The sequence below is a fragment of the Trachypithecus francoisi genome, unplaced genomic scaffold (assembly GCF_009764315.1).
Source record: "Trachypithecus francoisi isolate TF-2019V2 unplaced genomic scaffold, Tfra_2.0 Lachesis_group6, whole genome shotgun sequence".
Taxonomy (NCBI): domain Eukaryota; kingdom Metazoa; phylum Chordata; class Mammalia; order Primates; family Cercopithecidae; genus Trachypithecus; species Trachypithecus francoisi.
Window position 1 is genome coordinate 91030998 of NW_022681471.1, and position 72089 is coordinate 91103086.

A 72089-nucleotide genomic window follows, 5' to 3' on the forward strand; every position below is an offset into this window, starting at 1 on the left:
GGCCAGTTAGTCTACTGTATTTTCCCAACCAGCTCTCTCTCCAACTACCTGTAACGACCATTTATTATACAACTGTATGACTCTGGAAACCCCTGATCTCCTTTCGCTCACTCTCAGAAGCTAGCCGCACCTCCTGTTTTCCTGAGAAAATCCAAGACCTCAGGAAGGACTCTCTCCATTTCCTACAGCAATTGTGAACACCTACCTGCATGTACAGGTACAAGTTGTTGCCTTTCCTCCATTTATGACAGAACGTCCCTCCTGCTCTTTCCGGGTAATCCTTCAATGTGTGCTTCGAATCTCACTGTTCCTATCCTCCCAGGAATCTTATAGTATCCATCATACATATGCTCCTGATCGCCCCCGTCAACCTCAACCTGTCCTTCCCAAACATATCTTTCCAATAGCACTAAATCACACACTGGTCATGAAAACCTTTTAATGATAAAAATCAACAATCAAACACTCAAAGCACCCTCCGTCTTCCCCATATCACCCTGCACTCACTACCTTATCTCCTTCCATTCACAATGAAACTTAGAGCTTTCCACACTTGTCATTACTTCATCACCTATTCATCCTAAAACTCATTCTTGTCCCCCACATCCCAGTGAAATAGCTCTCTCAAAGGTCACCGTGGTGTTCATAAAGTTGAGCACAATGGAATGTTCTGTCCTCATGTCATTTTATATCTCCAACTCTATGAACAGGAGGAAACACTCTTCTTTTTGAGAAACTACCATTGAGTTGGCAGTTCGCAATTTTCCTTTGAATGGGCCATACTTTCAAGTTTCCTTGTAGGCTTTTGGATTCTTTTGTTGCTGCTGAAAACTAGGTCTTTGAATGTGGTAATGTGGCAACACTGAAAATTAGATCCCTACCTTCTCCAGGATTTGCAGTTGTTGATTTCTGAAAGCTGCGGTCGTTGATTTGTCTAGAGGGTTTTCCAAACCCTTTTGGGAGAGCCTGCATTCGTTGTCACGTGTGGCCACTGAACTCTCTGTTCCTTTAGTTTGTTTTCAGCTTGTATTTTGACAGCAATTTCCTTGACAGCCCAGAGCTTACAAAAAAAAAAAAAAGAAAAGCAAAAAATTCCTCTGTCAGCCTTTGTGGATTCGCTCTGGGCTGCAGCACTCCTTCAACCCTCAGCCAGGCCACTTGAATGATCTAATTTCCCAAATGGTCTGTCCGCCAGCATATCCCCCAGGTTTTGTGTTATCTGCTATAGGTTTCAACTGTAGTTTCTGCCTCACGCAGCTGCAGTTTTTTGATTTGCCTTATAAGGTTTTCAGGAGCTGCCCGACATTTTTCTGCTCCGACTTCCCTGTTAGGTCAAACAGAGAGGAGCATCTTGCTTCTGTCTTTCAGGAAGCCCCTAGACAGCTTAGAACTGATGAAAACCATGATTTTTGAATAAGCTCTGCTCTGCTCCCTCCGGAACCAGGTACCAGGGTTCCACACGGGGGATACAGGCTGCTGGGTGCAATGCCGCCACCAGGTCCGGGAGAAGGTGGAAGGAGGGCAAAGGAAAACGCGACAACGTTTCCCTACGATTTTTTCTTTACGCCAACTTCTTTGATTGTGGTAAAATATGGAGACCATGACATTTGTCATTTTAACCCTTTTTAGTTTACATGTCACTGGCACATAAGTACATTCACATTGTTGTGCAACCCTCTCCATTATCCATTTCCAGAAGTTTTCATCTTCTCAAACAGAAACTTTGTGTGCCTCACACAGTAACTCCCTTTCTCCCCATTTCCCACAGCCCTGGTGATCTCTATTCTACCTTCAGTCTCTAAGCATTTGTCTCTTCTCAGTACCTCACAGAGGTGAAATCTCACAGTCTATGTACTTTCGAGCCCAGCTCACTTTCCCTGGCATAAAACCTTCGAGGTTCATCTATGTGGTCCCACATGGCAGGATTTCATTCCTTAAAGTTGTATCATGTGTATGCCACATCTTCTTAATCCATTCATCCTATGATAGACTATATCTTTCTTTCTTTCTTTCTTTCTTCCTTCCTTCCTTCCTTCCTTCCTTCTTCCTTCCTTCCTTCCTTCCTTCCTTTCTTTCTTTCTTTTTTTTTTTTTTTGACAGGGCCAGGTGGGAGTACAATGGTGCGATCTCGGCTTACTGCAACCTCTGCCTCCCGGTTTCAAGCGATTCTCGTGCCTCAGCCTCCTGAGTAGCTGGGACCACAGGCATGCACCACCACACCCGGCTAGTTTTTGTAGTTTTACTAGAGATGGGTATCGCCATGTTGGCCAGGGTGATCTTGAACTCCAGACCTCAAGTGATCTGCCCTCCCCGACCTCCTAAATTGCTAGGATTACAGGCGTGAGCCATCCGGCCCGGCCCAGTGATAGACATTTAATGTGTTGTGTACCCTGGCTATTGTGAATAGTGCCCTAAAAATGAACCACTCACAGACAAATACTAGGTGATTCCACTGAAACGAGGAATATACAATAGTCAGCTCATAGAAGCAGAGAGTAGAATGGTGGTTACCTGCGGCTGAATGGGGTGGGAGAAATGCGGAGTTGCTCATCAGTGGGCGTCAAGTTTCAGTTATGCCAGAAAAACAAGCTCTGGAGACTTCCGTACAAGATTGTGCTCACGGTTAACACTGTCTTGTACACGTTAGGGTTTGGTAAGAAGGTAGATCTTATGTTAAGTGTTTTTGAACAATATTGTAAATGACACTCTCGGGCAGTCTTCTCTGACCCCTCAAACTAGGTCAGGTCACCATGTTAGTTAAAGCAGCCTAGGTGCCTTTTCTTCATATCACATGCCATAGTGAAAGAATTCATACAAACACGTAGAAGAGTGTTTGCCACACAGCAAGCACTGAATAGATTTAACTACTAGTACAATTTCAACATACAATTGTGTCATGTTTTCAGCTCTTATTACCTACATTGAATAAAATTGGAGTTGGATGTGAAGCAGTTACTTTGTTCATTCATAAAGTTAGCTCTGTTCTGCGTATTGAGAAGAGAGCAGGAGACACAAACATAATTTTTGATGAACTTGCGTGTCCCCTCAATCTATAAGGTGACACTAAGGCAGAGACAGACACTGTTTTCCTGCAGGTCCACAGAGAGCAGCAGACAGGCTTTGCTCAGGGTGGGCTGAAGGGGCACTGCCAGATTCCTTGCGGAAGGTGCCTTTGACAACAGAAATCCACCTGCACAGGTGGCTGCACTCCTGTCCAAGGCTCAAGAAGGCCCGGTGCTGGGATTTCAAACAGTGTCCATCCCTCCTGTCCCTGTCACTCCTCTCCTTTGATGTGAGCCCTAGGAGGCAATCTCCCTGTTGCACAAAAGAGTTCCTGTCTGTCCCTGAGCTCACTGCCTGCTCCTCAGGAGTTAGTCAGAGCAGCCAGAGAAAACATCTACCGTATCCTGTACTCAGTCTCCAGACAATTGGCCATCGTCCACCTCCACTCCCAGTCCTTGAAAACATGCTCAAGAGAGCCACCCCTACAACTCAACAGAGCCAGAGACAAAGCTCAGGGGTATCCCAGAAGCATTCCCCCACCTTCCCATTCCTGCCTTCAAGAAACTTCCCCTCTCCCTCTAGGAGGCTGGGAAGTCTGGTTTGGTTCTGTCACATGTCGCGCACAGCCAAAGTAGGGGAAAGACAGGCACAACTGAAGGAATCCGGGAGCAGCAGCCAAAATTCAAGGGAAACATGATAGGGTACTGCACTGGGGAGGTGCCTAGTCTTCCTGTCACACTGGTACATACCTTGCCACTTAGGTGTAGTCACATAACCTCTCCAACCCCGGGTCTTCATCCGTCGAATGTGGTAATAACCCCGTACCATTGGAATCCTGAGAGGCTTCAATGCCCCCTAATGGATGTAAAGTGCTGAGCACACAGCCTGGAGCCAGAGAAAACTCGTAATGTTGAAAATTTAAACTTGGCATGTTATCTCGTTTTCCTTTATTTTTTCTAAAATCACCCTTCCTTTCACTAATGAACCCCTCCACAAAGCGTCTTTTCTCTCTCCCTCACTTCACGGCCAGGTGTCTTGAAGAAGGTGTGGGTGCTCCGCCACCATTCCTCCACCTCTCTCTCACCTGTCAGCCTGCACCTGACCTTCACTCTGGCACCCACCCGCACGCATTGTCTTTCATTGACTGATATCTCCTGTGGCCTCTGGCTCACTACACGTAATGAAAATTGTCCAGTCTTCAATTGCATGACCTTCCTCCCTCTCTGATACCACGGAGCACTATTTCCTCCTAGAAACGCTCTTATCTTTTCAATTCTGTGACACTGCTTTCCCGATGTTGTTCTCCCTTTCTGGCCATTCACGTAGCTCCTCCATAAGCTCATCCTCCACTACCCGGGCGTTGCGTGTTTGACTTCCTCTGGGCTTGGTCCTAGGGCCACTTATTATCAATCCATGCTCTCTCCCTAAGGCGACCCCAATCTGACCCTCACCTCGAACTAGCCATCTATAAGTCACCAAGGATATTTCTTTACCAGGCCACACCGTCAGCACAGCTCCAGACTAGAATGACCAACTCTCTGTGCAATATATCCGATTGAGTGTGTTAAAGGCAACTCCGACTCCACAGGACCAAGGACAAATGCGTGCTCATCCCCCTGTATTTGGTTCCTTTTCAGTGTTGTCATCCCATTCGATGGCATCAGACTCTATTCAGTGGTACACGCCAGCAATTTAAGCATCATCCTTGTCACCTCTTTCTCCCTTACCTGTTGCATGGTATTCTTGCCAACTCTTACAGATTTTTCTCCTAGATATCCGTCAAGCTTCTCCCTTTTTTCCATCTTCACTATCACTATTCTTGCCCAAGTTCTCACCATGTCATACTTTGACAATTTGAAGTGTTTCCTAACTGGCCATTACCCACATTCACTCTGGCCTCTCTCCAGTCCAAATTTGTCCACATGATATTTACAAGAAGAGGATGTCACATACACACACACATGCACATCCCAGTCACTCCACCTGGTTACAACCGTAAAAGCTCTTCCATGCTCTCAGGGTAAAAGCCAAAATCTTCAGCATAGCCTAAGTGTTCCGACCTCTCCCTGAGGTTCAGGACTAGGGTGCGACAAGAGAGGCACTTGGGATGCAAAATTTAAGAGAATGTTCACAGCCAGAGTCGTGCCAGTGGAGTGTCGGCAACAGGGAATGTTGCAGTTTTGCACCTGTGGTGCCACTCTTGATTCAGCCCTGCCATCCTAGCCCATCCATTGTAGTCACAGTAATAACTGCTCACATGCACTGAATGACTGCCACTGGTCATCAGAGTTGATGGTTCTGTGTGCTTTACAGTCACGATGTCACTGAATTCTCACAAGAACCCTGTAAGGTAGCTTTTTTCATCATCCGATGGGATACAGGTAAAGGCCCCACAAGGTTCAATCACTTGGGCCCCTGTTACAGAGCTACTCACTGAGAGAGCTCTGGGCCAAATGCAGGCCATCTGATTACACAGACTCAGTTACCAGGCTGAGTGGCCCTCAGCCACTTTCCTTCTTTGACTCCCCATCTCACAGCACTCTCCTACTTGTGCTTTTCACTCCAGTCACATAAAACCTCTTCAGTTCCTTGGACTTGTTACAATAATGCTACCCACAAGGCCTTCATACATGCTGGTGCTCTCAGTAAGGACTGAACGACCACCACTGCTTTCTTTTTTTTTTTTTTCTTTTTTTTTTTGAGACGGAATCGCTGTTCCCCAGCCTGGAGTGCTGTGTCATGATCTTGGCTCACTGCAAACTCCGCCTCCCAGGTCCAAGGGATTCTCCCGCCTCAGCCTCCAGAGTAGCTGGATTACAGGCACCCGCCACCAGGCCCTGGTAATTTTTTGTATTTTTAGTAGAAATGGGGTTTTACCATGTAGGCCAGGTTGGTCTCAAACTCCTGACCACAAGTGACCCGGCAGCCTCAGCCTCCCAAAGTGCTAGCATTACACTCGTGAGCCACCGTGTCCAGCCCAACCACGGCTTTTTAAGGATGTGCCATTCATCCTTCAGATTTCAGCTCTGGTGCCACTCAATTGTGCCCCACATCCAGTCTAGGTTAGGGCCCTATTATTATGATCCCACATAGAAATTTGCTTCTTATCATCAGGGCACTGTCATTACAGATTGTATGCTCATTAATGTGATGTTTGGTTAATGTTATCTGCAGACCTGTAAGCAAGACGACAGATAGCACCATGTCTGGTTTTGCTCCTCACTGAATTGCCTGCAACTCACACAGTGCTTGGCCCTTGGCAAATGTTAGATGCTTATTGTGGAATGAATTATTTAATTGGTAAATAAATTGGAGAAGTTTCACCTAGAGCAACAGGATGAGGAGAACAGTTTTCTAGGCAGAGGGAACTGTATGTGTAAAGGCAATAGGGCAGTAAAGAAATCGGCATGTTTGATAAACTGAAAGAAGGCCAGCATGAGAATTGTCAGTGCCTTCCAGTCAAAGAGGACCGGGAGTACACAAGCAGTTAAACAAATTGGGTTTATCAGTCATTGCAATGAAGGAGAATAGAATGCATGCCATAAGGAAGCCTGGAGCATTTCAGAAATATTGCGTTAAAAAGAACCTATTATAGGATTTGCGTTTTTGTTGGGCAATTCTGTTATGTCCATCAGGAGAACAACATGGACCAGCTGTGGGTGAAAGGCCAGATTCTTAGCAGTGCAGAGACCTAGTTATAAGTGTGAGGCAAGTGTCTGGATGTCTGAGACTAATTTTTCACCATATGACTCAAAAGCAGAGAGATTTGCACACAATTGGCATAAGAGCCTGGAGAGATAGGCTGGCCGGGCTCTGCGGGGCCTGGAAGACTATGAATACCATGTTAGTGGAGTTGTGGGGAAGGGAACATACCCTGGAGTATCTCTGATGAGCAGAGCATGGACGGGGATGACGGCACTGTGGTGAATGAAAAGTAGAGCTACCCAACCCCATGAGGAAGGCAGGGCAGGTAGAGGCAAAGAGGGTGGTGTTCTGGGCTGAGGACAGGAAAGATGGCTGGACCTATGAGCCCTGCTGTCCTATGGAAGCATGAAAATGGCACACCAACAGGCACTCTTAGTTTGAAGACAAACCGGGCAATACCTAGAAGATAGGCACCAACTCTTCCCACCAACTTTCAGGCCTGACCCTTAGGGAAAGCCTCACCCTGCATTTCCTAAGGGAGATGGATATCTCTGATATATTTGGTTGCTTTGGGGACTAAGGTGCTTAACCCTGCTTCTGGGAACCACAGGTGGGTCACTGGGTCAAACTTCTTCCAAGTTGGATTCATAACGGTCAGATACTTCGTTGTGAACTGGCTGAGACGATCTGCAGTGGGCGAACCGCTGGCCTGGTTGGACTCTAGGGATGGATAGGACAATTCATAGTTTATATTTATAGCAGTGTGAGTACAGTGGACCCCACATGCTCCTTTTATATGAGGCCCCTTGTTATATCATTTAACCTGCATAGTAGAGTCACAAATTCAGGCTTGTATAGCTCCAAAGCCTGTTATTTATTTTTCTTTTCTGTTTTTTCCTTTAGCACAGATTAAGAAATGGAATAGGTGATACATGCACACCTGCTGTAAAATTCCAAAGTTTCTAAACTATGTGCAGGCAACGGGTCTTCTCACCTCCATTGCTGAACCATCCAGAGCTATTTCTTAAAGGCCCCTTCTCTTTTAGGCCAGGCTTTTAGATGCCCTTCTGGAGGAACATCACTGGGATTCAGGCATATACATCATGCAAACTCCTCTTTCTATATATTAAGGCAAGTACCAAATGGTGTGTGGACCTGGCATTTTTTTCCATCTCAGAATGGATCCTGGGACCGAGCACGGTGGCTCGCGCCTGTAACCCCAGCACTTTGGGAGGCTGAGGTGGGTGGATCACCTGAGGTCGGGAGTTCAAGAGCAGCCTGACCAACATGGAGAAACCTCATCTCTACTAAAAATACAAAATTAGCCGGGTGTGGTGGCACACACCTGTAATCCCACCTTCTCGGGAGACTGAGGCAGGGGAATCGCTTGAACCCGGGAGGGGGGGTTGGGGTGACCTGAGATACCGCCACTGCACTCCAGCCTGGGCAACAAGAGCAAAAATCCATCTAAATAATAATAATAATGTATCCTGGAGTACATTCTGTGCTTAATACAGCCAAAAGTTATAGCGTGCCTGCTATGCCATTGTTGTAAATGCTTCAAATCTATTAAGCTCATCCTCACCATAACCTAGGGAAGTAGGTGCTTTCCTCATTTTGTGCAGGAGGAGTGAAGAACACATGCAATTGACATAATTTGCCATAGGTAATACTTCTAAACGAGGGAAGAACCAGGATTTGCACTCATGCAGTGTAGCTCCACACAGGTGAAAGCATTCTGTTCTTTGTCATGCCTGCATGGTATCCTTTGATGCGGATATATCCTTTTCTTTGTTTAGCCGGTGCCATGTTGACACAGGGGTTTGCCCGGGCTTAGGCTATTACAGACAACACCGCATTGAGTAAACTAACATGTAATGTCATTCCATACAAGTGCAAGTACATCCAAAGGACCAATTCATAGCAGCAGGATTTCTGGAGGAGGAGGGTAAAGCACACACCATGCACACCATGTGGACAGATATTGCTAAACTGCCTTCTCTAGGTGTTACATCAAGTTACACCCATACTAACAATGCAGGATGTGACTCTTCCATATCCTCGCCAAATCAGTCTGTGTCAAACATTTGCATATCTGTCCGTAGGATAGATCATGGACAGTATTTTATTGTGCTTCAGATACCCGTTTCTCTCATTAGGAGCGAGGCTAGGAAGTCTTATATTCATTTGGGAGCTTTTTGTGTTTTTCTTTTTGTGAACTGTTCAGGCCCACATGTACAGAGATGACTAGCTGTCCTCCAGATCTGTTTCCTTTTCCTCCTGGGGTTTCCCAGCATCCTGGCAGGTACCTGTGGCTGGTGGACTGAGGCCTGGGCAATGGATGGTGGGCCCGAGTGGCAACTCTCCCAAGCATGATTCATAAAAACCTCCTATAGGATCCTCCTACTCTTTCTTCCCCATCTGCTGGAAAGATGCTGACACCCAGAGCGACCCATGAAGCCAAGTGTTGAAGATAGCAGAGCTTCTGTCAACTGGTCCTAGATTATTTTCCAAAAGAAGAGCCAACCCTCCCCAGTCCTGTTTCCTTTTGGAAAAATGTAGGCAAGAAAAATGTTCATAGTGTTAGGCCACTAAGAAGTTGGAGTTCATTTGTTACAGCAGCTAGCGTTATCAATGACAATAGAGTAGGCTTATTTCCTTTTTTCAAAAAATGAATCCACTGAGGGTATCTACTTATTAGGGAAATCTACCCTTTGCGATATGGTTGGTAAGCACTTTTAAACTTGGCTTCTTGAATTTTAACTTTACTTTAGATGAATTTTGCTTGCAGACTCTTCTTTTAGTCTTCATGCACTTAAAATTATTACCTTTTCCTAGTAGGAATTCTGGTGCTGTGACATATCTCCAAAGACTGTCGACTCCAACATTGCATCTGAAACTCTCTCGGAGAGGCTCATAGATTCCGACTTTTCCACAGGTTGTTTCATCATGAATGAATGATGACTTTTACCAAATTATTTTCCTGCATCTATTGAGGTGATCACATTTAGTTTTCTTCTTCCCTTTAATCTGTTCAAGTGGTGAATTACATTGATTCCTTTTCTAATGTTAAACCAACCTTGCTTTGCTAGAATAAATACAACTTGGTCATAGTATAGCGTATTAGTCCGTTCTCACACTGCTATAAAGAAATACCTGAGACCGGGTAATTTATAAAAGAAAGAGGTTTAATTGGCTCATGGTTTTACAGGCTGTACAAGAAGCATAGGGGCCTCTTCTTCTGGGGATGTCTCAGAGAAGTTACAATCATGGCTGAAGGCCAAGAGGAAGCAGGCACCTCTTACGTGGCCGGAGCAGGAGGAAGACAGATTGGGGGAGGTGCTACACACTTAAAGGACCAGGTCTCCCGATAACTCACTATCAGGAGAAAAGCACTACGGGGATGGTGCTACACCATTTATGAGAACTCTGTCCCCATGATCCAGTCACCTCCCACCAGGCCCCACCTTCACATTGTGGATTACAATTGAACATGTGATTTGGATGGGGACATACATCCAAACCATATCATATACTATCTTTTTTAAAATGTATATATATTTTTAGCTTTTATAGTATCTTTTTAAAAGATATTGCTAGCCTTTTTAACAAGTATGCTGCATGTGATATTTTCATGTATTTTTATGAGACAAATTGCTTTGAAATTTGCCATTCTCAAATTATCTTTGACTAGTTTCCATGTCAAGGTTCGCTTAGTAAAACACAAGGGGTAGTGTACTCGCTACCTCTATTCCCTGAAAAAGTTGTGCAGTACTGGAGTGATCTCTCACATAAACATTGACAGAACTCATTTATGATCCATCTGGGACTAGAGATTTTTTGTCAAAATTATTTAATTACTGATTGCATATATTTTACATTTACAGATCAAATCATGTTTTTACATCTTCTCTCAGGTTTCAGTATTTTAAGTATTTTACCATTTGTCCAATTCCTCTAAATTTTCAATTTATTGGCCTGATGGTCTCTAATGGTGTGCCTCCCAGTTTTGATTCCTGATATTACCAATTTGTGTGTTTTCTTCTTTTATCTTCACAAGTCTCACCCGCGGTTTATGAGTTTTACAGACTTTTTGTTTTTTGCGTTTTGCTTTTGAGACAGAGTCTTGCTCTGTTGCCCAGGCTGGAGAGCAGTGGCGCAATCTCAGCTCGCTGCAACATTCGCTTCCGGAGTACAAGCGATTTTCCTGTCTTACCCTCCCATGTAGCTGGGACAACAGGCAGGTACCACCACAACTGGCTGATTTTTGTATTTTTAGTAGAGATGGGGTTTCACCAGGTTGACCAGAGACGAGGTTTCACCATGTTGAACTGTGCTCAAATGATCCGCCCGCCTCAGCCTCCCAAAGAACTGGGATTACAGGAGTGAGCCACTGCACCCAGCCGAGGTTTTACAGACTTTTAAGGACTGGTGAAGCCCTTTGTTAAAACTCTCTATTGAGTATTTGGTTTCTTTCTCATTTATTTCTTTTTTCGATGATTCTTTGTATTTATTTGTGTTTATTTTGTTGTTATTTTTGTAATTTCTCTAGATGGATGCGTAAGTAATTTTCAGCTGTTCTTCCTTTTCAATTATATGCCTTTAAGGATATACGTTTCCACCTAGGTTAGCTGTATTCCCTAGCTCTAGCTGTGATATTTGCATCGCCATCCAGTTTAATGTATTTTATAATTTGCACCCAGGTGATGCAAAGTCAGGCTACAAGTGACAGCTGATTTACTTATGGTTTCTTCCTCCTGACTCAGAAAGTCATGGCCATTGGGGTCTCACCTAAAAGTGAGGAGGTGGTTTACCAACATCACCACCTTTGGCCAGCTCTGAGATATGGCTTTCATCTCTAGCGGTGTCACCAAAGCATAGCTTAGTTTTACAGCTGTTTCTTTTCAGGTAGGCATTCTGAGTAAAAGCAGTTTGAAGTCCTAGATTTAATCTGCAGGTCCTGCCTTCCCTTAAGAGATCCTCACTGTCCTCTGAGTACTGTATTTGTTTTTGATTTTTTTTTTTTTTTTTTTTGAGCCTGTTGCCCAGGCTGGAGTGCAGTGGCACAATCTCAGCTCACTGTAACCTCCACCTCCCGGGTTCATGCAATTCTCTGCCTCAGCCTCCTGAGTAGCTGGGATTATAGGTGCCCGCCACCACGCTCAGCTAATTTTCCTATTTTTAGTAGAGATGGGTTTCACCATCTTGGCTAGGATGGTCTTGAACTCCTGACCTCGTGATCCACTGCCTGGGCCTCCCAAAGTGCTGGGATTACAGGTGTGAGCCACCGCGCCCGGCCTGTTTTTGAATTTTTAAACATGATTTCACCCAGGCTTTGTTCGGTTACTATTGCAGGAACATTGGCCCTTATGACCTACTTCCCATTTATGAGAGTTAAAGCCTGAGATCTTGGTGCAGGTGCAGACTACAACATGGAGCAGTCAGACCTATCTTATTTGTTATTTATGTAGTTCTATGTTCTTATTAATTGAGTCCCTTTGATCTGAGAGAGCCTATGTAAAATCCTGTATTGCTGATTTGTGTCTGTTTTTCCTTGAGTCTTCTGTATCTTTTTCTTTAGGAATGTTGGTGACATATTGCTGGTGCACAATAATCATAAGTGTTATATCTCCCTTGGAAATTGCACTCTTTTGCAATAATGTGTGCCCTTTTTTGTCTGTTTTATTGCATTCTAACCGTAATTCATTCTGGTTAGATTTTAAGATTGTGAATCACTTTTAAAAAATTATCTGCACTTGGCCGGGCACGGTGGCTCATGCCTGTAATCCCAGCACTTTGGGAGGCTGGCTCTTAAAGCCTTTGCTTGGACACAGAAGAAAGAATAGCATAATGTTATTTGAAAGACCTAGGAGCAAATGTATCTGATGTATCAGTAAATGTGAATGGCACAATGTGACCTACTTTAAAAATTTTTTATTTTGGATTACATGTGCTATAGACTAAGGTACGTCATAGGGACACGCTTGAGTTCCATAGATAAATGCAATACTCCCACTGCTGAGAGTCACTCCGGAGATTGGCACTTAAAATTTTGAAAATAATACAATCTATAATATTTAGTATACTTTGTCTTTTTGAATTAACATTTTTGACTCATTTGCTATAGGTAGGCTTTGGGAATTCAGTCTACAGTTGTTTTGCTTTCCAATCCAATCAGAAAATAGTACAATCAATTGCTGAAAGTGGAATGTTGAAATCTTACTCTTGCCAGCTCTAGCAGCTTTTGTTTCGTGTAGTCTGAGGCTTTGCTTTTTGCTGCAAGCACATTTAGTGTTGCTATGACTTCCAGGTGGATTTATCCCTATACCATTATGTAACATCCTACCTGTGTCTATTAATTTTATTGCTCCAAAGAATACATTCTCTAATACTGATATAACCAATCCTGCTTTTAAAAAGTTAACTTTAGCATGATACAATTTTTCCATCAACCTACTTATAATCTACCAATGCAATTGTGTTTGATGTGCATTTTCTGGTCGATGGCATATATTTGGGTTACTTTTTAAAATTAATTTTGCCAAACTTATGGAAGCAAAGAGTAGAATGGTGGTTACCAGAGGCTGGGTATTGGGAAGATTGGCAGATGTTGGTCAAAGAGTAGACAGTTTCCGCTACACAGGAGAAATCAATGTTTTGATATCTATTGCAGGGCATGGTGACTACAGTTAACAATAGTGTATTGTACATTTCAGATTTGCTAAGACAGTAACCTTCAAACGTTTTCACCACAGAAAAAGATTAATATTTGAAGTGATGGAGATGTTAATTTGCTTGATTTGAACATTTCACATGGTATGCGTAGCCTATAATATCATTGTATACCCCATAAATATATACGATTATGATTTTTTCAATTTACAATTTTAAAAACTAAAGTTACAAAAATTAACAAAAACCTCTGTCAATCTCTATCCTTAATTGGTGTATTTAGGTAATTTACATTTATTTTATTCATTTATTATTTTAGACTGTGATTAATGTTTTATTAATGATAACCTACATTCACACTGTGCATTTCTAACATTTACATTCAAAGAGTATATTGCATTTACATGCGATGGACACTCCAAGATAACAAATTCAAACCATGACTGCATTAAGAGTATGGTTTGTTTTAAATTAAAATGAATACATAATACTACTACTACGCCCTTTCATCATGTACAATAAGAATCTACTCTTCCTCCTTTTAAGAAATATAAAATTGCATTAACAACTGCACTGATTAGCAACACTTACATTTGAAACATATAAAACCGGAGAGATAAACCTAAATATGTGTAAGCGCTAACATGTCTACATTTGAATTCACATGTGAACGCTATAGTAGTACAGATTACTCCGTGGTCAATAGTGACCTGATCAATAGTGCATGATCTCGCTGGCTCTGCTCTAGCCAGACTGACACAGGCTGCTGGCTTTTGATGGGAAGCTACACTTGCCCTGGGCAGAGGGAATTATGTTTCCCCAGTCTGCTTGACTCATACACCACAGAAGATCAAGGGGTTTTGTTGTGTGGTTGTTGTTTGCTTTTTTTTTTTTTTTTTTTTTGTCTTTTGTTTTCATGTATTCTTGTTTTTAGGAGGAAAAAAAATCTTTGATTCATTTAGATGAGATTTTTACATTACAAAATATACATACATAAAACATGCATATGCTCTTTAGCAAGCATCTTCCTTCTACTCCAATAGTTCGGCCCTCCCTTTTGTACTATGGGAGTGCAGAACACTGAAGGAGGAAAGCCCAACTAGAACAAAGTAGTCACAAAAATAAATGCATGATTTTTAAAAAGGAACGGCTAAGCTTGTCATGACAGCCCAGAGGCAGTGCGAATTTCATTCCATGATACTTCATGTTTACATTAAATACTGAAGATGACTGAGTGTATGAATGCTTTGTGGTCAATCAGATGCTTTCAATAAAGGCACTCCTATCTGAAGGATAGGCTGTGTTAACATAGCACTGCACTAACGACACTTCGGCTGGTCACCAAGATGTCCCAGCATACTGTCTCCGTTATCGCACAGCTCCTCTGGACAGGACAGTGAGTCTTCTCCCTCACCAGGTAGGACAAAAAGACAATCACACCGGTGTTATGGAGCTGCACTCTCCTTACCATGGTGGGGTTGCCCTTCCCTTTCTCAAGTGCCCTTTCTTGTTCAGTGGCTAATGTTCTGCTCCCCTTGTTCTCAGTTTGGGCAAGGAATAATCCTGAGTCACATATTATATGTCATTCCACGTTGTATACATATATCATAATATCACTTTGTACCCCCCAAATATATACAATTATAGTTAGTGAATTTACAATTTTAAAACTAAGCAAAGTCCAGGCACCATGGCTCGTGCTTGTAATCCCAGCACTTTGGGAGGCCAAGGTGCACAGATACTTGAGCTCAGGTGTTTGAGACCAGCCTGGGCAACACGACGAAACCCCATCTCCACCAAAACATACGAAAATTAGCCAGGCATGGTGGCACACGCCTGTGGTCCCAGCTACTTAGGAAGCTGAGGTGGGAGGATCGCTTAAGCCCAGGAGGCAGAAGTTGCGGTGAGCTGACATAATGCCACTGCACTCCAGTCTGGGAGACAGAGGGAGACCCTGTCTCAAAAAATTAATTAATTGACCAGGAGCGGTGGCTCATGCCTGTAATCCCAGCACTTTGGGAGGCTGAGGTGGGTGGATTATGAGGTTAGGAGATCGAGACCATCCTGGCCAACATGGTGAAACCCCGTCTCTACCAAGAAATACAAAATTATGGCTAGGCATGGTGGCTCATGCCTATAATCCCAGCACTTTGGGAGGCCAAGGCGGGCAGATCACCTGAGGTCAGGAGTTTGAGACCAGCCTGACCAACATGGAGAAATCCTGTCTCTACCAAAAATACAAAATTAGTCAGGCATGGTGGTGCATACCTGTAATCCCAGCTACTCGGGAGGCTGAGGCAGGAGAATCGCTTGAACCCGGGGACAGAGTTTGCAGTGAGCCTAGATCGCACCATTGCACTCCAGCCTGGTCAAGAAGAGCGAAACTCCATCTCAATAAATAAATAAATAATAAGCCAGGTGTAGTGGCGTGCACCTGTAGTCCCAGCTACTCAGGAGGCTGAGGCAGGAGAATCCCTTGAGCCCAGGAGGCGGAAGTTGCAGTGAGCAAAGATCACACCACTGCACTTCAGCGTGGGCAACAGGGTGAGACTCCATCTCAAAAAAAAAAAAGTAATTAATTCATTAATTAATTCTGCCAATCTCTGCCTTTAATTGGTATATTTAGGCAATGTACATTTAAAGTAAATATTGATATGGTAGGGCCTCAGTCTGCCATTTTATTATTTTTTTCTGTTTCCTGTGTTTCTCATTCCTGTGTTTGTTTGTTTGCATTTGTTTGGTCTAGTTGAATATGTTTTAAAATTCATTTCCACTCTTCTGCAATACTTTTGAGCATATCGACTTGAGTGTATTTTTTTGAACACACTTGTTCTTATATTTTTGTGGATACGTAGTAGGTGTATTTACTTATGGGTTACATGAGATATTTTGATTCAGGCATGCAAAACACAGTAATCACATCAGGGTTAATGGGATATCCATCACATCAAGCATTTATCGTTTATGTTACAAGCAATTCAATTATACTGTTTTACTGATTTTTAAATGTACAATTAAATTGTTTTTGACTATGTCACCGTGTTATGCTCACCTTGTACCTTTTTTTTAGTGATTGTTCTAGGTATTACAATATACATATGTAACCACCATCTTTGTTATTTAATGGTTTGGCATGAAGTGTTTGCATAACGTTACTTATGAGCTTGCATAATCTTACTTACGTTAATATGGTTAGGAGTTAGGCTTTGTTTAAGTTTGCTGTAGCACTAGGATTCAAAGGCTACCATTTCCTCCAGTGTAGTTGTCTTTGTATCCTGTTTTCATATGGGCTTCTCTAAGTATTCCTTCTCTGAGAAAGTTTTCTATGTTGCAGTTCTTTCAGCTATAATTTAATATTATTTTACTGATGCCTTGTGTTGGAAGGATGTGGGGGAAAGAAGGCATTCTGTAATAACCCATTTAAATCTCAGTGGCTTTAGTGAGCCTATTTCTCTGACTTCTGATCTTCACAAACATGTGTTTTTCTTTTTTTCTTTTCTTTTTTTTTCTTCTTTTTTGAGATAGGGTCTCATTCTGTCATCCAGGCTGGAGTGCAGTGGTGCAATCACAGTTCACTGCAGCCTCAACCTCCCAGACCGAAATGATCCTCCCACCTCAGCTTCCCAAGGAGAATAGCTGAGACTACAGGTGTGTGCCATCATGCCCAGCTAAATCTTTTGTATTTTTTGTAGAGACAGGCTTTCACGATGTTGCCCAGGCTGGTCTCAAACTCCTGGCCTTAAGTGATCCTCCTGCCTCAGCCTCCCAAAGTGCTAGGATTACAGGCACGAGCCACCACAACTGGCCAAGTGTCTTCTGGTATATCTTCATTCACTCCTTAGGTGAGAATGTAAAGCTAGAGGCCATTTGAGTAAGAATATCCTCCCCCATTGCTCTGGACGATGCTCTGTAAAGTGTCCCCCATGAACACTTGGTCTTTATTATGGAGAAGGTGTTACTTGAAAGGGATCCCAATCAAGACCACAAGAGAGGGTTCTTGTATCTCATGCAAGAAAGAATTAGGGGACAGTCCATATAGTAAAGTGAAAGCAAGTTTATTTAAAAAGCAAAGAAGTCTGGGCACAGTGGCTCACACCTGTAATCGCGGCACTTTAGGAGGCTGAGGTGGGCGGATCACCTGAGGTCGGGAGTTCAAGATCAGCCTGGCCAACATGGCGAAACCCCATCTCCATTAAAAATACAAAAAACATTAGCGGGCTTGGTGGCAGACGCTTGTAATCCCAGCTATTTGAGAGGCTGAGACAGGAGAATCGCTTGAATCCGGGAGGCAAGGTTGAAGTGAGCTGAGATCATGTCATTGCACTGCAGTGTGGGCAACAGAATGAGACTCTCTCTCAAAACAAACAAACAAACCAACCTTAAAGAAATAAAAAGAATTGCTACTCCAAAGAGAGCAGCCCCAAGGGCAGCAGGTTGCCAATTTTTATGATTATTTCTAGATTACATGCTAAACAAGGGGTGGATTATTCATGACTCCCCCTTTTAGACCATATAGGATAACTTCCTGACATTGCAAACTGTTATGGCACTGGTGGGAGTGTAGCAGTGAGGACGACCAGAGATCACTGTCATCACCATCTTGGTTTTGGTGATGGCTGGCTTCTTTACTGCAACCTGTTTTATCAGCAAGGTCTTTATGACCTGTATCTTGTGCCAACCTCTATCTCATCCTGTGACTAAGAATGCCTTAACTTACTGGGAATGCAGCCCAGTAGGTCTCAGCCTTTTTTTACCCAGCCCTTATTCAACCATAATTGCTTTGTTTCAAATGCCTAGGATAAAGGCTTTGGGCATATTCCAGAATGACTATTCTTTCCTGTCAGAACCATAAAGGAATCATTCTGAAATCACTGTCAGAACCTGGTGGGATTCCTAGTGGTAAAACCATGAAAGTGTGGATCCTGCATCTCCAAGAATGCAGTTCTCCAAAGTTATTCACTCTCATACTAATCCACACTCAACCTCAAGTTATTTGTCAAAATTACAGTTTAAATTTTCTGCCAGCTATGGTTCAACCAGTTTCTGCTCCTGTTAAGTAGATCTTAGCTGTGATCTACTTAGCTGAGATCTACTTAGCTGTGACTCTGGATTCACTTGCTTCTCAAATTTCAGGGTGGTGGTTTGTCCTGACAACTCAGTTGTCTGCTGGGACCTAGAAAAGTTATTGATTTTAATTTTGTCCAATTTTATTCTGTTTGAAGGATGAGTGTGACAAATTCCTAGCACATTACTTGCCAGAATAGCTCCCTGGTTCCTCAGCAGTACTTGAGTATTGTCTTTAGCTCCAAATACTTATTCTTTCTTTCTGAAGCTCTGGTGATTCAAATGTTAGACCTTTTGTTTTAATCCCTCAGTTCTGTTCATTTTTGTTTACTTGTTTTTCCCTGTTTTCAAATTGAGTATATCCTATTAATCTGTACTAATGTACAAACTAATGTACAGATTAATATACATGAGTACAGTATGCTGCATCACTGTACATGAGTACAGTACTTATATACAGATTAATAGGATATACTCAATCTAAAAATAGGGAAAAACAAGATATAATCAGGTTCACTGATTATATAAAATATAAAACAGGGAAACACAGATATAATCAGGTTCACTGATTATATCTTCCATCATTTCCATGCTACTGTAGAGCCTGTCCAGCAAGTTTTTAATTTTGTTTATCATATTTTTTAGTTTTATGATTTCTATTTGGTCCTTTTGTATAATTTCAATAACTTGCCAGGGATTTTCTTGTTTTCATTTACTTCACAGTAATCCATAATTACTTCTTCAAGTAATTTTACATGGACTACTTTAAAAATCTTTGTGTGATACTCCCAAAATCTGACTCATTTCTGTTGGTGTCAGTTGACTGACTTTTCTCATTTGAGTTGTGATTTCCCAGTTCTAGGTATGATGAATGATTTTTTTTATTGTGTCTTGCATGTTGCAAAGAGACCCTTAATCCTTTCATAGCTTCTACTTTTGCATGAAGTTGCTCTATTAAGGTTTGACCTGTCGGTTCTGGCATATTTTCATGGACTGTAGTTCCAATGGCATTTAGTTTAATGAGCCTTTTCAGTGTATTTCTGGGCAGCATTGTTTTACTAGCCCCACTTGAGTTTCCGATGAATTGCTGTGGGAGCTGCCTATAGGGGCAGAAGGTGCTTTCCTGGGCCATCCAGTGTCATTATGTAGGAGGTGTGGGATTCAGGATCCATAGAATATAGAATATTTCCCTGATCTCTTTTTCAGTCATCTAGTACCACTGGCCTTCCTAATCAATATCGACCAGTTTCCCCAGGAGAGGGAAGTATGTACCTGGGCCATCTGCTGCTGGTGGTTGGAGGGCCAGGAGCTACAGACCTGGCTCTCTTCTACCGGGGGAAGCATCGGATATCTCTCTTCCACTGGGGGAAACGTCGGAAGATTCTGCAACGGGTTCACGTTCTGTTGCAGAATAGATGTCTGGAAAATGCCAGGCCTAGTTGCTTTTCGCTACTGGGTGGAAGGACCACAGATACCTGGCCTGGATCTTCTGCTGCTAAGTGGGATGCCATGAGCCACTATTGATACAGACAAGAGGCAGAGAAATACTGGGTGGAAGATGGTGGTTCCCCAGCAAAGGCCCCACCCTCAAGCCTGGAAACTACAGACCTAAATGAGAACAGTTATCCCTGCTTTCCCGCCCAAAAGTGGCTTTTTCCAAAACCACCCTTGCTCGCCATGCCCCCCATCCTGTACCCATTAAAACCCAAACTCCACTGGCAGAAGAGCAGAGCAGTGCAGCAGAGAAGGAGAGAAGAGAACAAGCGGCCGAATGTCTAGAGGAGAAGAAGCAACTGAGTATCAGAGACTACAACAGATGTGGCTTGACTTCAGATGGCAGGACTTTGTGGAGGAGCCTGGCCAGAGATGACCAGGCTTCAGGGAAGATCACCTCCTTCCTGCACCATCCCCCTTCCAGCTCCCCTTCAGGTGAGAGCCACTTCCACTGCTTAATAAGTCTCCATGTTCACCTTCCTTGAAGTCCTTGTGACCTGATTCTTCCTGGACACTGTAGAAAAACCCAGGTACCAAGAGGGCAGGGTGTAACAGGCTGTCACCCTGACTCTCCACTGAGCTGGTTAACATTTAGCTATCCACAGACGGCAACTGCTAAAAGAGCATTAATTGTAATACACCCCTAGTCACTGCCATGGGGCCAGAGTTCAAAAGTGCTCACCCCAGCCTGGCACCCACTTGCTTCTGTGCTCTCCCCCTACCACAAGGGGTTTGAGCTTGGAGGCAGAGCAAAATGAGCCACCCCACCCCCACACTCCATCACAAGGCTCAGAAGGAGGTCAGGAGAGAACTGTCCAGACTCACTATGTCTAGATGGTTCTTTTCCCTTGGATGAAGAATAGGGAGACAATGGCCTTGGATTACTTTCTGCCACTGAATGGAGAGCCCAGAGGAAATGAGGCCTGTTGGCACTACCTGTGCATGTGGAACCACCCACCTGTAATCAGCCTGTGAAGGTCACTGGGTGAGTTGGCCCTCTAGGGATTAGCTGTAGCTGCAGGGAAATAAGACGTGCTGTTTCCTTCATGTTGGGATGCAGAGTAGGTTATCCCACCCACCAGGCCATAAATACCTGTTGCAACTGCTGCTGTTTGGTTGATTGACTGAATATTTATTTTTTTGAAACAGAAAATGTATGTGTGGGCCATTTTCACATCCAACCACGACTGTGATGAAATAACTTGCTACAATCCTACTCACCATGGGGAAAAAGTAAAAAAGCTGGATGAAAGAAAAAAATGGGTCAGGTGTGGTGGCTCACGCCTGTAATCCCAGCACTTTGGGAGGCCAAGGCAGGAGATCATTTGAGGTCAGGAGTTCGAGACCAGCCTGGCCAACATGGTGAAACCCTGTCTCTACTAAAAATACAAAAAATTAGCCGGGCATGGTGGCAGGCGCCTGTAATCCCAGCTACTCTGGAGACTGAGACAGGAGAATCACTTGAACCCAGGAGGTGGAATTTGTAGTGAGCTTAGATGGCACCACTGCACTCCAGCCTGGATGGCAGAACGAGGCTCTGTCTCTAAAAAAATAAAAAGAAAAGAAAAGAAAATGCTACTTGAAGGCATCAGAGAACTTATTTTGTGTCCAGGACATCAGAGTAGAAGAATCTGGAGGTTAGGGAAACTTGCAGAGGGGAATTCAACAATCTTGTGCTGCTTTTTCCCTTAGATAATTTGCTGAATCCCAAACTGCCTGTGTGAGAGGACATCATTCTATACGCAAAACATTCGCAAAGAGGTAGAGAAGACATCAGCTCTTCAGGAAACTCACGGGGTTATGGAAACAAAACTTAGAGTTCAGACAACCAAACTTGTGAATATTTGAGAAGTCAAGATCTCAGGAAAAAGAAAAGCAGACAAAAGTGAGACCAATATGGGGTGGTTTTCTTCCTAGAGGCATTTGTCCACACTTAAGCTACAGAAAATATGTGACTAAGAAGCTCAGCAGATGGCACTTAAAAGTCTCAACAGATTTCTCAGAAGTCCCCAGGCATCAGAGAACTTATTTTGTGTCCAGGACATCCCCTTTGACCTTCCCCATGATATGACACAGTATAAAAGTCCTCACCAGAAGCCAAGCAGATTCTAGCACCATGCCCCTTGAGCTTCCCAGCCTGCAGAACCATGAGCTAAGTAAGCCTCTTTTCTTTATAAATTACCCAATCTCAGATATTCTGCTATACAGAATGGAATAAGACATCAATCAAATGGATACACATAGTAAAATACTGAATTCAGAAGTCACCCAAAATGGGACCTTTAGTAAACACCCCAGACTCACAGTTGGGAGCCCTGGAGAGCTGCAACTTGAGAGGGAAAAATCAGAGGTAGATGAAACTTTATAAAGTCTGAAGCACACTTGAGTCAGCTGTCTCTGGATGCATGTGATTGTCCCTGTGCTAGCAGCCTGCCAGAAGACAGGATGAATCTTCTAGAGAGGGAGATAACATCATATAGAGCCCATAAAACTTTTTCATTAATAATGCCTGACATTTATTCAATCACCAGCCTTATCATGAAACAGATCAAGAGAATAAAAAGACAAAAGAAAATACCAACACCCCAATATTGGAGTGAGATAATTATGATTAATATGTTCAAGAATATGGATAACAAAGTTGAGATTTCATCAGAAAACTGGAATTTGGAAATCAGTTGCTATGGCTTGAATATGGTTTGATCTTAACAAAACTCATGTTGGAACCTTAATTCCCAGTACAGCCATGTTGAAAGGTGGAACCTTTAAGAGGCGGAGCCTAATGGAAGGCTTTTAAGTCATGGGGACTCTGCCCTCAAGGGTGTTTTGGTGCCTTTCTCAGAAGTGTGAGTGAGTTCTTATTTTCCTGAAACTGGATTAGGTATCTCAGGAATAGATTAGTTCCCATGAAAGCAGATTGTGATAAAGCAAGGTTGCCCTTCATGTTTGGCCTCTTTGCATGTGTCCACTTCCCCTTTGACCTTCCCCATGATATGACACAGTATAAAAGTCCTCACCAGAAGCCAAGCAGGTTCCAGCACCATGCCCCTTGAGCTTCCCAGCCTGCAGAACCATGAGCTAAGTAAGCCTCTTTTCTTTATAAATTACCCAGTCTCGGATATTCTGCTATACAGAATGGAATAAGACATTAATCAAATGGATACACTGAAAAATAGAGAAATGAAAATTTTAAACCTGAAACTAAGAACTCAATATTTGAGTTTAACTGCATATTGGAAACAGAAGAAAGGAGAGGGAAAGCCCAAACAAATCACACATATGTGTAAAGTTTGTTCCTGAGACATCATAGATATACCACTGGCATAGAAGGGGCAAGGACAAATAATGGTGAACATGGTAGCTAATACCTATGGCAACTAATACCAATACAGCACTGTGTGATGGACACTGTCTGGACTCTACAATCCTTATCCAGAGACAGAATATAGGTGTTGCATATGTTCAAATCATTACATGAAATATGCCTCACACTGTGCTGAGCAAACAATAGACCTCTTTCCCTTTCTCTGTTGATGTGTCCCGTGGTGATTTTGGGAACCTTCAGAAGTGGTATGACCAGTGGCACAGGGTAAAAGTAATGCCCCATGAAGTCACCAATCAGAATGCTGAGTAAACCACGTGGCCCCTCCTATTTGAGCTGCTAGTCCCTCATACATAACATGGATATAATGCCAAATTCTTGATTTGCAGAACTGTTGTGAGTACTGAACAATACAGCAGGTTAAAAAAGAAAAGTTGCCTGAATACAGTATGTGGCTCAATTACTGTGAGTTTATTCCTTTCAGTCTATATTCAATCCTTGCCCCTGACTATGGTTTTGATTCTAGAGTTCTACTCCTCTCTCACTGGCTTTGTTGATTGCTGACCCAATAGCGTTTCCCACCAATATCAGGTGGTAAAACACTGATTTTATTAAAGGAAGCAATGTGTTCAATCCTGGGGGGCCCCCTCAAGATTCTTCTAATCATGGATATCACAGTCCCCTTTGTCCAATGATGGTTTTCAACCTGCCTTGCAGCTAATAGTGGACATGGACCCAGTTCTACCCAGTGAGGTGTACAGGGAATGTCTGGGAGGCTTCTGTAGAAAAAGACTGTTTCTTAAAAAGGACAGGTGTGAAAGAAGAGAATGGTGATACCTGGAATGTAACAGAGATGTCTGGAGCCATGCTATGACAAGGATGAAATCATAGAGTCAACTTGTTGAAAACGGTGAAGCAGTATGGAAGCCTTGACGTTTTTGTGGTCTCTGAGCAGCTGTATCAGGACCCATGTACTTTCAGCCTTCTTATCATAGAAATTAAAAGAATGAGGTCCTGTTGATCACTGGTTTTAAACTTTAGTTTAAACTCATTTGAAGGTAGTTTTAGAGATACTAATGCTCTGGCCCCATATCCAGAAACTCCGATTTCAGCAGTCTATATTGTGATGGCTTTGGACATTTGAAAAAACACATTCTGTTTTAAACACTGTCAAGCAGATACATGACAAGCTATTATGTGATAAAGAACCTACATGTTCACTCCACGTCAACAGTCATAAACTCTTGGTCAATCTTCTTCATCTATAGCCAGAAACTTCCCCCATCCCTCCAGCTTAGCTTCAGGGAAATTCCAGACATCATATCAGTTAACCCATATATACTGCTGAATATGTCTGTTAGAGAAAAAGACAACTTAAAAACACTACTTAAAAATATAATGTATGCCATTATCATGCCTAAACAATAATGAAGAAGTGCCAAACATCTTCAATATTCATTCACAGATATTTCCCTTATTGTATCATAAATGTTCATTTTTTCCTTTGAGGTTTTCAACTCCAGACCCCATTTAGTCTCACGCGTTGTAATTGGTTGTTATGTCTGTTAATCTTTGGTAAAATCCACTCCCTCCCTCTCTTTCTTTTGAGAAATGAGTCCTTTATACTATAATGTCTCCCACATGCTGGATTTTGCTGATTTCTTTTCATTGACATTGTTTAACACACTCCTGTTTCCTGCCTTTCCAGTAAATCAGAGTTAGATCTAGAGTCTCCATCATATTTGGCTTGATATTTTACCAAAAGTACCTCAGAGGCAGAGTTGCATAAATCCATCAGGGGACACATACTGAATGATTGTCTGTCCTTTGCAATGGGAGCAAATATTGGTGGTCATTGCCTAGATCACTTGTGTTATTTGAGGCTTACTATGAAGATTCTTTTCCTCTGTCTATCCTTCTTCATTGTTAGACAGAAATCTTCTCTGATAAGAAACTTCTCTCCTCCCCTACTTGGTAATCAAGTATTATAGTTTATATGCCAAACACAGTTAATTGTTTCAATTTTTGCCTCTGTTTATCCAGTTTCAAAATAATGAATTTATCCCCTAGCATCTAACATTTTTTATATATTTTTCTTTATTTTTAATTGCCTAATAAAAATTGCATTGTGTACAACATGTTGTTTTAATTATGTATTCATTGTGAAATGGTTAATTGGGCTAATTAACATATGAATTACCTCACTACTTACCATTTTTTTGTGGTGAGAATACTTACAATCTATTGTCTCTTTTTATTATTTATTTATTTTGAGATGGAGTCTTGCTCTGTCACCCAGGCTGGAGTGCAGTGGCACGATCTCAGCTCACTGCAACCTCTGCCTCCCGGGTTCAAGTGTTTCTCCTACCTCAGCCTCCTGAGTAGCTAGGATTACAGGCGCACGCTGCCATGCCACCTAGTGTTTGTATTTTTAGTAGACATGGGGTTTCACTATGTTAGCCAGGCTTGTCTTGAACTCCTGACCTGGTCATCCGCCCACCTCGACCTCCCAAAGTGTTGGGATTACAGTCATGAGCCACCACGCCCAGCCATAATCTATTCTCTTAGCGATTTTCAAGACCTAGAATTTTATGATGGAGGAAATGATATTTTCCTTTAGCGCTAACTATGCATTCAAAATGTAATTGTATTTGAATGCATGTCAGTTATTATTTTATTGACACTAAAATTTTCCCCACATGATGCAAACTTCCCATCTGAATCTGCCTATTAGAACACAGGGGCAGTCACAAAGCAGGTGCTTAGTAAATGTGTGCTCAGGGTACATCAAATGACTTAGTGAGGTATGTTGACGTCATACTTGATTGTTTTATTATAACATTACTGTTCTGGTCCTTCCACCAGATGTTTAAAACTGACATTACCACTTTGCTGTCTTTGGCATTATTCAAATATTACTGCATTTGGAGACAGAAAAACTAAGACTCACTCTCCTTTACTGGATCTTCCTACTTATTAGGGAACAAGTGACCTCCACTAGGTTCATAAATTTGATTATCTTTTGGCTTGCAAAATTCATTTCTTCACATTACCATTAATTATCCTTCACGCTGTTTGCTCTATGCTAGCCTATGCAGTCATATGCTATTACTCTACTTCCCAGAGACCTGTACAGCTCAAATTAGCTTGTTCCCTAACATACTTCCTCTTTACTGTAGTACAAGAGCTCCTATGGTTGTAGCTCGTCAATAAATCACCAAGTCCTCTTCTCTGCTTCTTAATCTCTATGTTTTTTATTTTCCATTATGGGTGTGCATTTTGAGGACTAATGAGTGTTTGGACCTTGGCCATGTCAAAGAATGTTTTGTGACCAGCCTTTTTTCCCTCAAACTTCAATCTTCTGATTCCTAACATGGATCTAGGAGCTTGCTCTCCTGTGTTATTGTATGCAAATGCTGGGATGTGTAAGACATATATGCACATGTTTACTTGGTGACTTAATCCATTAGTACTACTATAACAAAATACCTGAGACCACATAATTTATAAAGAGCAAAAATATCTTTTTCACAGTTCTGGAAGCTGGAAGTCCAAGATCAAGGTGTGGGCATTGCAAGAATTGGGGACTGCCTCAGAATGGATAATATGGTTTGACTCTGTGTCCCCACCCAAATCGCATCTTGAATTGTAATAATCCCCATGTGTCATGGGAGGGACCCAGTAGGAGGTATTTGAATCATGGGGGTGGGATTTTCCCATGCTGTTCTCGTGACGGTGAATAAATCTCACGAGATCTGGTGGTTTTTTAAAGGGCACTTCCCCTACAAATGCTGTTTCTCTTGCCTGCCATCATGTAAGACGTATCTTGCTTTCCCTTCACCTTCTGCCATAATTGTGAGGCCTCCCTAGCCATGTAGAACTGAGAGTCAGTTAAACTTCTTTCCTTTACAAATTACCCAGTTTTGGGCTTGTCTTTATTAGCAGTGTGAGAACAAAGTAATACAAGGGAGATACATTTTTCCATTTTAACCTCAACTTGAGCTGTATTTGGGTAAAGTATTCTCATGCTTGGATATCAGATATTTCAGCCCTAGCTAAGATTTCTGTCCCATACTTTCCTGTGGTAGTGGTAGGTACTGGTATTTGAAAATGATAAAGTTTCTTAAGTGACATAAAATTCCCATCTCTGTGGTTCTTTGTAGCCTCCACACATCCTTGCATCTAGCACCCCAGGGCCACACCTATGAATGTGGGTTCACCTCGTGGACCAGAAAGTTGAGGCAGATAGTGGTTAAGAAAATTAAACAAAAGACAAGATTAGGCATGGTGAGTCTTGCATTTGAACCCCAGTCATGTGACACTTGTACAAGTCAGTGTTTGGTTGATGTTAACAGAATGTACTCTGTTAATTAGCACAGGGACCAACATGGGGAGTTAGAGGTTTATAAACACTGTACTTCTAGGGCTTGGAGAAACAGGTTTTTTTCCCCCCCGGCCTCTCAGAATAATTAGCAGAATCATACAGCACAATTGACTGCCAAGGAGGGCTGCCGCTTCTTTCACAGTTGGAGAGTTGGGGAATCAGGAGGCTTCCACTGCAACTGCAGGTTTCTTGGCATAGAGTACCTTAGTTGATGTCCTGGAAACAGGAAACTCCACCAGAACTGTTGGCCCAATGGAGATACTTTTCCCAGCTAGGTCTATATCTCCAAGTTATGCTTGCCTTACCCCACATTTCTCTACACTTAGATTGGCTTTAAGTGGAATCCGTCTAGGGTGCATCAGATTGACAGAAGGTAAAACGCATTTGGAATCCCAGCAGCAAAACTCTAGGAAATGGAGGCTTAAGCTTTCTAGCCTTTTCAGTACAGAGAAGCTTATTTGTGAATGGAGCTGGAACATACGCCAAGAGAACCAATATAAGGCACAGTGTTCTTAACTCTATATTTACTAGCTCCTCAATATTTTTCTGTTCTCCTCCTTTCAGCCTATCATACACCACTGTTACCTAAACCTGAATGAAACTTAAGATTCTGCTTGTGCCCCAAGTTGCCCAATGATGCTAGATATAATATGGGGAAAGAGAGGAATCTCAAAACCTAAAGATATTATGTTCTCCAGTCTAGTGCTGTTTTTGTTTACCTAAATTCTTTAAAAAGCAATTTTATTACTCCCAAATCAGCCACATCCCCCATACCATAAGGGCCCATTGTAAATCTTCCCCTATTCATCATTTTTCTTATTTCAGTCTTCCTTCACAATTTCCAATCTCCTACTTCAGGAAAGAAACACAAATCCTCATGAAAGAACTACACTGAATTATCCTTTCTTAAATTTATTTTATTTCCATTCTTTCCAGATAATCTAAGATTTTACCTTCTTCCTCTATTTGTGATTTAACTCTGCCAAATTTCCCTATTCCTTTCTTTATATATATGTAGTAGATGATATAAGCCAGTGTGGTCTTAGAATCATATTGTCTGTGTTTAAACTCTAAGTCCACTATTTACTAGCCATGCGATGTTGAGTAATCCCTGGCCTCTCTGAATGTTATTTTCTTATCTGTAAAACAGAGTGATAAGATTACCTTCTTCAAAGGATGATAGGGAAAATTAAATGAAAGAATCCATATAAAATAATTGAAATATGATCTATGCTTAGGAAGCACTCAATAAAAGTGACTATCAGATAGATGCAATTCAACTATGAAATACAGGCAGAGAATAAAGAAAGCATTTATGCAAAGAAAAAATTGCTTATTTTAAATCATATTAATGGTGGTAGTACTGAGACTACTATATGTGTAGGTGGGATAAATCAAATGACTAATTATTTTATTTTCTGAATTCTGTCTATCTTTCCATGTTATCATTGAGAACCAGTATTCCTGGTTTGGCAAACATTTGTATAATTAGCCTGGTACATCTTGTCAAACCATATAATAAATAAACCATCAAGGACTACTAGCATAGTCTCAAAAGTATTCAGAACTCAACCTGAAGAGGCACTGGCAAATGATCATTAATAAATATAGTAAGTAAAATTTATCAAAATGCCGCAACTATATGTAAATCCAGTAATTCACAATTATCCCTTTTAAAATCTTTATTTGTCATGAGTGTAGGATTCTAGGGAACTAACTCATTATTTTTGAAAACTGCCAAATAACACGAAAGAATCAAGCACTTTTCCTGCATTTCCTTTACACTCTGTATCTCAAAGTAACAAAATTGTTGAAGGTAAATTTTTTGGAACAGCACTCTAGTTAATAAAAAAAAGAAAGAATGACAGAAGTGCAATATCACAATTTTGCAACCTCTAATGATATGTTTCTACACAAGTATCAATAATTGTGGCTAACTGTAAAAAGAGCCACAACCCGACCTCATGTACCTCTTGATGGAAATAATCAAAATTCCCTCAAAGTATTCTTGTTAAAAAATTGCACCTGAATCTGGTCAAGCTCATAGATTTAATTATTAATAAACAGGAAATACAGAGAACAAAGGAATATTCCAAACTCTATCATAGAGATACAGTCAGCAAAGCTGAGAATGTAAAAAACAAACAAACAAAAACAAAAAACAAACAAAAAACCCTCTACCAGTCACATCATCCACTTTCCTCAATAAATAAATGACATGAAAAAGGGGAAGATAGGTTGGGTAGCAATAGATTAAAAAAGACTTAAAAGAAATATCAAAAAAGCAGGCCAAATTGAACTGTAGTGTCTGAGTGCACATATTTGTGTAATAAAACTATACAGAAAATCGTATAGGTTATTACCATAAATGTCACAATAGGAGTTACATTGAGAGGTGGAAGAAGTCGTTTGTGATTGAACAGGGCACAAGGAAGCCTTCTGGGTTGGCTAGCAAATTTCTCTTGACTTGGATGGTTGTTACAAGTGTGCTTCCTTTCTCATAAGTCAATAACCTATAATTTTTAATGTGACTTTCTGTGTTTGTGCTATATTTTACAATAAAAAAGATTTTTAAAGGAGGAAAAAGATTGAATTAAGCAACGGTTGGATATCACCTACACTCTTTTTTAAATTTTCCTCTTTGGTGAGGCAAATTCTCTCATTTACTGATGAACTCTTAGGCAGAAAGACTGGAGACAAGCATCCGATCGCACAAATCAAAAGATTTTTGTTCAAGGCCAATCTCTCTGGATACAATCTGGTCAGTGCTTCTCTCTTTTGCATTGACCTGCCTCCCCTCGAACCTCAGGAATGATGGATTATGAGGACATTCACAGACGATCTCTGATTTCTCCTTCATGGTTCTAACAGTGAAGTATCCGATGTTCTCTGCGATATCACTAAATAGCAGTCATGCCAATATGCTCATGATCAATGCATTTGACCCAGGTGAAGGAAAAATCCCAGACGTCTTCTGCTTCCTTGCATGAATTACCTCATGTGAACACGGCTGCCAAAACCTTGACAAGTTCTCCCAGAAATGCCCATTCTAGGTTCACACAATGTCCAAGAAGTCTCCAGCACTTGTGCGGAGGGTCTCTCTGCACATTCTGCGTCTCAGTTCTTCCCGTTTATTGTGAATAGGTGTACACACTCTCTTTATGTCACTGTAAATAATTAATCCATAACGAGGCAAAAAGAATGAAGGTGTTTGATATCTAAAGGTTTGGAAACAGTACAGAGCTAGTATAACTGTGGCAACCCCAGAGTGAAAACATCAAGGGTCCAAGTCTGTCTTTTTTTCCTACCCCTAAAATCTGGAGAACACAATTCTCAAGTTATAAATCAGGTACTTGGTTTTATAATATTTTGCTTTGTTGTTGGATTTATTTAATATCCAACTATGAGGCCGGATGTGGTGGCTCATGCCTGTAATCCCAGCACTTTGGGAGGCCGAGGCAGGTGGATCACCTGAGGTCAGGAGTTCAAGACTAGCTTGGCCAACATGGTGAAACCCTGTCTCTACTAAATATATATATATAAATTAGCTGGGCGTGGTGGCGGACGCCTGTAATCTTGGCTACTCAGGAGGCTGAGGCAGGAGAATTGCTTGAACCTGGGAGGTGGAGGTTGCAGTGAGCTGAGATCATGCCACTGCACTCCAGCCTGGGCAACAAAAGTGAAACTTTGTCTCAAAAAAAAAAAAAAATTCCAACTATGTGACACCATCTTGTACTAAGCAAGTTGTTTGGACTGAGTAGTCTTTCTAGGTATGTCACAAAACCTGAATTCATAAAAGGAAAAGGTGACAGATTTGAGTACATGAAGACTACAACAGATTCAGAGGAATAAGTTTGTATTTTCTATGTCAGTTTGCACTAAATTAACTTACAAACAAGGTCGCTGAGGCTTTGGCTCAACTGTTAACACTTTTTTAGAGTGAGATTCTTTTGATTAGGGTCTTAAGGTCTTTGTTCATCTCAGAAGTCCTAATTGGTTTAATTAGGCTGACACCTACAGTCTTGTCTCATTACCATAAACTGTAGAGGGGTTCAGCATGACACTGATTGTTTCTTAGAGCAAAGCCAGTGCAGTGAGTAGGATTCCAGGCCCCCCGAATAAGGCAGGAAAACTCGAGGCCTGTGGACACAGGATGTACTAGGGAGGTGCTGGTGAGTAGTGCAGATAACCCAGAATACAGTTGGTTGGTAAAACAAGAGTGATCTGAGTCCTGTGCTTGTCTACGTGATCCACCATTGAATGGCAGGCCAGCCATTGTGCAGGCATCTGCATATGAAGTGACTAGAAGCTTCACTGGAACAAGGATCTCCTTGGAAATTCTCTCCCCTCAGACAGCCAGGGTGCTTAACATGAAAAGAAGTTGAAACCCTATCTTTAAACTATAGAAGCCATCAGCAGAACTTACAGGCTTATGGGGGCCCACTGGAAAGGGAAAATCAAAAGACCTCTGAATTTCAAATTAATGATCTTAAGTTTCATTTCCTAAGTTCGGCTACAGACTCATATATTTCATTAGTCCCTCCCTACTCATTCCTTGCCTCTCCCTTCAGTTGCTGTGTTTCTGAATTTCTGTATAGTTAACCCTTATCCTGCCTCCCATTTGTTCAATAGGAATGTTCACTTTTACTTGAATCTTTTAGTAGAATTGTATATCATGTGTTCCTGTCTAGGTTTAATCATCAGATTGTGGTCAAATCGCTCTCCCAGATCGTGTGAACAAAAAAGTGAATGGAAATTTTCGTTTTAAAAAACAGTACTTTTGGACTTAGCCCCTGGCTTGAGAAGTAAGGAAGCCAAGCGTACGGATGGCAGCGAGGGGTCAATCCACGCCCGGCGTTGGGTCGGGGGTGGAGGAGTCGGAAGTGGTTGGGGTTTGGGGGAGGAGATCCGCTCACACACAAGAGGAGAGTGTTGAGCCGCCATATCTGCTGCTGCCGCCGCAGTTGCGAATGCAGCATCGGCGCTTAGCTGCCTCCGCGGTGCCGCTAAGGTTCGTGTCGCTATCCCTTGGCCCTTCGCTCTTGCTGCCTTAACCCCGCCGGCGGAGCCCGCTCTTTCTGGTCTGTTGAGCCCGCTCCCTCACTGCCACACAGCAAGTTCTGAGACCATGGATTCGGGCAGCAGCAGCAGCGACTCGGCACCCGATTGCTGGGACCAGGTGGACATGGAAGCCCCGGGGTCGGCCCCGAGCGGGGATGGAGTCTCCTCTGCGGTGGCCGAGGCCCAGCGCGAGCCCCTCAGCTCGGCCTTCAGCGTCAGCTCAACGTCAACGCCAAGCCCTTCGTGCCTAACGTACACGCCGCGGAGTTCGTGCCGTCCTTCCTGCGGGGCCCGACTCAGCCGCCCACCCTCCCGGCCGGTTCCGGCAGCAACGATGAAACCTGCACCGGCGCGGGATACCCTCAAGGTAAAAGGATGGGACGGGGGGCACCTGTGGAACCTTCCCGAGAGGAACCGTTAGTGTCGCTTGAAGGTTCCAATTCAGCCGTTACCATGGAACTTTCAGAACCTGTTGTAGAAATGAGAGGTGGAAATGGCCCTAGAAGAATCATGGGAGCACAGTAAAGAAGTAAGTGAAGCCGAGCCTGGGGGTGGTTCCTCGGGAGATTCGGGGCCCCCAGAAGAAAGTGGCCAGGAAATGATGGAGGAAAAAGAGGAAATAAGAAAATCCAAATATGTGATTGTACCCTCAGGTGCTCCTAAGAAAGAACACGTAAATGTAGTATTCATTGGCCATGTAGACGCTGGCAAGTCAACCATCGGAGGACAGATAATGTTTTTGACTGGAATGGTTGACAAAAGAACACTGGAGAAATATGAAAGAGAAGCTAAGGAGAAAAACAGAGAAACATGGTATTTGTCCTGGGCCTTAGATACAAATCAGGAAGAACGAGACAAGGGTAAAACAGTCGAAGTGGGTCGTGCTTATTTTGAAACAGAAAGGAAACATTTCACAATTTTAGATGCCCCTGGCCACAAGAGTTTTGTCCCAAATATGATCGGTGGTGCTTCTCAAGCTGATTTGGCTGTGCTGGTCATCTCTGCCAGGAAAGGAGAGTTTGAAACTGGATTTGAAAAAGGTGGACAGACAAGAGAACATGCGATGTTGGCAAAAACGGCAGGGGTAAAACATTTAATAGTGCTTATTAATAAGATGGATGATCCCACAGTAAATTGGAGCATCGAGAGATATGAAGAATGTAAAGAAAAACTGGTACCCTTTTTGAAAAAAGTCGGCTTCAGTCCAAAAAAGGACATTCACTTTATGCCCTGCTCAGGACTGACCGGAGCAAATATTAAAGAGCAATCAGATTTCTGCCCTTGGTACACTGGATTACCATTTATTCCGTATTTGGATAACTTGCCAAACTTCAACAGATCAATTGATGGACCAATAAGACTGCCAATTGTGGATAAGTACAAGGATATGGGCACTGTGGTCCTGGGAAAGCTGGAATCTGGGTCCATTTTTAAAGGCCAGCAGCTTGTGATGATGCCAAACAAGCACAATGTAGAAGTTCTTGGAATACTTTCTGATGATACTGAAACTGATTTTGTAGCCCCAGGTGAAAACCTCAAAATCAGATTGAAGGGAATTGAAGAAGAAGAGATTCTTCCAGGATTCATACTTTGTGATCCTAGTAACCTCTGCCATTCTGGACGCACGTTTGATGTTCAGATAGTGATTATTGAGCACAAATCCATCATCTGCCAGGTTATAATGCGGTGCTGCACATTCATACTTGTATTGAGGAAGTTGAGATAACAGCCTTAATCTCCTTGGTAGACAAAAAATCAGGAGAAAAAAGTAAGACACGACCCCGCTTCGTGAAGCAAGATCAAGTATGCATTGCTCGTTTAAGGACAGCAGGAACCATCTGCCTCGAGACGTTCAAAGATTTTCCTCAGATGGTCGTTTTACTTTAAGAGATGAGGGTAAGACCATTGCAATTGGAAAAGTTCTGAAACTGGTCCCAGAGAAGGACTAAGCAATTTTCTTGATGCCTCTGCAAGATACTGTGAGAAGAATTGACAGCAGAAGTTCACCACCTACTCTTATTTACTGCCCATTGACTGACTTTTCTTCATATTTTGCAAAGAGAAATTTCACAGCAAAAATTCATATTTTGTCAGCTTTCTCATGTTGAGATCTCAGTTATGTCACTGATGAATTTACCCTCAAGTTTCCTTCCTCTGTACCACTCTGCTTCCTTGGACAATATCAGTAATAGCTTTGTAAGTGATGTGGACGTAATTGCCTATAATAATGAAAAATTAATGTACTTTAATTTTTCATTTTCTTTTAGGATATTTAGACCACCCTTGTTCCACGCAGACCAGAGTGTGTCAGTGTTTGTGTGTATGTTAAAATGATAACTAACATATGAATAAAATACTCCATTTGAAACTCTTCGGTTATTTGAAATGCTTTTGAATGATGTTTAAATGTCATTATATAATGCTATCAATTAGCTTTATTACTTTCTCAAATAGTTGAATATGTTCTATCACTCTTAAAAACTTAAAAACTCTTCACCACTTACTGTTTTAAGTGAGGAATTTACAAACAATGCATAAGTGTGTATTAAAGGAATAATTTTAATTATGAGAAAAAAAACTTATGTTAAGGCTCTCCCAGTGGGCTTTGTTTTCTCTGTCCAAGTCCAGTCAATAAAGGAGCTCTTCTGCTTCCCCACTTGTGATTTGAAAATGAAAGGCTCAGGCCGTCTTTATTTGTGTAGCAATAGTTCACTTAACATTATCCATAGGTTCTTGAAGACTACAACATTAAGCAAAACAATGTACAGCAGGTGTACATTGTACAACAATGTACAAACAATGTACAACATTGTTCAGTGTTGTTTAGTTACAACATTGTTCGATGTTGTTTGGTGACATTGTTCAATGTTATTTAGTTACAACACTGATAAGGGGAAAAATTCATTTTGTTAGATGTTATTTCACTTGAAGTCACAATTCCAAGAACCAGTGGACAATGTTGAGTGAGGACTTACTGTATTCCATCAGGTCCCATCATGTTAAGTATGGCCAAATTATAAATACGCCTGGGGATTCAGACCATAGGTTGACAAGACTCTTTATTTATTTGTTTATTTTTAAGACAGAGTCTCACTCTGTCACCCAGGCTGAGTGCAGTGGTGCAGTAACGGCTCACTGCAGCCTCAACCTCCCAAGCTCAAGCATCCTCCCATATCAGCCTCCCAGAGTGGTGGGATTACAGGCGTGAGCCACTGTGCCCAGCCTTGGCTAGACTCTTTTCTGTACTCCATCATCTTAACAAACACAGCTCTTGGTTTTGTTCACCATGAAACTTGTGATATGGGACACAACCCAATAAGGGGTATGGCTATTGAGAAGATAAATGCTTGCAATAGGGCCGTTGGTCATTGAGTAAAAACTAAGAATTAGTGACTCCTGGGCTGGGAAATGAGATGATGTCACCTTTGTCTGTTTCGTGCTTGGGTTGATAGGAAACGTGGGAAGTAATTTTTATATTCAGATCATGACCTACACTTGGGGTCAGAGGCACTGGATATTTCTCTGAACAACTTGAGGAAAACACCATTATAGATTCTGAGGTGGCTACATTTATTGGCAAGAGAGTGGCCTTATAACCTGCATAGGACTGTCAATAACTAAAGAACTTTCTGTCTTGTTAAGTGGGTAGTGCCTTAGGCACAGCAGTATACCTGGAGTGAGAGACAGTTTTGAGCTTTGCTGTCAAACCTCATACTCATGATCTAGTTGAATAGGTGTGGATACTGCTGGCACAACACCCTGGGCTCATTCATGCTCAGGTAAAGGCAATGTATCCTTCTACATTGTCCCTTTGTGTGCACATGTACCTCCAGGGTGTCTAACCTGTCAGAGATCGCCACACTGGTCTTGCTGGAGCATCAATATCTTGGCTGTACTGTGAATCATTCATCATAGGTCTTCAGGGCACCCATTGGGAAATGAGGATTTTTTTTTTTGTCATACATAAGCTAACCTAATCCACACGGATATGCCTCATACGTCTTGGACCTCATACGTAATGGATTTTTTAATCATTAGAATGTCAATGGCAAGAGTTTTATTTTTATCATAAGAGCTCTATGCACTGAACCTCATACAAAATACAACCAATCCAGTATTTGGTAAGTTTTGCCCTGGAAACCACTTTATAAACAATTATTTTTGCTGCTGCATCAATCTCATTGTTTTGTAGTTTTAGTGATTTACCAATAGTATTTTGTTGCTGTCTTCCACTGATAGGCCAAAACCACAAGCCAGGACAGAACTCTTTTGTCTCCATCCAATTTGGACGATTTCCCATCAAAAACTGGCTCCTAAATGTCTTTCTCATTAGCCAATTGTTTAGCAATTTCCCTACCAGACATTCTGAACTGTTATATATAAATATAAAAACCTTCAGAGAAAAAGACAATTTTTGGAAATAGATTTTAGAAACCAATTCTTTGCATTTCAGTGAGAAGCAGATCATCCAGGTGCTTGGAGATACTGGACTGTCTCTTTAACAAAGTAGATACAAACTCATGGTATTTTTTATTCTAACTTCCTGGATACATTTCTTTATAGTTGTTAATATCTGATGGTGTTCTCCAATACTCCAAATTGGGGCCATTTACAGAGTACTAGTTTCCCTAGGGCATCCAACTATTTATAAAAACCATGTTCAGGGCAGTTTCCCTTCAGAGATCCCCTACTTCCTCTAATTCAGGTCAGTTTGATTTAACTGTCCTTAGAGTTTCATCTCCAATTCCTAGCAGCCAAGATAATATGGAATCTTCTCAAATCTGGTTGCATAATGTAAGTAGTTTATGAGCTTCCTACTTCAGGCTTTCTCAGTGTCTACCCATTTGTTCTTGGCAATTTTCCTCCCAATTTCCTTCTTTATTCCTCTGGTCATTATGGGACAAGTCTGAGGAGATTTAAGGAAAGAGCCAACTTATTCTGTACTTCAGCAAAGACCTGAAAAGGAAAAAAGGGGGAATGTTCGGGCTGGATAGAAGGTAGTAGACCTCCACATTGCTCACTTTGAGCATCTTTCCCTAGTACCTAGGAAAACCAGCAAGTGCTTTTACTATCCACTAAGGCCTCTGTTCCTGTCCTCAAAAGACAAATCCTCTCTCAAAATAGACCCTCCTTTCACAATATCATGATTTCAATTCATTGCAGTGCAAGAACTTGCCTTTTTATCATTTACTATAAACATTTTGCAGTATACATACTCATTTAGTAAAATGGGACTGTAACAAACTATCCAACAACCACAGAAGTTCTGTCAAAACCTGAGCATTTGAGTTGCTCCAGTGCCTGTTTTCATTTCCAGTATTACTCTTTCTATATTTTCTGTTAAGACAATTGCCATGTTTTTTATTTTTCTAGTTTTCAGTTACAGTATCTACTCATTGGCCATTGAGGGGAAGGAGAATTTGAACCAAGGCTTCTCCCCAGGGACACCACTGGTTACTTCCACAGAATGGGGAAAGTGAACTTACCTTAGAATTTGGGAGAAGCTTTTTCAAAGCACCTCTGTGTGTGTGTGTGTGTGTTCAGCAAATAACCAAAATCAGCAAGGGAAAGGGAAAAGAAAAGACGAATCTGCTGAATCTGCTGAATGAACATGCCATGTATCAGAACAAACAGAAGGGAACACAAGCTCTACTTACATACAGAAGACACAGCTTACAACTCTACACTACAGATCCTGTAAAATATTGAATATTGACCCCCTGACACAGTTCAATCCTGCACTAGACTATGCAGATTGTTTTAGAGAAAATTTATCTAAATTCTAGAGAGATTCTCTTTTCCCACACTTAGCCTTTAAAAATTATATTATTCTTTTTATAAATCAGTGTTGATAAAAGCTTCAGGCTCTTAAGACTCAGACATCAAACAAAAGGGATTTCTGCAAAGCCCCTTGTTTTCTACTTCGATTAATATTAAACACTAATATTAAGTTTGCATAAACATAATTTGCAGACATTTCTCAGCCCTCTAAAGACGATGCTTCTCTCTTTGATTGCTGAACTTTTTCCAAAGTCCAAGCAGATAATATTGAAATTTGGCCTTGGTTTTGGCATACAAGTACAGGAAAAGATTTGTTCATAGGCTGCTGTACACAATCATGTCATTACGTCTCTCACCTGGTAAGATATATATACAAAATATATGCAATTATAGTCCTCCTTTCACATTTGGGTCATTGAGTAAGGGCCTCCTCAATTCTCTAACAGAAACTTAGATGAATTATCTCCTCCTGAGACTGCTTTTACTTGTTCTATGGCAATGTAACAGTGACCTTTTGCCAAACCAATAAATACACAATAGAAGGACACTTTGTCACATGGCAAGTGACCAAAAAATACCCCAAATAGCTTCTGCAGGTTTAGCTGGCAGTTCCTGGATTCAATATTAGTGTTTGATCTCCACCCTTGAATCTCTTTTTTTCTCTCTTCTTTAATTGATGCTTCTATCACTTTCTAAACTGTCTTAATTTATTTTGCCAGTTTGGTAGTGTATAAACGATGGTGAAATAAAACGTATCATTACTTTTTTTTTTTTTTTTTTTTGGAGACAGAGTTTGGCTCTTGTTACCCAGGCTGGAGTGCAATGGCACAATCTCAGCTCACTGCAACCTTCACCTTCCGGATTCAAGCGATTCTCATGCCTCAGCCCCGCAAGTAGCTGGGATTACAGGCGTGTGCCACCACGCTAGGCTAATTTTGTATTTCGAGTAGAGATGGGTTTTCGCCATGTTGATCAGGCTGGTCTCGAACACCTACCTCAGCCTCCTAATCATTACTTTTTTTTAAACATCCAAAGACTTAGATCCTGAGTGATGTTGATGACAGAATGCTCCAGCCCCAACACATTCTTCAGTGCATGCTAAATTAAAAAGAACTCTTGTCCGAGAGGGTCTGAGAGGATAGGTGATCCACAAGCATAAATTTGATACATTTAAGAGTGAGTGAGGGTTTGAAGGTCAGGAGATGTATTTGAGGAAGCCCTAACCTTAAAGGATGATGACTGCAGCCAGACAGAATGTGGCTTCACAGATCTTCATGGTGAGTAAAACATCATGGTGACCAAATGTTAAGAAGAACTGTTTGCCTCCATGGAAGGCACACTATTCAAGGCCTGGAGGAAAACTAAGGGCATGAGAAAAATAATACTGATTTTCTAGCAGAATCTGAGCTGAACTTGGAGGTGGCTAGGGAATGAATGTATATCAGATTCATTCCATAAGACAAAGAAGTCAAAGCTGCTGGCAATACAGACAGCATGGCAGCCAACTCTGAGGGTGATGAGATTGCCAAGCCTCACAGACTTCCAAGGAAGAGTGTTAGACTCCACATATCTACCAATGCCTGCCTAAGTTAGTGGCACGCAAGATACCACATATGACCTGTATGCAGCCTGTCAGTAGCTACAATGAAGGGCAAGTTCTTCTCTGGGCCACCCTTGCGCCCTCAACTCTGCCAACAGTTCCCACCATCAGACTGGGGACCAAAATCAAAATACATTCTCCTCCCAACATGAAATATGCCTAGCATTGTGCTGAGCAAACAATTGACCCTTTCCCTTTCCCTGCTGATATTTCTCATGGTGAACTTGGTACCACAGAAGTGGCTATGATCCATGGCAGAGAGAAAAGGTAATGAATGCCCCGTGGAACCACCAATTAGAATTCTGAGCAAAGCATCTGGCCCCTCTCCTATGAGCCTCTTGTCCCTCCTGCATAACAGGGAGATAATGCCAGTTACTTGATTTGTAGAACTGTTGTGAGGACCAAACAAGCTAGCAAATACAAAAATTGCCTGGATGCAGTATGTGGCTCAATTGCTTTGAGTTTATTCCCTTCAGTCCATATTCAGTCCTTACTCATGACTGTATTTTTGACTCTAAGAACTCTGCTTCTCCTTTCTCCAGTGATAACAAAAACTGATTTTGTTCAAAGAAGGAATATGTTCAGTTGCAGGGCAAGGGTGGGGAGGCTCGGAAATTCTCCAATCCAAGCATGACTATTCTATTCTGCTTGGTTATATGATGGTTTTTCCAGCCTCCCCTACAGCTAGGGGTGAACTGGTGATCCAGTTCTGCCCAATGAGGTGTATAGGGAATACCCTGGGACTTCTGTAAAAGAGGCTGTTTCTTAATAAGAAGGACAGATGTGAGAGAATGGTGGTACATGAATGTGATAGAGATGCCTGGAGCTGTTGCAGCCACATTGTAACAAACATGAGGTCCCAGAGTAAACTTTACGAAAATAGTCAAGCTGAAATATGGAAGCTGTGGTGTCCATCAGGCATATTTGAGCAACTGAACCAATGCAAGCATGCTTCCAGACTTCTTATGGGGAGGGGAAAAATTAAGGTCCTGTTTGCTTATACCATTTGCTCTAAACTTTAGCTGCACAGTAAATTTATTTGAAGGTAGCATTTAGAAGTGCTAATGCCTTAGCCCCTTATCTAGAAATTCTGATTTCATTAGTCTATATTGTGACTCTGTACACTTTTTAAAACTTTCTGTTATAAATAGTGTGAGATACATGACAAGATACAATATTATAAAGAATGCATGTAGATCTTACACAACTTCATTAGTTAATAACTCTTGGTCAATATGATTTTATCTAAACCCTCACCAACTTCTCTCCACCCAAAGATTAGTTCGAAGTTAATCTTAAACATCATATCACTTAATAAAAGATTATTTCAGTATGTATCTGTAAAAGATGTAGACACTTTTAAAAATATAAACAGAATAATATTATCACATGTAAAAAATTAATTACAGGCTGGGTGTAGTGCCTCATGCCTGTAATCCCAGCACTTGGGGAGGATGAGGCGGGTGGATCACTTGAGCTCAGGAGTTCAAGACCAGCCTGGCCAACATGATGGAACCTCGTGTCTACAAAAAATACAAAAAGTAGTTGGGTGTGGTGTCATGTGCCTGTAGTCCCAGCAACTTGGGAGGCTGAGTGGGGAGGATGGCTTGAGCCTAGAAGGTGGAGGTTGCGGTGAGCTGAGATTGTACCACTGCACTCCAGCCTGGGCAATAAGCCAGACCCTGTCTAAAAAATATTAATTATAATTCCTAAATATCTTCACATACTCATTCCTAGTTCAAATTGTCCAATTGCTTATAAATATTTAATTTTTGAAATTTGATTTTCAACTCAGGATTCAATTTGCTCTCATGCATTATAATTTATTGATATGCTTGTTGAATCTCTTTTAATCTATAAGTTGTGCTTTCTCTGTTTTTTTTTTTTTTTTCTTGCAATTTATTTGTTGAAGAATTTGGGTCCTTTATTCTCTAGAGTTTCTTACAGTCTGGCTTTTGCTGACATCCTTCCTTTGTTAATATTTAACATGTCCCTCTGTGTCCTATCTTCTCTGTAAATTGGTTGCTAGAGCTAGAGGCTTCACTAGATTCAAGTTTGCTTTTCTTCTTTTTTCTTTCTTTCTTTCTTTCCTTTTTTTTTTTTTTAGCGAGAATATGTACTTCCATCTGTCCATCTGGAAACGATAGAAATACATAACACTACCTGGGAAGTGTCTGGTTATCTCCTTTTTTAGCAGACATTGATGATTATTGGCTAGATCCAATATTTCATTACAGATTGCAGAATGAAGATGTTCCATTTATCTTTCTACATTTGTTAGCTAAGATATTTCTTTAAGAAAATCTTCCCCATTTACTATTTGGTGACACAGTAAACAGTATATATGCAAATAGAAAGCTAATTATTTCTTTCCTTTTATTTACTAGTTTTCAAATAATGAATTTATTCCCTAGCACTTTTAGAGATGACCACAAGTATATTTTAGAGTCATTATGAAGCCAATATTTAAGCACACTTATGTGTTTAAATCTATTTAGCTGTTATTCTTATATATGCTCAAACTATTCCATTTTTAGGCATTCAGGCTCTTCAGGTTGGCTCTTGAATTCTTTTTACATGACCCCAGTAGTCTTTGATAGTTTCCTGTTTTCTTGTACATCAGGTTGTTAAAGTCTCACCTTATACATTTCCCAAAATCAGTTCATTCATTATGCACTGATTTTTTTTTTTTTTTTGGTGAGAAATACTTTTTTAGAGAGTAAAATCATGGTGCTTAACTGCATGCCACTGGGTTCATCATGGTTTCTGGTGCCTTGTAGAGTACTGAACTAAGAAATACATATTTAAGCAAAATACATCATGAGTTTATACTCATACTTCCCATTCAAATTTAGGGCTCCAGTATATGTACTTTATGTCATTAATTTTACTTTGGTATATCCTTTCTGTGAAGCCACACGAACTGACTCCCAACGATGCCAACAAATTTACTCATTAGTATTATCCCCCAATTTACACCGACAGTATCTGAAAAACATGCCAACACTACCATTAAAAATGCTAATTCTGAAAACAGTTTAAATATTTTGTGTGGTTCTTTTGGTCCTCAGGTTGTATCTCACTAGGAATAGAATGTACAGAACAAATGACTATGTTTATAAATCATTCGAAATAGTTTCTCTCTGTATGATAATGCCACCAACTAAATGTACAATAAAATCAATTTTTCTTTTCATTGATAGGAATTATTTTATATTATTTAATTGGTTTTTATAAATATGTGGAAAGTTTACATAGTACCAAAGTCAAACCTACAAAACAACATATTGAGCAAAGTCCTCCTTGTATTCTTGTCCCTCTCACTCTGAACCTTCTTTTCCCCAGGTACATTTTTTTCTAGTTTGTTGATTATAATTCCGTATATGGATTTACTCATCATTTTTGCTAAATAATAATACACTATGCAGTTTTCTCCAACTTGATTTTTTTTTGTTTACCAATATATCCTGGAGAGTGTTCCAAATCAACATATAGAAATAGTTTTTTTTTTTGTAGTTGCATGATATTCAATCATTTTATTTTTCAAGTCTTCTATTAATGGTTATTTAATCATCCCAATTTTCTCCATAACACATATTTCCATAATCAGCAACATTTTCATATTCCCCAGTGTTTCTTTGATTTTGAGAATTGGGATTTATAGGCCAACATGTATTCATATATGCTAGATCTTGCTAAATTCCCCTGCATAAGAATTTTGCCATTTTGTAGGGAGTTAGTCTTTTTAAAGAGTTTCTCTGGTGATTTTGTGGTTCTTTAAAGGGTGGGAACCACTGGTTTAAGTCATTGTTGCTGGGTTTTTGTCATTTGTTTTGTTGTTGATGCTAAACACATAATAACCTAATGTAAACTACATAATGGAATCTTCCTACTAGATCCAATACTAGTAGAGATTAGGGACTGTGCTGTGTCTTCTCAATACTTACAGTGGCTAGCACCAGAGACTAGAACAAAGCTTATTAAATGTATGTTGAGTGTAATGAGGCAGTGAAGTGTAGTGACATCACCGTTAATCTATTTCTTGTAAAAAATACATTACTGTGCCTGCCCCTACATCAGATGTTTTGTTCTCTGAAGGGAGGAAGTGGGTATTATTGATACATTAATGTAGCAAACATTTATTTAGAGTATACCATGTGACAGTAGTGTTCTAGATGATGTACATAGAATAAAAACAAAACAGGCAAAAATCTATGCCCCTGTGAAGTATTACATTTTAGCAGAATTTGAAAAAATTAAGAATTGAATATAAGCAGAATAGTATGTAGTGTTAATAAGAAAATTATAACAGTGTGACCATGAGACTGACAGGATTTTAAGCTGTGGCTAGACCTGCCCATGCCTTTTAAGCAGAAATCTGAATTAAGTGAAAGATGGCTTGGAGTAGAGGGCATCTTTGAATATTCATTGAATAAATGAATATGATTGCCAAGAGAATCATCTGCCTCTGGCTATGTACCAGTCACCAGATTAGGGCATCTCTCCCTATTCCTGTATGCTAAGTTCCTCCCTTTCCATCCCCTAAAATGTCCCATAAGAAATCCACCTGGGACAAACTGGACCTCCGGATCCTGAGTGATAAGCTGGGATTACAGGCATGAGCCACCGTGCCTGGCCGTAATTGACTTAGATTTAAATTAAATATTTTTACTTCCACTTATTAACTATGCAACAGATAATTTTTTTCTTGCTCTCCTTTTCCTGGTTCCTTTTTCTTCTCCTTTAATGCTCTCTCTCTCTCTCTCTCAAATCTATAACGTTTTCATATTCTTTTACCCTAGTCCCCAACTTTGTTTTAGTCTTTGTAAATGCTGAAAGCCACAATTCCCAATGAAGACGAAACAGTTATGAATATTTATGCACAAGATAACACATACATATTTTCGTAAAGCACAAATTATAGGAGATGCAGGGAGGAATATACAGGAACATGTCAATAACAGATTATAACACAACTGTCCAAGACAGGCCAAATGGACAAAAAATAAGCAAGGATATGGAAGACCTATTTCACATAATCAATAAGGTAGATCTTCTGGATATATATCAAACTTCACAACTAGATAATTGAAAAACACTTTCTCAAGCACCCAAGGAATATTGATAAAACTTTACCATATTCCAGGTCACAAAGAATACTGTATAGTTAAAAAAAAAAAGTCTTTCCGGCCGGGCGCAGTGGCTCAAGCCTGTAATCCCAGCACTTTGGGAGGCCGAGACGGGCGGATCACAAGGTCAGGAGATCGAGACCATCCTGGCTAACACGGTGAAACCCCGTCTCTACTAAAAAAAATACAAAAAACTAGCCGGGCGAGGTGGCTGGCGCCTGTAGTCCCAGCTACTCGGGAGGCTGAGGCAGGAGAATGGCGTAAACCCGGGAGGCGGAGCTTGCAGTGAGCTGAGATCCGGCCACTGCACTCCAGCCTGGGCGACAGAGCCAGACTCCGTCTCAAAAAAAAAAAAAAAAAAAAGTATTTCCTAGGGTGAATTTTAAAACTCTCTACTTAAAGCAAAATAAAATAAAAACTCCTGAGTGAAAGGGGAAGTACAAACCAAAATTGCAGTATTAAAAACAAAACAATCATAATAGAAAGTCTACATAGCATTATGTGTGATACATATTTCAACCCTAAAGTTAAGCAAAGATCAACAAAGTAAACCAAAAGAAAACACAAGGAAGCAATAATAAAGATAAAAGGAAGCACTAATGCAACAAGAAATGGAAGAGCAAGATCAATAGAACTGAATTAATCAAAATTCTCTTTCCTTAAAATAAATTGACATCATGCTTAATACCTAATATATTACTTAATATAATAAACCACTATTACTACTTAATATAATAAAAAACCACTACTTAATATAATAAAAAAGAGAAAACAGAGATACACAAAATAAGAAATGAAAAGGAATAACCATTAAAACAGAAAAATATTTTTAAAATAATAAGAAAAGACTGCTTTTTCACAATAAATTGAAAACCCAAAGGATAAGTACAGCTTCCTAGGAAAAAAAATAATTCATCAAAATTGACACCAATAGTGATGAAACTCTTAAGGACCATTTTAATGGAAGAATTAGAGATTTATTAAAGTACTTCCTCAAAAACAAGCATCAGGCTTTAGTATTCCACAGGGTGATTTTACCAAAATTTAAGCACAAACTAATCATAACGCTACATATATTATTATTCTCAATGCTACACAACATTTTCCAAAGCATAGAAAATAAAGAAAAATTCGAATTAGTATTATAAAACAAATATAACATTGATACCAAAATCATTGATACCTGATGAAGACAGTATAACAAAAGAAGTTACAGATCAATTTCAATTTTGAATATTGATACAAATCTTCTAAATTAAATATCAGTGGACAGAATCTAACACCACATTAAGAAAATAGTATATCACGAACAAGTAGGATTTATTCCAGGTAATCAGGGGTGATTCAATACTTAAGGAATCAATTAATATAATTCATCTTATGATAGGTCTAAGGAGCAAAAGCATATGAAAATTTCCAGAAATCCTTATAAAGCATTCAGTGAAATTAAATGTTCATTCCAACAAACCAAACCAAAACAAAACAAAATGAAAAAATAATAAAATGATGTATACTTCATATATTTATGTGTGTGTGTATATAACAAGTATATGATATATACACACATGCACATAAGAAGTACCCACCATATATCTGAATCACTACAAATGTAAATACTAAAATTCTAATGGAAAACACAAGAGGCATTCCTGCTAAGGTTAAAAGCAGGAAAGAGTTGCCCAGTCTCTCAGCTATTCAATTTGTTGTGGCAATATTAGCCAACACAATTAAAAAACAAACCTGCAAAAACAATTATAGGCCTAAGAATTACAAATATATTGTAATTCTACTTGTAGATTATGTGGTATTTTACTTGGCCAACTTCAGAAGTGTAAAGATTAAACCAACACAAACAATAAAAGATTGGATAAATTTAGGAGGATATAAATTAATATACCAATTCAATGACTTTACATACATATAAACAATAACAAGAAACAAAATTAATGAAAGAAAAAATCTCTATAATAGCAATAAAGAAGATAACAATCTTAGGAATAATTGTGACAAATAATGTGAAAAACCTGTATGAGGAAAGATTTAAAGACTCCTGAATGCTCTAATTCTTATTTAGGAAGGTTAACATTATTAAGATGTCAGCTAGTTTATAAACTTAATGAAATCTTAATTAAAAATATGCCAGCAAGTTTTCTTTTCTCTAGAGAAAGACAAATTGATTCTAAAATTCCTCTTGAGGGGGAGGGAAACACCATGCAGGAACAGCTACAACAATCTCTGAAAAAATAATAGCAATGAGGAAAGACACTCACTCAACCAGGAATAAAACATGCTATTAAGTCTCAATAATTAAAATTGTATGGTACTGGCACTCCAAAGAACAGAACAGAAACATATGAAATACACCCATGCACATATGGATAATTCATATATAATAAATGTGACAACATATAACTAGGGAAAAGAAAAACATTTTTAATGAATGCTGTTGTGACAATTGGGTAGCCATTTGGTAAAAGATAAAATTTGATCCATAACTTGTAGAAAGAATAGTCTCCATGTGGTTTAGAGATCTGTATGTAAAAAATGAAGCTCTTTAATACTAAAAGGGAATACAGATAGATTCTGTAATAACCTGGGAGTGTGGAAAGGACTTCTATCAAGGAATCCAAATCCAGACACAATCAAAGAAAAAATTGATAAATAGCCCCTCCAGAATAAAGAAGAAGACACATTTTGGCCTAGCAAAAATTAAAAACAAAAACAGAGAAACAAGCAAATAAAAAATAATAAAGTTGGAGAAAATATTTTCAAAATATACTTTTTAAAAAGCTAATATCCTCAATAAACGTAAAGCAATCTTTAAAATCAAATAAAAGAAAGAAAGGTCATAAACCCATTACATGAATTGGCAAAAGACCTAAACAAATAGTTTACAAAAAAAGCCCACACAAATGGCCCTGAACTATATGAAAAAATGGTCAAATTTACTCATAATTACAGAAATGTGAATTAAAGCTACTTTGAAATACCATTTCTCACCTATCAGGTTGTCTGTTCTGTGTTTCTGTCTGTTGCAATTCAGGCACCGTTATTTCAAACATTTATTATTTTAGGTTTATTATACAGTACACTGAATAATAAGCTACTGCTAATCAAGCTACCTATAAAGAACAAGGAGTAGAATCTACTAGATAGAAAGTGCTCAAATAAGCACTAGCTATCTTTATTTCAGTTCATCCCAGTCATGAATAATATATCACCTGGGTGCTCCTTTCCCTGCTTTTAACCTTAGCAGGAATGCCTCTTGTGTTTTCCATTAGAAATTTTAGTATTTACATTTGTAGTGATTCAGATATATGGTGGGTACTTCTTTATGTGCATGTGTGTATATGTCATATACTTGTTATATACACACACACATAATATATATGAAGTATACATCATTTTATTATTTTTTCATTTTGTTTTGTTTTGGTTTGGTTTGTTGGAATGAACATTTAATTTCACGGAATTAATTAACAGTTTGGGAAAAAATTGTTGTCCTCCATCCACTACACCCCCATTATGCAAACACTCCACATGTGCACACACCAGCTAACAATAATAAAATTTCCAGATTTGCATAATCATCTCCCAATTATGGAGCCAAATAACTTATAAGGTAGTGAGTATCTTTGGGAAAAGAATTTTGTTGGCTGTATTTCCTCACTGAGCTGACAAAGAAGAGGATGCTGGCAGCTCGGGAAAAGCTGCCTTTGGTGTGTCAAGTCTGAATGAGACTAGGTCAAGTGTATGAGTTACCATGACAACGACACGATCAAGATGCATCATCTCCCATAGCAACTGCATTGAGGGGGCCTAGTGTCTCAGTCGAAGCTTTCTCTCAGCATCAGGCCTTACTTGAATCCACATCTAAAGCTACACCCTGGGGTGCTAGTTAAAAGGATACATGGAGAATATAAAGAATCACAGAGGCTAGAATTATATAACTAATTTCAGCAGCTTCATCATTTTAAACCCGTCACTACTACAGTAAATCCACCACTACTATAGTAAAGTGTGGGACAGCAGTCTAAACGAGGGCTGAAATTCCTGAAATAGCCAAGCATGGGAATATCCCACCCAGTAACTAGTCCAGTTTTGAGATTAAAAGCAAAAAAAAAAAAAAAAAAATGCATCTCCATTGAAGGCAGTCTCCATTGCCTGCAATGTCCACACCACACTCATCTAATGCCTCCAATCGTAGGTGACAATGGTACTACAAAATGAAAGCTGACTCTATAATCCCTGCTGTTTTCAGACTAATTCACACACAATTAACGTGGAGAGTATGAAAAATTCCCCCAAGTGGGATTATTAGTCATGCAGCCCTTTTCAATTTCTACCAGTACCCAAAACTGCTACAATAAAATTTAGTGAAACACCCTCAAGAACAGAATTGCCTGAAAGCCAAATGCTGGACTAGTCCTCCAGAAAGTAGTCTACTTTTGGAGTTAATAGGTGGAAAGGGTATCTTTATAGGTTAACATGATGGCAAGTCAATCCCTGCATTATATCCTGGCAAACCCTGAAGAAAGTATTGTTTTGTTTCCTCAGAGTAACAGGGTAAATTCAAGGGATTGTGTAATTCCCCTACATTTAATCCACTACTTCTTACGTGACAACCTATATCCAAGCAGTACAGATGTCTTACATATCTCATAATTTGCATGCTTCATAATGTGCTCACATCTTTTGTAGAGCTCATTTCACAATGACACAGAAGAGTAAGCTCCTAGCCTCATGTCAAAAATCGGAAAATTGAAGTTTGGGAAAAAAGAGGTTGATCACCAAAGGGTCTTTGATATGACCAACACTCAAACACTCATTAGTTCTCAAAATGCACACCCATAATTGGGGAAAAATATCACTGAAAAGCAGAGAAGAGACACTTGGTGATTTACTGACAAACTACAGTAGTACCTCCATAACCATGGGGAAATGGTTCCAGGATTCCCTCCACGAATACCAGAATTCTCAGATGTTCAAGTCCCTGATATAAAGTGCATAGTATTTGCGTATAACCTACACACATCCTCCCCTACACTTCAAAGCATCTTCCTACTGCATATAATACCTAATACATGCTAAAACATCACTCATTCATGTGGATTCAACATAGTATTCAGCATGTAGCAAATTCAAGTTTTTTTTTTTTAACTTTGTAGAATTTTATTTTTTTTCAAGTGCAGTTGGTTGAGTCCACAAATGCATGCATAACCCACGGATACTGAGGGCTGACTGTACTTCCATAAGAACACTGGTTCTATGGTAAGAAGGAAATGTACTAGGGAATGAGGAAATTTGAGTTATGCAAGGCTCAGCAATAGCAGATGACGGCACAGACTAGCATAGAGCAAACAGTGTGTATGAGAATTAATGGTAATATGAGGAAATGAATTTTGCAAGCCAAAAGATAATCAAACCCATGAGTCTAGTTGAGGTCACTTGTTCCCTATTAAGCAGAAAGATCCAGTAAAGGAAAGTGAGCCTTATGCAGTCTCCAAATGCAGTAATACTTTAATAACACCAAAGACAGCAAAGTGGTGATGTCAGTTTTAAACATGTGGTGGAGGACAGGCACAGTAATGTAATGTTATAATAAAACAATTAAATATGATGCCAATACATCTCACTAAGTCTTGTGACACACTTCGAGTACACATTTACTAACCACCTGCTTTGTGATTGCCCTTGTGTTCTAGTAGGCAGATTCAGATGTGAAGTTTGCATCATGTGGGGAAAATTTTAGTGTCAATAAGAATAATAACTGACATGCATTCAGACACATCAAATATGATTACATCTTTAGTCCATAGTAACACTAAAGGAGCAATGACCTCATGTCTACCGTTATAAAATGCTAGAGAATGAATTCACTATGCCAAATTGGGTAAAGAGAGGCAAATAAGGAAACAATTATCCTGTGTTTGGCGTATGAATTGTATCTCTTGGTTACCAAATATTAGATGAAGTTAGTTCCCGTTATTGACGAATTCCAGCTAATAAAAAAAAAACAGATAAAATTAAAACATCTCATTTTTAAGTCTCAAATGACACGAACGATATAGGCAAAGATGGACAATATGTGCTCTCATTACAAAAAGAGGAACAATCATACAGTTTGTGCCTCCTGAAAGGCTAACGTGACACTGTCTCTGAAGTATTCAGGCCAAATTATGAAGCCAATAGATATAACTTCCAATTTACAAGAAAGGCAGGGGACAAAAGACAGTGTTAAACAACATCAATGAAAAGAAATTAGCAAAATCCAGCATGTGGGAGACTGTAGAATAAAGGATTCATTTCTCACAAGGATTAGCAGGCATATCAACCAATTGCAGCACATGAGACCAGATGGGATCTGGAGTTTAAAAAAAACTAAGTGAAAACATTAATGATGCAATACAGGAAATATTATCTGTGAATGAATATTGAAGAATTAAGCAACTACTCCTTATTGTTTAGGCATGATAAAGGTATGTATCATATTTTAAAGTAGTATTTTTAAATGTCTTTTCCTTTGAGAGATATATTCTGCAGTATATATAGATTAACTAATATGTCTGGAATTTTCCTGAAACTATGCTGGAGTGGTGGGGGACGTTAGTGGGTGTAAAAGAAATAAAATTGGCAGGCGGTTGTGGTGGCTCATGCCTGTAATCCTGGCACTTGGGAGGCCTAGGTGAGTGGATCACAAGTTCAGGAGTTGAGACCAGCTGGCCAATACGGGTGAAAACCCGTCTACTAAAAAAAAAAATACAAAAACTAGCTGGGTGTGGTGGTGCACACCTGTAGTCCCAGCTACTTGGGAGGCTGAGGGAGGAGGATTGCTTGAACCCAGGAGGCGGATGTTGCAGAGATTGTACCATTACACTCCAACCTGGGCAATAGAGAGAGACTTCATCTCAAAAAAAAGATTTAGAAAGAATTTATGATTGTTGAGGTAAGGTGCAATCTACATGTGGGTTCATTATTTATTTTTTGTTTTTTGAGATGGAGTCTCGCTCTGTCACCAGGCTGGAGTGCAGTGGTGTGATCTTGCCTCAGTGCAATCTCTGCCTCCCAGGTTCAAGCAATTCTTCTGCGTCAGCCTCCCGACTAGCTGGGATTACAGGTGTGCGCCACCACACCCAGATAAATTTGGTATTTTTAGTAGAGACGGAGTTTCACCTTGTTAGCCATGATGCTGTCTATCTCCTGACCTCGTGATCCACCTGCCTCAGCCTCCCAAAGTCCTGGGATTACAGGTGTAAGCCACTGTGCCTGGCAGTGGGTTCTTTATCTTATAATAGCTTGTCATGTATCTGCTTGACAGAATTTATAACAAAAAAAAACTTTTTTTTTAAATGTCCAAAGCCGTCACAAAATAGACTACTGAAATCAAAATTTCTGGATATAGGCCAGGGTTTTAGTACTTCTAAAAGTTACCTTCAAATGGGTTTAGAGCCGATGATCAACAAGGCCTCATGTTTTTTTTTCTTGTAATAAGAATCAGAGATTAAAATACAAGGAGATACACCAGGGGCATACATTCACAGAGGACAACCCTGTGAGGAGGCAGCAGAGGGGAATCATTTGCAAGCTAAGGAGAGATGTCTCAGAGGAAACCAACCATGCTGGCACCTTGATCTTGGCTTCCAGCCTCCAGAACTGTGAAAAAATAAACTGTTTTTAAGCCAGTCAGTCTGTGGATTCTATTATGGCAGCCCAAGCAAACTAATACACTTCCCCATACTATCCCCGCTGCCCATTCTGTAGAGCCGATTCACACATGGTAAGTAGGATCGAAGGAACTCAGTTGTGCACTGACACAGGAGCTGAAGGCCTAACGCTCTTCCTGGGAGGCTGTGAGGCTTGATGATCTTACCATACTCAGAGGTGCTGCCATGCTGGTCATGTTGCCAGCAGGTCTGGCCATAGTCTCAAAGAACGAATCTGAGAAGCATTTGGTTCCGTGAGCTCCAGCAGAGCCCAGCTTACTCCCTGCCAGAACATCAAAGAAAGTTCCTAGAAGACCTTTCTTATGCTCCACAACTTCCCTTCACGCCAACAAGAGATTGCCATCATAGATGCAAATAGCTGTCATTTATTATGTTGATCCCTTACCATGTATTTTATTTTCACTTATTTTTTTGAGACAGGGCCTCGCTCTGTTGACCAGGCTAGAGTGCAGTGGCACGATCTTGGCTCACTGCAACCTCTGCCCCCCAGGTTTAAGCAATTATCCTGCCTCAGCCTCCCGAGTAGCTGGGATTCTAGGCGTGTGCCACCATACCCGGCAAATTTTTGTTATTTTTAGTAGAGATGGGGCTTCACCATGTTGGCCAGGCTGATCTCAAACTCCTAGCCTCAAATCATCTGCCCGCCTTGGCCTCCCAGAGTGCTGGGATTACAGGCGTGAGCCACCGTGCCTAGCCCCCCTACCATGTATTTTAAAATGCCAAAATCTTGTGACCCAGTTCTCCTCTGTCCTTCATCATCATCCTTTAAGACTTGAGTCTCCTGATATGTGGATCCTGCCAATAGAACCTTCTTTATCCCCTTGTTAAAGAGATGCATGTGGCTTGCCAGCATTTGTAGACTGAAGAATTCTTTGTGTGTGTGTGTGTGTGTGTGTATTCTGAAGAACATGGACAGGAAGGGAATTCCCATGATCAAAACAACTTGTGATTAAGCCTGTGGGAGTTTTACATATATACTATTACTTTTTTTTTTTTTTTGTGATGGGGTCTCGCTCTGTCGCCGAGGCTGGAGTACAATGGCACGATCTTGGCTCATTGCAACTTCTGCTTACTGGGTTAAAGCGATTCTCCTGCCTCAATTTCCCAAGTAGCTGGAATTACGGGTGTGCACCACCATGCCCGGGTAAATTTTGTCTTTTTAGTAGAGATGGGATTTCACCGTGTTGGCCAGGCTGGTCTCAAACTCCTGACCTCAAGTGATCCTGGGCCTCCCAAAGTGCTGGGATTACAGGCGTGAGCCACCGCACTTGGCCTACCATTATATTTTAATCAATTTTTTCACATGCCATGTAAACACTGATTGAGGCACTATAATCTTGTAAACCTGGCAGTTGACGTGTGACCTTTTTGCTTCCCCTGAAACCTACTGTAGACTTACTAACCTTTCTATGTAGGAAATCAAACCACAGCAAGATGAAAACATTTCTGTTCACAGTAGATAACGTAGGTAAGAGCAAAGGAAGCAGAATGGATCATAGGATGTCCCTTGTTTATTAATTTTATTATATCTTGTCGATATTTACATGCTTGCTTATTAGTTATAAAATCTGTTTAGCAATAGATGAAGTGAACCACTCAGATCTGAAAATGAGAAAAGGAAAGTAGTGGAGTGTCAATCATCTTGGCGTGTAAATAAGAAAGGTGTTGGCCGGGCGCGGTGATTCACGCCTGCAATCCCAGCACTTTGGGAGGCTGAGAGAGGCGGATTGCCTGAGGTCAGGAGTTTGAGACCAGTCTGGCCAACATGGTGAAACCCTATCTCTACTAAAAATACAAAAAAAAATTAGCTGGGCATTATGGCGTGCGCCTGCAATCCCAGCTACTTGAGAGGCTGAGGCAGGAGAATTACTTGAACCAGGGAGGTGGAGGTTGCAGTGAGCCGAGATCGCACCACTGCACTCAAGCCTGTGTGACAGAGAGAGACTCCATCTCAAAAAAAAAGAAAAAGAAAAAAATAAAAGTGTCACCTAAAGGAATAGAAACAGTGAACAGGTTGTGTCCACAGGGTTTGACCTTGGGGCAAACCTCTTTTTTTTCTCTGTCCCATCTAAGGTGACTGAGCTTCCCTGGAAATTGTTGGGGGGCATACCACATCTCTCCTCTCATCTTGAAATAATTCATCCACTAAGGAGAGAAATTTACCACCAAAGGCCCGAGAAATTAATGTAGATAATATATTATTTCATTTAATTTAATCTTTGGTAGAAAATAAATGATCTATGATGAAAAACCCTCTTAACTCTTTTCTGTCTGCTAGAATTCAGAACATCTCACTCCCTCATTTGTTGAAACACCACATCTATTATTTGACAGGCTTGTCAGTGGGAGAAGAATCTTAGCCTTTGCCTCAACACTCTAAAATACCCGAGATGTGACTAAAAATGCATACAATAAATTATGCACATGCCTACAGTGGGCTACTAAAGGTTGGTTCTAAATTATTCGTACCAACTCAAATGAAAATGGAAAACTAGTTATTTCTATCCTTTCAAATATCTTTAGGGAAGAAAGAGTGTGAATGTGATTAATGCCACTGAATTATACTCTTAAAAATGGTTAAAATGGCAAATTTATATATATATATGTAAACACCATAAAAACTCTTTTAAAAATCTTTGAGATTTTTAACCAGGAACCAGAAACGTCTGAAAAGTCCTAGGGACAGATGCACTCATCTCTAAGGTGACACTTACGTTCTGTCTCTTGATAATGATTACAGAGTCCAGATGAGTGTCCAGCACCCAGTGAGGGCTCCAAAGGTACTAGCTGCCACTTTATCATCTGTCCTTGCCCATTCTAATAGATGGTGTATCTGCGATATCTGAGGGACAATCTTCACGTACCCATAAACTTTTCTGCTTGGTCTTTCCCTCCCACTCTCTTCTGCTCTTTCCAATATTCCATTAAATTCAAATACGTGAATTCTTTGTTTCAGGGTTTGAAATGTTCAGTTCTCCATTTTTCAGTGTATGATCAATATGACTGATTTTTAAATTCCATTATTCTGTTGAAATTTAAATTTTGTCATCCATATTTGAACATACCAATTATAATTACTTCATTGTCCGTGTCTGATAACTCCAATATTGAAGGGTTGTGGGTATTTTTCTTGTCTTTTTATTCTCTTGACCTGTTCTGATATGGACAGGAGTCAAGGAAATACCAAGTAGAAGAAGGCAGTTCCCCAGCAAAGGCCTACCCTCAAATCTGGAAACCCACAGCCTTAAATGGAACATGCGTTCCTGTTTTGGTGCCCAAATGTTGCCTTTTCCAAGAGCACTCTGGCCTGCCATGCCCCTATCCTGCACTTATGTAAACCCCAAACCCCAGGCTCCACGAGCAGAAGAGTGGAAGAGCAGAAGAGCAGCAGAATGATACAGCAGAGAAGGAGAGAAGAGAAGGAGGGGCCATCCCACAGCCAATCTCCTCTCCAACCATCCCCAGAGGAGTTCGGCTGGGAATGGTTGGAGAAGAGATGGCTGTGGGATGCCCGAACTCCAGGGAAAGATCATCTTCCCACTCCATCCTCTTTCCAGCTCCGCATCCATTCTGCTGAGAGCCACCTCCATCACTCAATAAAACAACCGCATTCACCACCCTTCGAGCCCGTGTGTGACCTGATTCTTCCTGGACCTCAAACAAGGACCCAGGTACCAAGACTGCAGAGTGTAAAAGGCTGTCACCCTGACTCTCCACTGAGTTGGTTTAACACTTTAAGCTGTTAAACTATTTAAACTGTTTGTTAAACTGTTAAACTGGTTAAACTGTTTGTTAAACTGTTAAACTAGTTAAACTGTTAAACTGTTAAACAACTGTTAAACTGTTAAACTGGTTTAATAGTTGCTGGCAACTGCTAAAAGAGTATTAATTGTAACACACCCTTAGACACTACCCTGGGGATGAAGCCAAAAAGCACTTGCCTCAGCTCCTGCACTTGCCTGTCTGTGGGCTTCCCCTCCTGAAAGGGATTTCAGCACTCCGAGGCTAAGCCACGACTCCCTCACAAGTCCCATGAGGGGAACAAGGAACTCTCCTGTTTCATTTATTGTTAAGTCTGGTAATTGAATTAAATGTCAGGCATTGTTATTGAAAAAGTTTATGGGCTCTGCATGATGTTATCTCCCTCATAGAAGATTCATCCTGTCTTCTGGCAGGCTGCTAGTATAGGGACAATCACATTCATCCAATCAGAGACTTAGCTGACACAGGGTCGCTTCAGACTTTATAAAGGTCATCTATCTCTGATTTTTTTCCTCCCAAGCTGCAGCTCTCCAGGACCCCCAACTGTGAATCTGGGGTGTTTTTTGAGGGTCCCATTTTGGGTGACTTCTGAATTCATTATTTTGCCATGCAATGCCATGAGATGGCAGATAAATCTGTTGAGATTTAAGTGCTATCTGCTGAGGTTCTTAGTGGCATGTCCTCTGAGATTCAGTGTGAACAAATGCCTCCAGAAAGAAAACCACTCCATATGGATCTCACTTCTGTCTCTCCTTCTTCTTCCTAAGATCTTTACTTCTTAGGCACTGACTGATTTGGAAGTCTGAGTTCCAAATATTGTTTCCCTAGTCCCATGAAATTTTCTGAAGAGCTGATGTCTTCTTTGATTCTTAGCGGGTGTTTTGCATATAAAATTATGTCCTCTCACCAGAGAAGTTTAGGATTCAGCATATTCCCTGAGGGCAAAAGCAGCACAAGATTATAGAATTTTAACCCCATAACCTTTGGCAAGTTATTTAAATTGTATGTGCTCTAGTTCCCTTATACATAAAATAAAGATAAAACCTACTTCATTGTATTATGATGAGGATTAGCTCAATGCGTTTAAAGCACTTAAAACAATGGCAGGGCAATTACTCTACAACTTTTGCCCTTATTAAGCACAGAAAGTACTCCAAGACACATTCTGAGATGAAAAAATGCTGGGTTCACACACCATTTGGTACTCACCATTGATATACAAAGAGGAGTTTGGAATGATGTATATGCTTGAATACCAGTGGTATACCTCTGGAAATGTCTCTAAGAGCCCAATGGAAAAGAAAGGTGGCCTTTGGGGTAGAGTTCTGGATAGTTCAGCAAGGTGGTAAGAAGAATCCATTGCCTGCATAGTTTTGAAACTTTGGAAATTTATACCAAGTGTGTATGTATCATCTATTCCTTTTTAAAATCTTTGTTAAAGGAAAGAACAGAAAAGAAAAAGAAATAGCAGGCTTTGGAGCTACGCAATCCTGAATTTGTGACCCTTCTCTACCGTGTAGGTAAAGCAATGTAATGAGGGGCCTCCTGAAAAAGGAATATGTAGGGTCCTTTGTTAGAAAAGAGCAAAAGCTGACTTTCCTTTCTTATTCAGTCTCCCTTTTGACCTCTCACAATTTTTGTAGTTGCAATTTAATGTGGTGCCCCCTCAGTTAAGGGGACATGCATAGGATGAGTGAAGATCCTCTCAGGTATGCAGAGCCCTGCCCTGTGGCTTGGCATACTCACCCTGCCCCTCCCTGCACCCACACCGAGGCCCTCTCCTGAGGGCGAAGTGCAGCAGCAGTCGCTGGGGTGGCAGAGGGAAGGGGAGTCTAAGAGGGTGGGTGAGTGATTGGGCAGCAGAAAACCTGTCCCAGTGAGGCCAGGAGGTGGTGGGAGCTGGACCACATGACAGCTGAGTCTCAAGGACCTCAGCAAACACTGCATTGTTTCATCAGACCTCACCTACCAAGCACAAATTCAAGGAAAAAAAAAAAAAACAGTTAAGAATTTCAAGATAGCCACACTAAACCTCAAGCCTAGGGACCCATTCTGAGCATGGAGCCCTGTGGGACTATCTTGGTTGCAGTCCCATGAAGCTGGCCCTGGTACCACATCCTACCTGTGTGCCATAATTTACTTCTCTGTGGCCTCAGTTTCCTCATGAGTAATGTGGATATTGAAAAAACAAGACAAAACAAAACAAAAAGCACCTCACACTTTTTTCCTAAGACTTAAATAAGATATTGATAGTCACAGGGGGCAGCCAAATGCCTAGGCAGATGAGGGTGGGTCCCCAGTGAAAATCCACCTTCAAGCCAAACACATCCTGAAGGCTGAAAGACCGGACTGCTGGTCCCAGATGAAACCTGCAACCAGAGAGAGAACTTCTGTTCCTGTTCACTGGCCTTTCCCGATTGATTGTTTCTGAATTATGCCTTTTAACCAATTGAATGCTGCCTTTTCCAATACTACCCCATCTGAGTCCATAAAAGTCCTGGACTCAGCCATATTAAGGGGACTTTCCTGCCTTTGGATAGGGGGATCACCTCTGCGTACCCTCTCTGCTGAAAGCTGTTACATCACTCAGTAAAACTCCCCACCTTTCTCACTCTTCAACTGTCAGCACATCCTCATTCTTCTTGGGCACTAGACAAGAGCTCAGGAACTAGTGCACAAGCCAGACTCGGCCTGGGTGGGCCAAGTGGGTGGGTCATCTCCTGCCACAGGTAGCCTGGCTGAGCTAGGCCCAGGTCAGGTGTCACTGGCCAAAGACACCCAGCTTGCAAAGTGACTGAGAAGAAAATCTTGTGTCAATATTAATGCTAAGTACTTAACAAAGTATCTGGCGTGGTGTAAGTCTTTACATGTTAAGTAAAATATTATAAACCAAAAATAAAATTCTAAGCACCCCCCACCAAAATATCTGAATGGACTTCCTCCTGAGCCAGAGCACTCTTAAAATTTAACTTGAAAGACTAGTTCAGGCCATCACAGGAAGTGGGGTTCAGACATGCTTCATTATACTTCTCTGGCATTCACATCAACACAGACCTTAAGTCTGATAAGAAATATTTGCAATCTGTTCTCTCCGAAGTCTGCTACCTGAAGCCTTCCTCTGCACAATAAGAACTTGGTATCCACAATTCTTTATCTTAACCCAGACATTTCCTTTCTACTGATCCCAGGTCTTTAGATAAACTCAACTAATTGTCAACCAGAAAATTTTTAAATCTACCTGTAACCTGGAAGCCCCCTCACCCTACTTGGAATTATCCCACCTTTCTGGACCTAACCAATGTATTTCTTAAATGTATTTGACTGAAGTGTCATGTCTCTCTAAAACGTGTGAAACCAAACTGCATCCTGACTACCTTGGGCACATGTTCTTAGGACCTCCTGAGGGCTCTTTCATGGGCCATGGTCACTCATATTTGGCTCAGAATAAATCTCTTCAAACATTTTACAGAGTCTGGCTCTTTTTGTCAACAATAATTTGGTGCCTGAACACGTGAGGCCTCAGAGAAGCCTCAGGATCCCAAAATAGTTGTTGCCCAAACTCAGATCTAAGGTACCAGCAAGGGCCCATTGAAAGCCTCCCAGACTTCGAGCTTCCCTTCAGATGGAACTGGTAAGTCCTTCTGAGCCTTGGACCTCCCTTTGGTTGATGGTCCTTGATTTATTCTAAGCTGGATTTTTTTCTCCTAGGAAGTTGGTTGTTTAGAACCCAAATTCTTGTTTGGAGGTTTATCCTAAATGGTCTATTCCATTGCTTGTATCTCCCCAAATTAATCTTGATTTGACTTGTGTGCACATTTGCGACAGGAACTGAGCTGCCATTTTCATAAATGAGAGACTGAGTTTTCTCAGTTCTGAGGAGAATGGGCATTTTGTTCCTCCCAGCCAAAGGTGCCCCTGGGTGACTGGGGGCCAACTGGGAATGTCTGGGGTGTTGAACCCCTGGCCCCACATGCAGCAGCCCTATGAGGAGCTCTCAACAAAATTAGCTTAAAAAGGCTCCTCCAGGAAGCACCTATAGGAGCTGGTCTTTGCTGTGCTTTGAGCCCTCCCAGAGGTGCTAGGCCTCCAGAGAGGGAAACTGAGACACGTAAGAGGCCGGAGATGACTCAGTGATGACACACTGTGTGGCGTCCCACTTGCAACCAGCACACTTTGATCCACTCCACTAAAACCCGAGGCCATGGCTCAGTTCCTCCTTTTTTTGGAGACAGAGTCTCACTCTGTTGCCCAGGCTGGAGTGCAGTGGCATGATCTTGACTCACTACAACTTCTGCCTCCCGGGATCAAGTGATTCTCCTGCCTCAGCCTCCCGAGTAGCTGGGATTGCAAGAGCACGCCACCACATTCGACTAATTTTTGTATTTTTAGTAGAGACGGAGTTTCACCCTGTTGGCCAGCTTGGTCTTGAACTCCTGAACTCAGGCAAAATCCACCTCCCTCAGCCTCCTAAAGTGCTGGGATTACAGGCATGAGCCGCAGCTCCCAGCCAGTTCCTCGTTTTAAAGAAAAAAAGGTGAGGAATAACCCTCTTTCAGGCACTCCATTGGTTTTATGGTGCCTCTACTTGTGAGAGTTTGTGTAAAATGGAAATATTACGGTCTTTTTGTGAACAATTACATCAAAGAAAAAGAGCTCTAAGATTGACCTTCAAACTATAGAGTTCCTAACTTCTCTTTTTCTCTATTTTCTGTTCTGCCTGCTTTAAATCTGCTGTTGCTTTTCTACTGAGATAAGAAACACTGTTTGTCTCCAACTGGGTTTGTGTGTGTGTGTTTTGTTTGTTTGTTTTGCAAGCCAGTAAATTTGTATTAATAGCTAGAATTCTGAAGTAAAAGCTATAGGATCTTTGTGTGTGTGTGCGTATGTGTACATATATATGTATTTTAAAGACCTTTATGTTTTTTATTTGTTTTCTTTCCTATGACTTGTTCTTCTTGAGAGAGTTTTCCTTAATTTCTAACAACCTGGAATCCTTTAAAGGAACTAGAGAAGGCATCAGACTCCTTTTTGGGGAGAAACCTCTGTTTTTCCTTATGAATCCCAAGAGTATAAACAGACAAGTTTCCCTTCAGATATTAAACTGCTTGTTTGTATTGTGTTACCTTTTTCAACTAAAATAGTTATTAAAACAGAGGCTACTCTTGGATGCTTAAAATAAGAAAGAGTGTAGTTTAGACACTTAGAGAAATGTCTTTTTTTAAAAAAAAAAAAGTGCACTGTGAAAGCACGGACTAGCCTCATGATAATTCTCTTTTAGGAGTCCCAGGATGCAGTGTGGACTCTCCCCAGAGCTCAGAGGTCCAATTAAAAGATGGAGAATAAAATTAGAACTACCTATGTAAATAAAATTTCTCTCTTTACACAATCCTATGATAGATTTCTATACTTTTATGCTTAACTTGGCAATTAAATTTGTTTTATTTCCCTCTAGCATACCAGGCTTTTTCTCTCTGTGCTTTCAGATGTCAATTTTGCTGTCTGATTTTTCACCTAAGAGCTGTTTCTTTTAATATGCAAATTTAGGGCTATTCAGTTGACAACTGCTTAGGGTAAGGACACAGGTTATCAAGAATTTAGGTCAGACATGGTGGCTAATGCCTGACCTCCCAACACTTTGGGAGGCTAAGGCAGGCGGATCACCTGAAGTCAGAAGTTTGAGACCAGGCTGGCCAACATGATGATACCCCATTTCTACTAAAAATACAAAAATTAGCCGGGTGTGTTGGTCTACACATGCCTGTAATCCTATCTCCTTGGGAGGCTGAGACACGATAATTGCTTGAACCTGGGTGGTGGACATTGCAGTGAACCGAGATGGCACCACTGCACTCCAGCCTGGGCCACAGAGCAAGATTCTGTCTCAAAAAAAAAAAAAAAGACTTCCAAAGTCTAATAAAATGTACTTCTATTGGCATGCCTAATATGTCTATGTATTTGTGTTGTGTGTATAATATTTCACTACTAAAAATATATGAAAGTGCTCTAATTAATTGGCTTAAACATTTTTTAATCAGAAATTTTTTTGTGGCCGGGCGCGGTGGCTCAAGCCTGTAATCCCAGCACTTTGGGAGGCCGAGACGGGCGGATCACGAGGTCAGGAGATCGAGACCATCCTGGCTAACACGGTGAAACCCCGTCTCTACTAAAAAATACAAAAAACTAGCCGGGCGACGTGGCGGGCTCCTGTAGTCCCAGCTACTTGGGAGGCTGAGGCAGGAGAATGGCGTAAACCCAGGAGGCGGAGCTTGCAGTGAGCCGAGATCGCGCCACTGCACTCCAGCCTGGGCGACAGAGCTAGACTCCGTCTCAAAAAAAAAAAAAAAAAAAAAAAAAAAAGAAATTTTTTGTAAGAAAAAATAGACATTTTAAATCAATGCGTTTCCCTTTTCTTTCTTTTTTTTTTTTTTGAGACGAGTCTCGCTCTGTCACTCTGCCTCCCGGTTGCAAGCAATTCTCTGCCTCAGCCTCCCGAGTGGCTGGGATTATAGGCGCTCACGACCACGCCCGGCTAATTTTTTTGTATTTTTAGTAGAGACAGGGTTTCACCATCTTGGCCAGGCTGGTCTTGAACTCCTGACCTTGTGATCCACCCACCTCGGCCTCCCAAAGTGCTGAGATTACAGGCATGAGCCACCGCGCCTTGCCCAGTCAAATGCTTTTTCACGCTCACATGACTTAATAAATAAGCTGGCTTGGCCGGGCGCGGTGGCTCAAGCCTGTAGTCCCAGCACTTTGGGAGGCCGAGACGGGCGGATCACGAGGTCAGGAGATCGAGACCATCCTGGCTAACACGGTGAAACCCCGTCTCTACTAAAAAATACAAAAAAACTAGCCGGGCGAGGTGGCGGGCGCCTGTAGTCCCAGCTACTCGGGAGGCTGAGGCAGGAGAATGGCGTGAACCCGGAGGCGGAGCTTGCAGTGAGCTGAGATCCGGCCACTGCACTCCAGCCTGGGTGACAGAGCGAGACTCCGTCTCAAAAAAAAAAAAAAAAAAAAAAAAAATAAATAAATAAATAAGCTGGCTTTAAAATTATTGGTAAAATAATATTTAAAATGTCTTAAGAATTGTTAGCATTTTTGTTTGCATGTATTAATCAAATGGTTTCATATTTATTCCTGCAGAATACCTAAAGTGTCAAGATTTGCCATAAGGGTTATAAAACTATAAACCCAGCCCAAAACAGAAGGATCTTACTTGTGTAATTTTTGATAAATATGACATGTAATATAGTTGGTTTAATGAAAACAGCTAAATCCTGAGTTATTGGTTAAAAAAAGTGCCCTTATATTTAACCATAAGTTTCCTTATTTTTAGGTAAACACATGAAATTCATAGGTTATAAAATGGTTAACAAAGAATTCACTTTAGCCGGGCGCGGTGGCTCAAACCTGTAATCCCAGCACTTTGGGAGGCCGAGACGGGTGGATCACGAGGTCAGGAGATCGAGACCATCCTGGCTAACACGGTGAAACTCCGTCTCTACTAAAAAATACAAAAAAAAAAAAAAAAAACTAGCCGGGCGAGGTGGCGGGCACCTATAGTCCCAGCTACTCGGGAGGCTGAGGCAGGAGAATGGCGTGAACCCGAGAGGCGGAGCTTGCAGTGAGCTGAGATCAGGCCACTGCACTCCAGCCCGGGCGACAGAGCAAGACTCCGTCTCAAAAAAAAAAAAAAGAAACGATTTAAGAGTTGCTTTAAAATAAAGGAAAAATTATACAGATAAAACTAAATGGATAAAAGGAAAAATTAAGCCAGAGCAACAAAAGTTAATTCTGAGAACTTTGATTACCAAAATGATAGTCAATGTGGGGGAAGGGCAAAACCAAGTAACTACACTAGAGGGTATAATGTAAAACCAGAGGGTATAATGTAAAGGAATTGCTCCATTTTGTAGATTGGTATCATCAGCTTCTTGAGAAACTTTTACGATAACAGATGGTAAAAAAAAAAAATCTTAAGGACACAATCCTTAATTTTAAATGCTACAGAATATAAAAGCTTGTTTGGGTTGACCCAGAACCCACAGCCCACTATTGAACCATCACTAATGAGTATATGTGATTCCAATGCACAGGAGGAAAGAACAACCAGCCTAGTGGACTGGATAAATGGCACTGTAAGGTCTGTTTGCCCTGAGAAGGGACTACCCAGCTCTCCTTGTAAAATAATACCAAGTGGAGAACCCCAGAAGAAGCAGTTAGTATGCTTCATATGCAAGCCATGTGGGACTGGCTTTATGGTAACTGGGATATCCTCCCACCAAATATGCCTGTTACCCTGGTCATAGTAAATTTTGGGGTTAAGTGGGGAGCCCTTTCACATGGGTGCCCCTCTTGCAGAATCATATGACTGTCTGAGAAGCCTTATCAAGTTTACTGTCCCTCATGGGTTTTACAGATGCAACTCCCTGCTGGGAACACAAATCCTTTTTCACCAGAAAAAGTAAAATGGCCTGGGGACAGTAAAAAAAGTTCCTGGGACCAGAACACGAAAACATACAGGTTAGTAGAACTATGAAATTTAAGATGTTTAAACAGGCTTTATGTAAAGTAGCTGTAACCCCTTTACCTAAATGTCTTATGAAAATAAGTACTGTATCTAACTGGGATATATTTCCCCTATCTAGTACTATAAAACTGAAGACATGTACATCTGCTCTTTGAGAACTGTTAATTGGACTCACTAAATGAAAACTAGTAAGATTGCCTGAGCCCACAAAATATAGGCTAAAGGGTGGAGTGCTAGTTGAGACAAATCCCCCACTTCATAGCCCTTTGTGAAGTATTTATTGGGGCTTAATACAAAAAGGCTGTACTTTCCAATGACAAAGATTGGACTAGAGAATTTCCACTTGAGGAACATTTACTGCCTTGCTATGAAATGTTAACTGAAGCTACCCCATGCTGAATGAAAATAATGGTGCCCCAAAGAGTAAAATAAAAATGGTTTACATGGAATCTTGCTACCTGGGGATACAAGGAGGAAATACTTATAAGCAGAGAGCTTCTTTTTTCCTTAGGACTAATTCTCACTATGTGAGGAACTGCTAGATTCTACAGTGCCCGATAGACAGCTCTCATGAGTTATTTGGCTTGCGAATGGCATTTCCAAGGTGAACAAACATCTTGTTTGAAAGCTGCTGCTCTGGTTAAAGAAGGGCCAAAAAAAAAATCTTTTTATTTTGAGTTATTTGGGTGAAGTATGTTTTTGTAAGCAAATTTACCTTTCTCTCTGAGTTCTCCAAAATTCGGGTTGTGATTTTCTGACAATATAGTTATTTGCATAAATTTAGTAATAGTCTTTTAAAACGAAACAATTGGAGGCCGGGCGCGGTGGCTCAAGCCTGTAATCCCAGCACTTTGGGAGGCCGAGACGGGCGGATCACGAGGTCAGGAGATCGAGACCATCCTGGCTAACACGGTGAAACCCCGTCTCTACTAAAAAAAAAATACAAAAACTAGCCGGGCGACATGGCGGGCGCCTGTAGTCCCAGCTACTCGGGAGGCTGAGGCAGGAGAATGGCGTGAACCCGGGAGGCGGAGCTTGCAGTGAGCTGAGATCCAGCCACTGCACTCCAGCCTGGGCGACAGAGCGAGACTCTGTCTCAAAAAAAAAAAAAAAAAAAAAAAAAAAAAAAAAAAAAAAAAAAAACGAAACAATTGGAGACACTGGTTATTTTACCAAGACTTTAACTAAAATAACATATTTTAGGTAAAAAGTCCCAGCAAAGCCAACTTAAAAGGAGCTTATATGGCCAATGAATTCTTGTTACATTTCATGCAAATAATCAGGCCAAGTATAATAAGCCTAAAACTTATTTTGCACACAAATTGATGTTACTATAATTTCTCTTTAATAGAAAAGGAGGGCTAGAGTAAAAGAAATTGTTTCCAAGGAAAAGCGTAACACTTGATACTAGATTTTAGCCCTAACTTTTCTTTTTTTAAGTGCAGATTGAATCATGAATTATTTCTTGGCTACAGTAATCCTCTACAGAGTACTAGATTATAATTTTTCTTCATATCTTTAGTTCATGCCCTAATGGAATAGGTTCCTTTTTCTGTTCAAACACACAAAAATTCTTTGATTGTCAACACATTAATGTTGTTATCTCTCCTTGTTTTACTTCCAAGGAAACCCAAATCATGGTATTCTGAAGACCAGAGATGCAAATCTCCCTCATTTGGCCTCCCACTGGGTCTGATCTGTTTTTCACTGCAAATGCCCTGCTGCTAAAAGTATGCAAGCACCATCCCCCCAGGCCCAGGGATTGTCTCAGAAGAGGTGGGTGCGAGAGATAGTAAGGGCTGGTTTGAGGAATAAAATTAGGTCAAGGTCAGACCTTCCAAAGCAAGAATAGATACAAAGATGCCTAAAGAGCTGGTAAAACAAGGGACTTTGTCTTCTAAGCTATTATGTGTCACTTTTGCATCCACCCCAACCATAAAGCATTTTTTGCTTCCTGTAGAATTAAAAGAAAATATTGTGACAGAAGAAAGATACCTTGTGATAAAGCTTCCTGGATATAATACTCCCAGTTATGAGTTGAGAAGATAAATATATTAAAACAAATTTTATTCAGAGCAATGCTTATGATTTGTATAGCTAATTGCTATAAATCTGTAACTAAATCCAAACTTACAGTAGGTCAATGCATAAAAGTTACAGTCAGTTTTGTAACCTTGCCTTGGTTTTGTTTGCTGACTTTTTACCTAAAATAATAATAATTTTAAGAGATAATAAATACCTGTCCACGTTCATCCTATCTGGCCTATAACAATTAATTGGCTGTAAGTCTTTTTACTCTTAAGGCCCTTGGCCGTAGGGACTCCCACCGACCGACAGGATGGACACAGGGAGGGCAGCCCTGCCACCCCAGCAATGCTATAAGAGAAAATAAAACTTTACTGGCTATTGATGCTGCCTCTGGCAAATCTTGTTAAGAAGGAGGAGAATGTAAACCAAAAATAAAATTCTAAGCACCACCCCCCAAACATCTGAACGGACTTCCTCCTAGGCCAGGGCACACTTAAAATTTAACCTGAGGGACTGGTTCAGGCCATGATGGGAAGTGGGGTTCAGACATGCCTCATTGTACCTCTCTGGCATTCACATCAACACAGACCTTAAGTCTGATAAGAAACATTTACAATTTTTTCTCTCTGAAACCTTCCTCTGCACAATAAGAACTTTGCTCTCCACAGTTCTTGATTTTAACCCAAACATTCCTTTCTATTGATCCCAGGTCTTTAGATAAACTCAACCAATTGTCAACCAGAAAATTTTTAAATCTACCTGTAACCTGGAAGCCCCCTCCCCCTACGTCGAATTGTCCCACCTTTCTGGACCGAACCAATGTATTTCTTAAATGTATTTGACTGAAGTGTCATGTCTCCCTAAAATGTATAAAACCAAGCTGCACCCCGACCATCTTGGGCACATGTTCTTAGGACCTCCTGAGGGCTGTGTCATGGGCTATGGTCACTCATATTTGGCTCAGAATAAATCTCTCCAAGTATTTTACAGAGTCTGCCTCTCTTCATTGACACTATTAAATTATTAATGAGACTATGATTGGTATTACTTGATCAATTAACAACTTGTGAATGCTGCATATGAAATATAAACTATGAAATACATTGTGAAATAGTGTAAAGTTGGTATCATGAACACAGGCCAACATCACAAGAGACAGAATCATGGAACACCAGATTAAACAGGGCTATTCTTCCTTTAGTAGGAGAGGAATTGTCTCATCCATCCATAAAGTCCAACTAGGCCACCCACGTGCAGATCATCTCAGTCAGTTCACAACAAAGTATCTGACTGTTATGGATCCAACTGGGAAGAAGTTGGTCCCAGTGAGGCACCTGTGGTTCCCAGAAGCGGGGTCAAGGACCTGAGTCCCAAAGGCAACCAACATATCAAGGAGATCTGTCTCCCTTAGGAAAAGGAGGGTGAGACTTTCGCTAAGGGTCAGGCTTAGAAGTTGGTGGGAAGAGTTTGTGCCTATCTTCTGGGTATTGCCCGATTTGCACCAGAAACACATCCTGTCTTCAAACTAAGAACACCTATTGGTGTGCCATTTTCATGCTTCCATTGGACAGGAGTGGTCATAGGTTTAGCCTTCTTTCCTGTCCTCAACCCAGAACACCATCCTCTTTGCCTCTGCCTGCTCTACCTTCCTTATGGGTTTGAGTAGCTCTTCTTTTCATTCACCACAGTGCCATCATCCCTGTCCATGCTCTGCTAATCCGAGATACTCCAGGATATGTTCCCTTCCTTGCATTCCTTGCATTCCATTTATAGGGTGGTGGGGTGGGGTGGTAGCCAGAGGGGGATGTGGAGGTTAACAGGATCATAACATGTTTGTGGAGTGATAGGGATGATTCATATATGGTGCATGCCAGTCATTCAGTGTCAGTTTTCTCCATGGTACTGAGCCAGTTCTCCAAATGTTAACGTTTTAAAGACACAGTGTCGGAGAGGAAATCTGCTGGGAGCCCGAGCATTCCTTTATGCTTTTGCTGAGTACGCCAATAATTCAAAGTCCCCCCACTCTTTACCTGGGAGATTTCTCGGAGTTCTCTTTTAGTGAGCAACAAACAGGGATGCTTGAGGGATGAGGTAACACCCCCACAGAGAGCATGATTGCTCCCACTCCCAAGAAAGTCATAGGATCCCCCAAGTTCAGTGTTCCTCTCTTGCAACACAACTCTCAGCAAGTGTAAGCATCCACACAAGTCCACCGTCATCGCCCCCGTGGGGCTTAGAGGGCATATAGAGCCAGTGCAAACAGGAGGCTCTGGCAACTACTTTTGTGAAAGGAATAAAGTCCTTTGCCTCTGACCCAGAGGGTTTCTGTCTTCTGCCAGCATGTCAATCTGTGGCGAATTAACCTGTAAACTTGCAAGTAGGATAAAATCATAGGCCCTCTACCATTCCTGACACGTAGATTTAATCTTATCAGTACTAAACCTCATCAGAGTGCACCAATTCTCTGCTTCCCTTTGCAATTTGCATCAAAGTCAACTCCACTAATATGGTCTTCATGGTCTTCCAGGCCCTGCATAGCCTGGCCCTGCCCACCTCTCCAGGATCTTGTGCCAATTGTGTCCAAATATCTCTGCTTTTGAGTTATATGGGGAAAAATTTGTCCCTGACATCTGGACACTGGTATGACACTTACAAATAAGCTTCCGTGTTGCTAGTAGCATGGCCTCTTGCTGATGGCTAGACCATGTTGTTCTCCAGATGGACATAAATACCAGAATCACCCAATCAAATCCCAAATCCATAACAGGTTCTTTCTATCATGAACTTTCTGAAACACCATTGTTCTTCCTGACATACATTGTCCTTTATTGCCATAAATAGTAAACCCAACTTATTTAACTACTTGTGCATTCCTGGTACTCTTTGGCTGGAGGACATCGGCATATACACATGCTGATCTTCTTTCAGTTTATCAACATTCCATTTTCTTTCCTGCCACAGGCATTTTGCACATACTATTCCTTCTGCCTACAACATTGTTCTCTTCACTTCCTTGACCTAGCTAGCCCCTCCCCATCTTGAAGTTCTCAGCATAAATATCACTTTCTTTAGGATGTTTTCCCAACTTGTTCTGCAAAATTTGGGTGTATTCTCTGATAGTGCCTTAGGTTTTTCCCATTATATACACTTTTCTAATTTGTAATATACATTCACTTGTGTTACTCTTTATTTATTTAATATCTTTAAGGGTAGATACCAGTCTTCCTTGCTCACTGCTACAGCCCAGCATCTATTAGGAGGCACAGTACATTGTGGGCACTCAGTATCATCATTTCTTTATTCTGCAAATAATTATTGAGTTGATCTAGGATCCAAAGTTAAAACTCTCCAAGTCCTGGTCCTCATGGAAATTCCATTTTAGTCAGAAAAGATAACATAAGAAATAACTAAGTCCCTTAACAAATATTTATCGAGCAACTCCTAGATACTGCACATTGTTCTGGAAGGTAGGGATGCGGCAGAGAACAAACCTGATATGATTTGTATTCTCTCAGACTTTACATTTTGTTTTACATATGTTCATGTTAGTGTATAAATATACACTATATTAATAGATAATACAATATATTAATAGATCTATATGAGGTTTAGTACTGATGAGATTTCGTGTAAAATAACATGGTATGGTGATAGATAATTAGAGTGGGTGCCATTTTTGGTATGATAGTCAAGGTCTCTCTGAAAAGTTGATATATGACCTGTGGAAAAATAGAAAATGCCGTAATTGATCATGTGAGCCCCTGATGTTCCCTGTAGTAAATTTTTTATCTGAGCAAGGTGGAGAGCCATTGGAAATTGTTGAGCGAAGTAGGAAATTAACTTACATTTGAACAGGATTTTTCTGGCTGTTGTGAGGAGTACTGACTCAAGAGTGGGAGGTGAGGGACTACAGTGATAGGGAAATTAGGTAAAAGGCTACTCAATTACTCAAATGAGAAATGATGGTGGCTTAGATCATGATGCTGCGGCACATATGGAGATGCACTTCTGGAATCCTTCTTTAAAGTGGAACTTGCCATCCAACTGAGAAAAGTGTGGTTAGCTGACAATTTCCACTTGTTAGCTACTTCAGGATCTTCAAATACTTCAAATGTTGAAATTTTGGATGTGTGCAGTGTCTCATGCCTGTAATTCTAACACTTTGGGAGGCAGAGTTAGGAGGATAGCTTGGTTTAGCAGTTCAAGACCAGCGTGGGCAGCATAGCAGGAACTCGTCTCTACAAAAAAAAATTTTTTTTAATTAGCCAGGCATGATGACATGAACCTGTGGTCCCAGCTACTCAGGAGGCTGAGATGGAAGGATCACTTGGGGCCAGGAAGTTGGGGCTGCAGTGAACCACGATCATGCCACTGCATTCCAGCTGGGTGACAGCAAAACCCTGTCTCAAAATTGAACTTTTATCTTTTCCTGGGCTAGTGATATGCAGTATGATACTCTCCCATGTTGCTAGGCAGTGGCAGTGAGCCACAGCTCCCAACCAGCCATATAATCCCAATGGTAAACAATAATACTATACAGTGTAATGTATTCAACAAACATATGAAATATCTACCACCTTATTATAGAATATGTATTATGCTAGATTATTTTGGCCAACTTTAGGCTAATGTAAGTGTTCTGAGTACACTTAAGGTAGACTGGGCTAAGCTATAATGCTCAGTAGGTAGGTGTATTATATGCATTTTTAACTTATGATATTTTTAAATTACACTGAGTTTATCTAGACATAAACCCATGGTAAGCTGAAGAGTGTCTGTAATCTCTTTATATATCTCATATTGGCTCAGTTTCTCTGAAAAACTCTGACTAATACATACAGTCCCAAATAAAATTTTGACACTCCTACTCTGTCTCATTATCTGTATCCC

General features: G+C 40.8%; 1 protein-coding gene across 1 annotated transcript; it reads left to right on the forward strand.

Moving 5' to 3' along the window:
- The first annotated feature begins 32483 nt into the window (after positions 1-32483).
- Positions 32484-35316, forward strand: LOC117077639 (eukaryotic peptide chain release factor GTP-binding subunit ERF3B-like). Its single transcript, XM_033201327.1, is given in 5 exon segments — positions 32484-32854; positions 32857-33128; positions 33130-34315; positions 34318-34512; positions 34515-35316. Coding segments are annotated over 5 exon segments (1875 nt in total). The 5' UTR covers positions 32484-32712; the 3' UTR covers positions 34595-35316.
- Positions 35317-72089: the final 36773 nt, after the last annotated feature.